This window comes from Pinus tabuliformis, chromosome 1_1 (assembly GCF_031772625.1).
Source record: "Pinus tabuliformis cultivar Carrire ecotype Pingquan chromosome 1_1, CPIR1, whole genome shotgun sequence".
Classification (NCBI taxonomy): domain Eukaryota; kingdom Viridiplantae; phylum Streptophyta; class Pinopsida; order Pinales; family Pinaceae; genus Pinus; species Pinus tabuliformis.
Genome location: NC_142297.1, coordinates 88,343,414 through 88,415,502, shown reverse-complemented (window position 1 = coordinate 88,415,502; position 72,089 = coordinate 88,343,414). Strand labels below are relative to the sequence as shown.

General features: G+C 39.3%; 2 pseudogenes; both read left to right on the top strand.

The window, feature by feature from the left end:
• The first annotated feature begins 37,268 nt into the window (after positions 1–37,268).
• Positions 37,269–38,039, top strand: LOC149211779 (putative protein phosphatase 2C 2; annotated as a pseudogene).
• A 2,665-nt stretch (positions 38,040–40,704) lies between these two features.
• LOC149211778 (putative protein phosphatase 2C 2 pseudogene) lies at positions 40,705–65,587 on the top strand (annotated as a pseudogene).
• Positions 65,588–72,089: the final 6,502 nt, after the last annotated feature.

Genomic DNA, 72,089 nt, shown 5'->3' with positions numbered 1-72,089 from the left:
CATTCCCCTTCTTCCTCTTCAAGCCATAGGACTGAAAATTCTCATATGGTAGATGAGTAGAATTCCCTTCACTTTCATGGTTCTCAAGCTCAAGGTTTGACCCTAACAACTCCTCCGACACCCGGTTCCTTTGGAGAAAAACCATAAGATCTATTGGTTTCCCTTCTGCTTCAGAAATGAGGCTTTGAAACCTCTCCCCTGATCCCAGGGGGTCAAATACTAGAGTTCCCACATAATATAATCCCTGTGATAAGGAGGATAAAACCCCTCCCCCTTCCTTACATTGGTCAACTCGGTGATTATTGTATGCGACTTCCTTTAAAGCTTAAAAACCTTTGAAAAAAAAATCCCCAGGAATCTCTTCTTGCTTTGCTAACGGAGGAGACTCAGAGAATGTGAGAGCCCTTAGGGTTACAAGGATTTTTCAAGCTTGAGTTCTATTCAATCTATGGCTTATGGCCCAAAATTAGGTCTTCTGCCCCTGGTTCCTTGAAGAAACAGGTTTTAAGGCCCTCATTTCTACCAATGCCACTACTCTTTATGATGTCTTCTAAGACACCCATTAAGAATCCAGAAACAAGAAAAGAAGGAGGTGTTTTTGGACTTACCAATAGTTCCACCAATGACCCTACTTCTTGACTCGCCACGACCGCTGCATTTACCTATCTATCTAGTGACCCGCTGTTAGATAACCATCAAACACCCTTTGAGGAGAATGGGTTTGCCTCTTCCAGCAACCCTAAAGCGCCCCCAAAGTTCCATTCCAACCCCAAAACTCCTCTTTTGCCAGGTGGAGACCTATCTAGCAATTTTACCTTCTCTAAATTCTATTGAGTGGGCACCAAGCCCAAAACTGACAAAATATCTTATGGCTTTGGTACTAAATCAACATAGTCTTTTAGGATAACCATTTTTACTGTCAATTAGTGAGAAAAAAGAAGGTTGTAATTGTTCCTATTGTAAAACCTAGGTAAGCGTGCATGCAACAAAGATTAAGCAGTGAAAACGAAAAGAAAACACAATGTTTTTGTCATCATGGGTAGAAAACCTTGAAATGCCTACTCCCATTCCCGAGAAAATTTATGACTCTGCTTGGGTTAGTCCAATTGTTGTCCGGTCTCTGCACAAAAAGGCCATCTGTGCTACAGTTCTTACTGCCACTCATCCTTCCCGATGCCATGGGACCGAAAACCTAAGCTCCCCATCGAGAGCTCATAATTGATTTTACATATTTTTATAATTTATTTATTTTTAAATTAACATTAATTGAATAAATAATTATATATATATATATATATATGTATATATATATATATGTATATATATATATATATGTATATATATATATATGTATATATATATGTATATATATATACATACATATATATATATATATATATATATATATATATATATATATATATATATATATATATATATATATAGATATATATATATATATATATATATATATATATATATAGATATATATATAGATAGATAGATAGATAGATATAGATATTATTTTTCTTTTGCCAATTTGTTTGCTCATGTTTTTTTTTTATAACTTTGAAATTTAAATGTAACTTTTATTTCATCCATATTTACTTTGAAGTTTTATTATAAAGTTTCTTTTATAATATATAAACAAATGGAACATAGATGTTGGAGGGGCTAGTTGACTTAGTTGATAAGCCCAATCAAGTTGACAAAAAAGATACATTGTAAGTGGGTTGACTCACTATTCGAGTTAACAAAATTGAGTGAGTCTAGTAAAATTGATTCAGATGATTATATTGTCGTAACTATTTATAAAAAAATATATAAATGCTTATACTCGAATCTAGGTACTTATCTTGATTGATTGTTGAGGATATCTAATATAAGCATAGATTTATTGGTACTCCAATACTTTATGTCTCTTCTCTTTTCCTTGCATTACATATGATTATTTAGTTTACTTGCTGTTCCATCTTACTAGTAACCCATTCATACTTTCTCCTAGATTACAACATTGGTTCCATTGTTGATTCTATTGAACCTGAATACTCACAATATTCATCCATAAATGTTGAAAGTGGAAGAGTTACAAGAGTGGTGGTAGACAAAAATAAATAATTACTCAAAGAATTTTGCTAGAAGAAATAGATTGTCGATTATAGAATCTAGAGTACACTTTTTCAAGGAAGTGCATGCAAGATTTTTCAAAGCAACTTCTGTTGAGATAAATAAATTTATTGACCGCATTACTAATGTGATAAATAAAACCTAATGGCCAATTGATGTTAAAAGTAGAAAACATATAAAGAACAAAATTGCACAAGTGGGTTGAAAAGATCTTAGATGACCTTTTCTAGGAGACGTCAATAGAAGAGAAAACTTCTATTGAATGAATCAATGCACAACTTTTTAATAATTTCCATGATAGCTTCTTTTTCACTATACCTACTTTGCTATAGAAGTTTCTCCTCGAAATAGGAGTTAGACATATAATTGAATATTGACCACCCGTGCAAGCACCAATAAACTCCAACTCATGTAAGAGGCAGGACATCTAGGAGAAGTTTCTCAATGCTTGGTGTAAAAGCACAAAGGAAGTGTGGAACTAGTTTTTAAGTAAATAAAAATGTTTGTGGGTTTCGCCTTCATTGACCACTAGTAAGTCGAGTTGGTAATGGGGGGTTAATGATTTATGAGAAATAAATAAAGAAAAAGAGAGAAAATAGAATAGAGAAGTATAAAGTAAATTAAAGAAGTCAAAATGAGAGGAAAGTGATCGATTTCAAAGACATGGGAATACATGTATGAGGAAGAAATGTGACGGAAGATACAAGTGCATTTATGTCAATATACGTAGTTGACTGATATTCAAAAATTATAAAGGGACAAGAAACAAAAGAGGTAACAAGAAATAAGGGACCAAAAATTTAGCAAGAGTTTAAGAACTGAAGTTCATGAGAATGAAAGAAATGATGCACAAAATCCTCAGAGGGTAGCATATACCACCCAGATTTGAGAGGCGTGAAACAACCTACATCAATAAGAAGTGACAATCTACAATTAAGTCATGGGAGGAAAGTAGACAATATGGAAGTCGATTACTCTAGCCCAACAATTCCACATTCCTTGACCATAGCAATAGCAAGACCTATTATCAGAGAGTTACTCTATCAAAGACTTCACATTAACACAAATCCATTTGATGAGCCCCAATTTTGGTAACATTTTTGGCTCATTTGGCCTACTCACCCTTTCTCAACCCTTCATTTTTCATCACTTATGCATCATTTTCTTAGTATATTTGTGTTATTCGTAGGAAGGAGGGCAGTCACTATTCCTAGGTGGCTAATACATGTTTATTTCAGGTTTTTTTGACATTAAATGGAGCAAAACCACATAGATGGAGGCAAGGAGACAGCCAAGGTGGCATTGTGGTTTTGTAGGAAGGTTGTCCACAGCCTTGAATGGCCTTCCTCGTGATCTCCACCCCAACTCCGAGCTCCAACAACTATCACCACCGAGCTAGAAGGTAGCCAACGGATTCTAAAGGAACAACAGTTTACTTTTAGTTTGGGCAGCCAAGCCCCACTAATTTAGGAGGCCAGCTTGGCCCTCATAATGTATAAATATTGAGGCTGTAGCCTTCGATCGGAACTTTTGAACCTTTGTTGCAAATTCTGAAGTACGAGCTACAGCTCCGTTTTGCTCTTTGTAAGCCATTTTTGGCATGTTGTTAGACTTTTGACTATGATATTTTAATAAAAGGCAGGCAGATTTGAGTTCAATTCTGAGTTCTTAGAGGAGCTATAGCTCTCAGGTTTGGGCCCAACCTGAGAGCAATAGGCCTCCTTCCTTTGTACTGTTACTTGTCTTTCCTCTCAGCATTCCATTTCTTTTCCTTTACATGCACTGGGAAAACACAGTTTGCTGATTCGAATTTCTTGATGTGATTAAGTAGGTTAGTTTTATGGATAAAGTGCTTTCAGTAGTTTAGATTAGAGTAGGAGGATTAGAATTCATCAGAGTTCCAAGAAAAGGTTGATTGTACACTCACTTCCACCTTTGTTTAGAGATTGGGAGTGTAGACCGTGCCAACCACCAAAAACGCAGTTTTATATGTTCATGCAAGTTTTAACGTAATATTTCCATTGGTAGAAGTGTCCATGCATTTAGATCTTGAGCAATAACTCTTTGTTTCAGCACCATGCACGATTTCTCTCTAAAACTACATTGTTGTTCTTTGGTTTTCAATAAAACAGTTAGAATAGGTTGATGAATTCTCGGTTTTGTGCAAGACAGAGGTGATTTGTTTCATTTACACTGCACAGCACCACTCTATCATTTCCTTATCCTTCTCAGCCATGCCTAAGCCATCTCCTTACCTCCCAGCTAGATCATTTGCCCACCAACTCTTCTGTTATCCACGTTGTTTTATCTTTCCAGCCTTCCATTGCCTCTACCCTTCTATCGACCAACCAGCTTTACACACCCCCTCTCCATCTCATCTCTCTGTCCATAAGCCATCATAAGCTCCCCTCTCATCCTACCTATCCACCCATCCAGCTCATTCACTCCTCCATCACCCAAAATTCCGATTGCAGAACATCCTGTAGAAGTTAGCAGACTTCCTGTAGAAATCCCGAGCTTCCTGTAGGATCCCCTGCAGACATCCTGTAGAAGCTTGCAAACACGGTTGCCAGGCATCTGAACATTGTGAACTTCTATGTAATGATGTTAGGGATCCCCTGGAACCTCTTAGAGTCCTCCTGACCTTTTCCAAGCCTTCCTCCCCTTGAACTACCCGTGCACAGTCAAGACCCAGTAAGAAGCACAGTCATAATAACTCCAACCACTTGAGCAAAAAATACAAAAACATGTTCTCTTCAGATGAAAGTAGTTTAGAATCATGCATCTCATCTCAGTAGAAGTAGTGGCATCATTTTTAGAAGTTGCATTCCCACCATTTCATCGTAAGGATTAAGCTGGTCAAATTAGGGTTTACTAGGGTTTCCATTTTTTGTTGGCTTTCAGTTCATTCTTGCAAAGTAGGTTAATTTCCTTTGAGATAGCTTTCGTTCATCACTTAAAAAGCTTCTTCTGAGAGCATATAGAAGTTGGCTTGAGCCCTAGCGGACTTGTGCCAGCTGACCAAGTGATAGCTGCGACAAGAGCTAGTACTTGTGCATACAACACCGTCGCTTCCAAGTTTGTTACGAACTACCGGGTTAATAAAATTAGAGAAGGAAGCTCCAGGAGTTATAGCATTATTGATACAATACTGGAGCCCACCATCATTTTTGGCGTCGTTGCCGGGGAAGCGTCAGAGTATTAGTAATTGTTGCTTTTCTTCTATTTTCCTACTCTCGCCTTCTGCCAAGTAGTTTATTTCATTTCCATTCTGCAAAAGTAGCATATACATTTCCTGCTTTCATATACTAGAATTTCAATTCCACAATTTCAATTTTGCAAGCATAGATTAGCATTTCAATTCTGCAAGCGTAGACTAGCATTTCCATTCCTGCAATTTCATTTGAGCAATGTAGACTAGTTCTTTCTTGCTTTCATTTCAATTCTGCATTTTCATTTCAGCAAAGTTAGTTAGTTGTAGATCAATCTGTTTCAGTTTTTGCAGGTACCAAAGAAAAAAACAAAAGCAATAAAAAATAAGTCTTTCCATTTCATGCCTCGTAGGAATCGAGATAAAACAGGAAAATTCTTACCCAACACCCCCACCTCATCACTGAGTCACCCTTCTCTCTTCTTCGATGACAGTGATCCAGAAGAACCTATAGGTGAACCTCCTGAGATATACGAACATCCTATAGCAGAAGAAGAATTAGAGACCATCCCATCTGAAGCTATGGCTGACAATAGAGGAGAAGATGAGAGAATAGAAGGTGCCTTCCCCATCCAAGAAACCAATGGAGACATGAAAATGAAGAACATTAGCCCCTCCGCTTTACCTCGCTTCCATGGACTGACTATTGAAGATCTTGATACCTTCCTGTTTGAGTTTGTTGTCCTTTGTCGAACCTATGACTATACTGAAGATGAGCAGAAGCTGAAACTCTTCCCTTCAACTCTTAAGGATGCAGCATTACGTTGGTTCATGGGCTTACCTGGGAATAGTATCACCACTTGGGCTCAGATGCAGCAAGCTTTCAATACCAAGTACCGGGACTACTGTAGGTCCAAGGAAACCAAGGGAGAAATCTTTCGGATGACCATGGTTAATGATGAGTCCTTAGAGGATTATGAGGAAAGGTTCCAACTTAGCTATAAACAGGCCAGGTGCACACTTGACCCTGAATCCCTCAAGTTGGTCCTGCTCCGAGGAGTCCCTGAAGACCTCTTAGATACCCTTCACATGTTAGCTGGAGGAGATATTTACCAACTGCCTTATGAGGACATCAAGGCTGTGTTTAAGAACCACTCTAGGGCAGCCCAGAAACGAGGTAGAGGAAACCTCTTCTCAGCTGGTATTCCTTTCTCCAAACATGAGTTTGCAAATCAATTAGGAGATATCGAGAGTGAGGTGAGACAGACCATTGCCATGCAACTTGACACATTCAGGATCCAGCAGAAGAAGGAAGAAGCTGAGAGGGCCTTGGCTATCTTCTGCCCTAGCTGTACAAGGAGACACCCTAAGAATGAATGCCCATTACATTTGGTTGAAGTGTGTTTCGTTTGTGAGGAGGACCATCCCACAAATCAATGTCCAACCTTACCTGGGCTTAAAGCCATGTACCAAGGGACAGAAGCCCCCACTGAACCTCTCTATTTCCTCAACCAAAGGAGGCCACAAGGACCTAGACCTTACCAGCAGGGGATGCAAGGGGCACCCCAAGCTTATTACAGCCCCAACCAATCTACTCCTATGCCTTCCTCGGGTCCCCCTGCTCATCCTTCCTGGTCTATGCCCCCTCCATGGTCTTATCCACCTCAGTACCCTACTCACCCCACTACTCATTCATATCACTCACATGCCCAGCCACAGCCTCAGTGGAATGCACCTCAGTCGGGGTGGAGGCCCCAGTACAACACTCCTCCCGCCATTTTGCCTCCACCACCAGTTCAACCTCAACCATTACCTCCTGCTCCTCCAAGGCAACCTCAAATGCCTGCTCAACCGAACCCGAACCCCAACAATAGACAGGCCCAGCAGGTATACACTGGGGAAACATCATGCCCTACCTATGCTGTGGAGATCCAAGAGATCAATCTTCGATCTGGAAAGACTCTTCCGGATCGCCAACCTCCTCCCCCAGAGGACGAGGAAGACAAACAGGAAAGTGAACCACAGGCTATTCCACCCTTTCCTGAGAGACTAACGGCCACCACACAACCCAACCCAGAGGAGGATGAGCTTTTGGGAGAACTCAAACAGTTGTGTGTGAAAATACCACTTCTCCAAGCCATCAAGGATGTACCAATATACAACAAACTAGTTAAGGAAAAGTGTTTCAGACACCCAAGAAGGCGAAAGAGAGATGCTTCAACCATCAATGTCATAGGACAACTATCTGACCTCATGTTAGGACAAGTCATCTGCCCAAAGTACCTAGATCCTGGGAGTCCTGTAGTAGATGTCCACATCAATGGCACCATTATACCTCACACCTTGATTGATCTGGGGGCTGCCATTAATGTGATGACCAGGGATACCATGCTCAAACTTAATCTTCAGGGTTCCCTGAGGAAGACCTCGACAGTCCTGCAACTAGCAGATCGCTCCACCGTGACTCCCGAAGGGATTGTGAAGGATGTCTTGGTCTCTGTCGACTCTTGGGAATACCTTGCAGATTTCTTGGTTCTGCAACCAAAGGCAAAGCTTACTGGATATCCTCTTATTTTGGGAAGGCCTTGGTTAGCCACTGTAGATGCTTACATAAGCTGTCGTGCAGGAAACATGACCATCAAAAATGGTCCTATGTCCAAGCATCTAGTCCTATACCCTCATGCCCAACCCTCCTTAGAGCATGACTTACCACTTTGGTTGGAGGAAGGAGAAGAGGATGAGGTGTACTCGGCACCTTTGTGCACCCTAGACACCACTAGAAGAGACCCCCCAACCGAGGATGACTTGATTGAGACCTTGATCTAGAATCCACCTCCCAGTGCACTATCCTTAGAAAAATTGGTGGAGGATGCCCAAGCCAGCACCTTAGTGGACCTTTGTGTGACCAACCCTATCACTCCCACAGTAAAAAATGTGGAGTTCGGCCCTGAGAGAACGTTGAAGATTAGCTCCTCCCTATCTCCTTCACAGGAAAAGGAGCTGTGTAGTCTATTGGCCAGTCATCTAGATGCTTTTGCTTGGAGCTATAAGGAGATGAAAGGAGTCCATCCTTCGGTCTGTACCCATCACATATACATCAAAGAGGATTGTAAACCGGTTAGGCAACCCCAGAGGAGAATGAATCCAGCCCTTAAGGACATTGTCAAGGAAGAATTGCAAAAACTGTTGGATGCCGGATTCATTTACCCCATCTCAGATAGTGAATGGGTGTCCCCTCTAGTGTTGGTTCCCAAGAAAAATGGGAAGCGGAGAATCTGTGTGGACTACCGAGAACTGAACAAAGCTACCAAGAAATACCATTTCCCTCTACCTTTCATAGATCAAGTGTTGGATGGACTGGCAGGAAAGAAGTTCTTCTCTTTCCTAGATGGGTTTAGCGGGTACAACCAAATCCAAATCAGCCTGGAAGACCAAGATAAGACCACCTTCACTTGTCCTTGGGGTACCTTTTCCTACCGAGTTCTTTCCTTTGGGCTATGCAATGCTCCTGCTACCTTCTAGAGAGCTGTCTTGAGCATCTTCTCGGAGCTGGTCCATGATGCGGTGGAAATCTATATGGACGACTTCACTCCTTATGGGTCCAACTTCCAGGAAGCATTTTCCAATATGGGAAAAGTCCTAACCAAATGCATTGAGATGACCCTGTCCCTTAGTCCTGAAAAATGTGAATTCTTGATGACTGAAGGGACCGTGCTAGGCCATACCATTTCTTGCCAAGGGTTACAGGTGGATCCTAACAAAATTGCTCTCAACAAGAAGGTTCCACCTCCTCAAAAGGTAAGGGATGTTCAGAGTTTTTTAGGATTAGAAGGGTATTACAGAATATTCACTAAAGACTTCAGCAAGCTAGCCTCACCATTGTTTGGCTTGTTGGCAAAAGATGTGGACTTTAAATGGACTGACGATTGTCAAAGGGCTCTGAATGAATTAAAGGACAAGTTGGTGTCTGCCCCAATCTTGAGAGGTCCAAACTGGGCCCTACCTTTCCACATCCACACTGATGCCTCGAGCAAAGCCATAGGTGCAGCCTTAGGACAAGTTGAACAAAAACTTCCATATGCCATTTACTTTGTTAGCTAAAACTTATCCAAAGCGGAACTGAACTACACTGTAACTGAGAAAGAATTCTTGGCTGTGGTCCATGCACTGAACAAGTTCCGACATTATATCACTGGTTATCAAACATTTGTACATATTGATCATGCTACAATTAGATATTTAATGAATAAACCAGATGTGAATGCTCGTATTATTAGATGGTTACTTTTGTTGCAGCAGTTTGATTTGACCATTGTTGACAAACCAGGTAAAGAAAATGTTGTTGCTGACTTTTTATCTAGATTGGATTTGTCTGCAGATGAGGATGGAACAGTGGATGACCAGATGCCCGATGAACATCTGTTTGCTATCTCAGTACTCTCTCCATGGTTTGCTGATATAGAAAAATACCTTGTTTCAGCACAGTTCCCTCCGCACCTATCTTCAAGAGAGAAAAGCAGAATCATCAGAAAAAGTGCCTCATTTACTTGGATCAGGGGCAGCCTATTCAAGCTTGGCCCTGATCAGATCTTAAGGCATTGTGTAAGGGAGGAGGAAGTATTTGATATCCTCCTCACCTGTCATGATGGGCCTTGTAGAGGAAATTTTGCAGCAAAGAGGACTGCCTTCAAAATCCTGCAGGCAGGCTACTATTGGCCCACACTTCATCAAGATGTCAGAAGGTATACCAGCCAATGTGACTGATGCCAAAGAATGGGGAAACCGACTAAAAGGGATGAGATGCCTCTCCAACTTCAAGTGACTCTTGAGCCATTTGAGAAGTGGGGTATGGAATTTGTGGGTCCAATCAACCCTCCTTCGAGGCAAAGGTCTTACATCATTGTGTGCACCGAGCACCTGACAAAGTGGGCAGAGACTAAAGCAGTCAAAGTAGCAACAGAAGAAAAGGTGGCTGAGTTCTTAAGAGAGAACATCTTCTACAAATTTGGCTACCCAAGAGAGCTGGTCACCGATCAAGGGAGCTAGTTCACATCCAACTTAATTGAAGACCTACTAACTCATCACAAATCAAGCATAGGACTTCCACCCCCTATCATCCTCAGGCAAATGGGCAAGTGGAAGTCACCAACAGAGTATTGGAATGGATTTTGACTAAGGTGGTGAGCAGCAGTAGGAAAGATTGGGCAGATCGCCTGGTTGAGGCCACATGGGCTTACAACACCACCTGGAAGACCACCACCAGCTTCACACCTTATGAGCTGGTCTATGGGAAGAAAGCTTTGCTGTCCATTGAATTTGAATACAACACTTTGAGGATGGCAGCTCAGCTGGACCTAGATCTCAGCCATGCACAACAAGAAAGATTATTGTAGCTGAATGGACTGGACGAGCACCGAATGCAGGCCCTCCTTCACTCAGAAGTGGTTCAACTTCAGAGAAAGGTGTGGCATGACCAACACCTCAAGGACAAGCAATTCCAGCCCGAAGATTGGGCATTGTTGTATGACTCCATGCACAAATATTTCAAGGGGAAGCTGAGAACAAGATGGCTGGGACCATATGCAGTGGAAAACTGTCATGAAAATGGATCTGTTCTTATTCGGACCATTGATGAGGAGTCCATCCCCATGCTTGTCAATGGGCATCGACTCAAGATCTACAGGAAGCCTCTCTCAAGACAAGAGTTCATCAAAACTATGGAGAAATCAGTGTTGGTCATAGAGAAGGGTTCTGCCTCTGCTTTGGGCATACCCTGAAAGATCTAAAAAAAATAAAAATAAAATAAATATCCTTGGGGGAAAACCTTTCTGAGGCTCCCAAGGCAGGTGGTAGGGGTGAAAAACTCATTGAGGCGCCCCTATTGTCTTTAAAAAAAAAGAGGAGATTTGACAAAAGATCCTTGAGTGAAAACCTCTCTGAGGCGCTTAAGACAGATGGCAAGGGTGAAAACCTCATTGAGGCGCCCCTGCTATCTTTCAAAAAAAAAAGAAAAAAAGAAAACAATAAGCAGAAAAGACAGGGACAACAAGTTTATAATGTGGAAATGCATGCAGGTTGCAGGTGTTCTATGAAGGAGAAGGGGTCTCTCAACTCAAAGTCAAGGATCCTTATCATGTTTCCAGGACACCTCACCAACACCTCCTCCAAGAATACTCATCCTCTCCAAGGTATGGGCACGATTTCATCACAGCTTAAGTCTTCAACAGGAAGATGCAGACTTTCTACAGGAAGGTGCAAACTTTCTACAGGAAGGTGCAAACTTTCTACAGGAAGGTGCAAACTTTCTACAGGAAGTTCTGTATTTCTACAGGAAACTTCCTGTAGAAGTTTTGGACGGCCCAGAACTGATTATATGAGGAGATCTAATGACCAAGGTTCGGTTTGGATGCATGCAAGCTACTATTTTCACCCTTACACACTGTTGTCACCTCCTTCTCCCACCGTTGTCGACATGCAATGAAGGTACCTGCACAATCAAGGCAGATCATTGAGATTTAAGAGAAAGCAATTTTTGTTAATGAAAAATAATGCTGAGATGCCGTGCCATACCCATCCCAGCTATCTAAGAGCCATGTGAGCATGATCGTGGGGCCACCGTCTTCACCGTGCAACATGCACCCGAGGAGGAAAAACTACTACAGGACATCCTGCAGGAGTCCCGTAGCAGTTAAGCCAACTAGAGTGCACACCATTCCATCGCCTGCAACATGCAAAGATCACGCGGGCGCATCCAGCCGAAGAATCAAATTCATCATCAGCGGCCTATAAAGAGGAACCCGCGAACCCGTGCAATCACGAAGCAGCAAACAAATCGACTCATCGTCATCCAAAAGCCTGAAGAATCGTGTCGCGGCCGCACAGGTAAGTGCCTCGCCCTTTCTTCTGTCGAGTTGCATGAATTTTACTTTGAAAATGTTTGCAAGGGTGAAGTGAATGGGTTGAGCGGTTGTATGGCCATTCGACTGGCCACGTCGACTAGGTAGTGGTCTAGTCGGATGGTAAACGGTGGTCGTGGCAAAAAGGAATGGGCAGTGCACAGGTGAGAGCCATCCAGTCGGGAAAAATGAGTTTTAACAGAAGTGACGGCGGCGGATCTGCGGGGAATGATGCGGTAGTAAGGGAACTCGCAGACGAATGATGGAGTGACGTCGTCCAACGGTTCGGCAGGGATAGCTCACCCCCGTGCCACGGATTCCGCCGGTTTAAAATCTAATCGGCTAGATTTCCACCCCACGCATTTATCATTCACCGTTTGAAAGTCGATTGATCATCCGGATCCCTCTGCAGCTCGACACTCCAAGTCTTTGGCCGTTCGAACGCCTGTTAAGCAGCACAGAGAGCGCAGACCCACTGCAGTATCCTCCGGAATTTGCGCGCTGCTTCTACAGGAAAGCTGTTTCTACATGAAATTGGGTTCCTCACGTCAAAAGGTGGCGGATTCAAAAGGTAAGCCTGAACCTTCCATGCAATTGGTTTTGAGGGTGGCAGAATCGACGTCTACAGTCTGGTCGTAAGAAAATTTTGCAAATATTGTCTGCTGTTGCATGAATTGTCGTCCTATAGGATGTGAGTTATAGTTAAGCCGTGTTAAGGTCGTCGGGAGATAAGTCTTGTGAATTGTATGCGTGGCAGAGGCGTAATTCTACGCTCTCTCCCAGTTAGCCAATTTTCTTCCGTACCCGCCACCTCCAGTTAACGTCGCAGGTTTTTCACCATGCCGGGTGGGTTCATCAGAACGGAACCAACCGACTCCACAAAGCTAAGAGAAAATCCTGAGGTTGTGGAGCTCTTCACGTGAGCGCAATGGATATGATTCTGTGACAAATTGCAGGGCTATGATGACGAGGTGGCAGAGGAGTTTTTGTAAGCTCTGAGGCCGAAATCCAAAACATTGGCCACCGTCAACTTCAGGGGTTTGAGTCTCAGACTCACCCCACAATTCATCAGCCGAGTTACTGAGCTCCCAATGGGATTACCGTGGGATAAAGAAGAAAGGAAGTTGGGCCAACAGGCTAAGAAAGAATTCTTTCCACCAGAGGAGGAATTTTCAGAAGATAAAAATGGGGTTCGTAGAACCAGCTTACTGCCACCGTGGAGTGAAGTTAGCCTGCACATTATGAAGTACATCACCTGTGAATGTCGATTTAGCATTGTATATGGGTACCATTTTCGGTTACTCACGGAATTAAGGCATCAGATGGACCTACCTGTAGAAAACAAACTGAGTATCCCCTACTTTCTACTACAGTCTCTGATTGAATGTGACACCAAGTTGAAAGATGGCACACCAGAGCAGGTAGCCCACCATGGACTCATCAAACTCCTTGTGGAGGATGCACTCCACACATACAAGGTTCCTCTCTCATGGGAAGCCTTCATAAATTTGACCAAGGATGGAGATATGAGGATGTTGACTGAAGAGCTCGATTCATCCAGCAGTGAGGAGAAGGATTCAGTGCCTGCAGGGAAGAAGGATAAAAGCCAGAAGACCACGACCACAGAGCGGAAGAAAGAGCAAAAGAAGAAACAAGAGAAAAAGGGTGCCAAAGAGAAAGATGACACACCCATGTTGACAACCCGAGAGGAAAGATTACAAAGCAGAGTGGACAAGGCTGAGCAGGTCCACGTCAGCAAAGGCACCTCGTCAACAGCCGCAACCAAGTCAAAAAGTGAAACACATGCAGCAAAACAAACTAAATTTGTGCCCCCTGTTCAAACAGGAAAACCGAAGCCGGCTTCTACAGGAAGCCAGAAATCAACTGAAAAAAAGGTCTTCTACTGGAAGCCCGAAATCAGCTGGAAAAGGGCCTTCTACAGGAAGCCCTGAAAAAGAAAAACCCAAGGAGAAGAAAGCTGACATTCTTGCAAAGGAGGCAGCAGCTGTGCTGGCCGCCCTCAGTACACCTCCTAAGCCCAAGGAAAAGAGAAAGAGGGAGGCCCCTCTATATTTTACAGCTAAGAGAAGTATGAGAATAAAAACGGGCAAGCCACAACCTCCATTTAGCAGCCAAATCACTATAGGGGATGCCCCTACTTCACCTAGTGAGAGGCCCCCCTCGAAGATATCGGTCACCTACGAGAGGGGGAGCCCAAAAAGAACTCCTTGGAAAGGAAGGTTAGACCAATTGGCTTCAAAAGCCCGACTTAAGGAAACAGAGAAGAGGGAACGAGCGGCACCCTCATCACCACCAAGGGCAGAAGAGGCAGAGCCACCAAGAGAAGGAAAGAAAGAGTGTATTCCGGGGCCTAGTTCACGGCCAAGGACAAGGAGCTGGAGCAAAATTGCTCAAGGATGAGCAAATATTTTAGCTGGGGGTGATGATGAGCCCCAATTTTGGTAACCTTTTGGGCTCATTTGGCCTACTCACCCTTTCTCAACCCTTCATTTTTCATCACTTATGCATCATTTTCTTAGTATATTTGTGTTATTCGTAGGAAGGAGGGCAGTCACTATTCCTAGGTGGCTAATACATGTTTATTTCAGGTTTTTTTGACATTAAATGGAGCAAAACCACATAGATGGAGGCAAGGAGACAGCCAAGGTGGCATTGCGGTTTTGTAGGAAGGTTGTCCACAACCTTGAAAGGCCTTCCTCGTGATCTCCACCCCAACTCCGAGCTCCAACAGCTATCACCACCGAGCTAGAAGGCAGCTAATGGATTCTAAAGGAACATCAGTTTACTTTTAGTTTGGGCAACCAAGCCCCACTAATTTAGGAGGCCAGCTTGGCCCTCATAATGTATAAATATTGAGGCTGTAGCCTTCGATCGGGACTTTTGAACCTTTGTTGCAAATTCTGAAGTACGAGCTACAACTCTGTTTTGCTCTTTGTAAGCCATTTTCGGCATGTTGTTAGACTTTTGACTATGATCTTTTAATAAAAAGCAGGCAGATTTGAGTTCAATTCTGAGTTCTTAAAGGAGCTATAGCTCTCAGGTTTGGTCCCAACCTGAGAGAAATAGGCCTCCTCCCTTTGTACTGTTACTTGTCTTTCCTCTCAGCATTCCATTTCTTTTCCTTTACATGCACTGGGAAAACACAGTTTGCTGATTCAAATTTCTTGATGTGATTAAGTAGGTTAGTTTTATGGATAAAGTGCTTTCAGTAGTTTAGATTAGAGTAGGAGGATTAGAATTCATCAGAGTTCCAAGAAAAGGTTGATTGTACACTCACTTCCACCTCTGTTTAGAGATTGGGAGTGTAGACCGTGCCAACCACCAAAAATGCAGTTTTATATGTTCATGCAAGTTTTAACGTAATATTTCCATTGGTAGAAGTGTCCATGCATTTAGATCTTGAGCAATAACTCTTTGTTTCAGCACCATGCACGATTTCTCTCTAAAACTACATTGTTGTTCTTTGGTTTTCAATAAAACAGTTAGAATAGGTTGATGAATTCTCGGTTTTGTGCAAGACAGAGGTGATTTGCTTCATTTACACTGCGTAGCACCAATCTATCATTTCCTTATACTTCTTAGCCGTGCCTAAGCCATCTCCTTACCTCCCAGCTAGATCATTTGCCCACCAACTCTTCTGTTATCCACGTTGTTTTATCTTTTCGGCCTTCCATTGCCTCTACCCTTCTATCGACCAACCAGCTTTACACACCCCCTCTCCATCTCATCTCTCTGTCCATAAGCCATCACAAGCTCCCCTCTCATCCTACCTATCCACCTACCCAGCTCATTCACTCCTCCATCACCCAAAATTCCAATTGCAGAACATCCTGTAGAAGTTAGCAGACTTCCTGTAGAAATCTCGAGCTTCCTGTAGGATCCCCTGCAGACATCATGTAGAAGCTTGCAAACACGGTTTCCAGGCATCTGAACATTGTGAACTTCTGTGGAATGATGTTAGGGATCCCCTGGAACCTCTTAGAGTCCTCCTGACCTTTTCCAAGCCTTCCTCCCCTTGGACTACCCCTGCACAGTCAAGATCCAGTAAGAAGCACAGTCATAATAACTCCAACCACTTGAGCAAAAAATACAAAAACATGTTCTCTTTAGATGAAAGTAGTTTAGACTCATGCATCTCATCTCACTAGAAGTAATGGCATCATTTTTAGAAGTTGCATTCCCACCATTGCATCGTAAGGATTAAGCTGGTCAAATTAGGGTTTACTAGGGTTTCCATGTTTTGTTGGCTTTCAGTTCATTCTTGCAAAGTAGGTTAATTTCCTTTGAGATAGCTTTCATTCATCACTTAAAAAGCTTCTTCTGAGAGCATATAGAAGTTGGCTTGAGCCCTAGCAGACTTGTGCCAGCTGACCAAGTGACAGCTGCGACAAGAGCTAGTATTTGTGCATACAACACTGTCGCTTCCAAGTTTGTTACGAACTACCGGGTTGATAAAATTAGAGAAGGAAGCTCCAGGAGTTGTTGCATTATTGCTACAATACTGGAGACCACCATCATTTTTGGCGCCGTTGCCAGGGAAGCGTCAAAGTATTAGTAATTGTTGCTTTTCTTCTATTTTCCTACTCTCGCCTTCTGCCAAGTAGTTTATTTCATTTCCATTCTGCAAAAGTAGCATAGACATTTCCTGCTTTCATAGACTAGCATTTCAATTCCACAATTTCAATTTTGCAAGCATAGATTAGCATTTCAATTCTGCAAGCGTAGACTAGCATTTCCATTCCTTGGTCCTGATCAGATCTTAAGGCGTTGTGTAAGGGAGGAGGAAGTCTTTGATATCCTCCTCATCTGTCATGATGGGCCTTGTGGAGGAAATTTTGCAGCAAAGAGGACTGCCTTCAAAATCTTGCAGGCAGGCTACTATTGGCCCACACTTCATCAAGATGTCAGAAGGTATATCAGCCAATGTGACCGATGCCAAAGAATGGGGAAACCGACTGAAAGGGATGACATGCCTCTCCAACCTCAAGTGGCTATTGAGCCATTTGAGAAGTGGGGTATGGACTTTGTGGGTCCAATCAACCCTCCTTCGAGGCAAAGGTCTTACATCATTGTGTGCACCGACTACTTGAAAAAGTGGGTAGAGACTAAAGCAGTCAAAGCAGCAACAGAAGAAAAGGTGGTTGAGTTCTTAAGAGAGAACATCTTCTACAAATTTGGCTAGCCAAGAGAGCTGGTCACCGATCAAGGGAGCCAGTTCACATCCAACTTAATTGAAGACCTAATAACTCATCACAAAATCAAGCATAGGACTTCCACCCCCTATCATCCTCAGGCAAATGGGCAAGTGGAAGTCACCAACAGAGCATTGGAAGGGATTTTGACTAAGGTGGTGAGCAGCGGTAGGAAAGATTGGGCAGATCGCCTGGTTGAGGCCACATGGGATTACAACACCACCTGGAAGACCACCACCGGCTTCACACCTTATGAGCTGGTCTATGGGAAGAAAGCTTTGCTGTCCATTGAATTTGAATACAACACTTTGAGGATGGCAGCTCAGCTGGACCTAGATCTCATCCATGCACAACAAGAAAGGTTATTGCAGCTGAATCGACTGGACGAGCACCAAATGCAGGCCCTCCTTCACTCAGAAGTGGTTCAACTTCAGAGAAAGGTGTGGCATGACCAACACCTCAATGACAATCAATTCCAGCCAGGAGATTGAGCATTGTTGTATGACTCCAGGCACAAAGATTTCAAGGGGAAGCTGAGAACCAGATGGTTGGGACCATATGCAGTGGAAAAATTTCATGACAATGGATCTGTTCTTATTCGGACCATTGATGAGCAGTCCATCTCCATGCTTGTAAATGGGCATCGACTCAAGATCTACAGGGAGCCTCTCTCAAGATAAGAGTTCATCAAAACTATGGAGAAATCAGTGTTGGTCATAGAGAAGGGTTCTGCCTCTGCTTTGGGCATACCCTGAAAGATCTAAAAAAAATAAAAATAAATAAATATCCTTGGGGGAAAACCTTTCTGAGGCTCCCAAGGCAAGTGGTAGGGGTGAAAACCTCATTGAGGTGCCCCTATTGTCTTTCAAAAAAAAAAAAAAAAAGAGATTTGAAAAAAGATCCTTGAGTGAAAACCTCTCTGAGGCACTTAAGGCAGATGGCAAGGGTGAAAACCTCATTGGGGTGCCCCTGCTATCTTTCAAAAAAGAAAAGGAAAAAAAAAAGAAAACAATAAGCAGAAAAGACAGGGATAGCAAGTTTATAATGTGGAAATGCATGCAGGTTGCAGGTGTTCTATGAAGGAGAGGCGGTCTCTCAACTCAAAGTCAAGGATCCTTATCATGCTGCCAGGAGACCTCACCAGCACCTCCTCCAAGACTACTCATCTTCTCCAAGGTATGGGCATGATTTCATCACAGCTTAAGTCTTCTACAGGAAGATGCAGACTTTCTACAGGAAGGTGCAGACTTTCTACAGGAAGGTGCAAACTTTCTACAGGAAGTTCTGTATTTCTACAGGAAACTTCCTGTAGAAGTTTTGGATGGCCAAGAACTGATTATATGAGGAGATCTAATGAACAAGGTTCGGTTTGGACGCATGCAAGCTACTATTTTCACCCTTACACACTGCTGTCACCTCCTTCTCCCACCGCTGTCAACATGCAATGAAGGTACCTGCACAATCAAGGTAGATCAATGAGATTCAAGAGAAAGAAATTTTTGTTAATGAAAAAAAACGCTAAGATGTCGTGCCATACCCATCCCAGCTATCTAAGAGCCATGTGAGCATGATCGTGGGGCCACCGTCTTCACCGTGCAACATGCACTCGAGGAGGAAAAACTGCTACAGGACATCCTGCAGGAGTCCCGTAGCAGTTAAGCCAACTAGAGTGCACACCATTCCACCGCCTGCAACATGCAAAGATCACGCGGGCGCATGCAGCCGAAGCATCAAATTCATCGTCAGCGGCTTGTAAAGAGGAACCCTCGAACCCGTGCAATCACGCAGCAGCAAACAAATCGACTCATCGTCGTCCAAAAGCCTGAAGAATCGTGTCGCGGCCGCATAGTTAAGTGCCTCGCCCTTTCTTCCGTCGAATTGCATGAACTTTACTTTGAAAATGTTTGCAAGGGTGAAGTGAATGGGTTGGGTGGTTGTATGGCCATTCGACTGGCCACGTCGACCAGGCAGTGGTCTAGTCGGATGGTAAACAGTGGTCATGGCAAAAAGGAACGAGCAGTGCACACGTGAGAGCCATCCAGTCGGGAAAAATGAGTTTTAACAGAAGTGACGGCGGCGGATCTGCGGGGAATGATGCGGCAGTAAGGGAACTCGCAGACAAATGATGGAGTGACGTCGTCCAACGCTCTGGCAGGGACAGCTCACCCCCGCGCCACGGATTCCACCGGTTTCAAATCTAATTGGCTAGATTGCCACCCCACGCATTTATCATTCACCGTTTGAAAGTCGAGTGATCATCCGGATCCCTCTGCAGCTCGACACTCCAAGTATTTGGCCGTTCGAATGTCTGTTAAGCAGCACAGAGAGCGCATACCCACTACAGTATCCTCCGGAATTTGCGCGTTGCTTCTACAGGAAAGCTGTTTCTACAGGAAATTGGGTTCCTCACGTCACAAGGTGGCGGATTCAAAAGGTAAGCCTGAACCTTCCATGCAATTGGTTTTGAGGGTGGCAGAATCGATGTCTACAGTCTTGCCGTAAGAAAATTTTGCAAATATTGTCTGCTGTTGCATGAATTTTCGTCCTACAGGTTGTGAGTTATAGTTAAGCCGTGTTAAGGTCATCGGGAGATAAGTCTTGTGAATTGTATGCGTGGCAGAGGCGTAATTCTACACTCTGTCCCAGTTAGCCAATTTTCTTCCGCGCCCGCCACCTCCAGTTAACGTCACAGATTTTTCACCATGCCGGGTGGGTTCATCAGAAGGGAACCAACCCACTCCAGAAAGCTAAGAGAAAATCCTGAGGTGGTGGAGCTCTTCATGCGAGCGCAATGGATATGATTCTGTGACAAATTGCAGGGCTATGGCGACGAGGTGGCAGAAGAGTTTTTGCAAGCTCTGAGGCCGAAATCCAAAACATTGGCCACCATCAACTTCAAGGGTTTGAGTCTCAGACTCATGCCACAATTCATCAGCCGAGTTACTGAGCTCCCAATGGGATTACCATGGGATAAATAAGAAAGGAAGTTGGGCCAACAGGCTAAGAAAGAATTCTTTCCACCAGAGGAGGAATTCTCAGAAGATAAAAATGGGGTTCGTAGAACCAGCTTACTGCCACCGTGGAGTGACGTTAGCCTGCACATTATGAAGTACATCACCTGCGAAGGTCGATTTAGCATTGTATATGGGTACCATTTTCGGTTACTCACGGAATTAAGGCATCAGATGGACCTACCTGTAGAAAACAAACTAAGTATCCCCTACTTTCTATTACAGTCTCTGATTGAATGTGCCACCAAGTTGAAAGAAGTCACACCAGACCAGGTAGCCCACCATGGACTCATCAAACTCCTTGTGGAGGATGCGCTCCACACATACAAGGTTCCTCTCTCATTGGAAGCCTTCAGAAATTTGACCAAGGATGGAGATATAAGGATGTTGACTGAAGAGCTCGGTTCATCTAGCAGTGAGGAGAAGGGGTCAGTTCCTGCGGGGAAGAAGGATAAAAGCCAGAAGACCACGACCACGGAGCGGAAGAAAGAGCAAAAGAAGAAACAAGAGAAAAAGGGTGCCAAAGAGAAAGATGACACACCCATGTTGACAGCCCGAGAGAAAAGATTACAAAGCAGAGTGGACAAGGCTGAGCAGGTCCACGTCAGCAAAGGCACCTCGTCAACAGTCGCAACCAAGTCAAAAAGTGAAACACATGCAGCAAAACAAACTAAAGTGGTGCCCCCTGTTCCTACAGGAAAACCGAAGCCGGCTTCTACAGGAAGCCAGAAATCAACTGAAAAAAAGGTCTTCTACAGGAAGCCCGAAATCAGTTGGAAAAGGGCCTTCTACAGGAAGCCCTGAAAAAGTAAAACCCAAGGAGAAGAAAGCTGACATTCTTGCAAAGGAGGCACCAGCTGTGCTGGCTGCCCTCAGTACACCTCCTAAGCCCAAGGAAAAGAGAAAGAGGGAGGCCCCTCTATATTTTACAGCTAGGAGAAGTATGAGAATAAAAACGGGCAAGCCACAGCCTCCATCCAATAGCCAAATCAATATAGGGGATGCCCCTACTTCACCCAGTGAGAGGTCCCCCTCGAAGATATCGATCACCTACGAGAGGGGGATCCCAAAAACAACTACTTGGAAAGGAAGGTTATTCTAATCAGCTTCAAAAGCCCGGCTTAAGGAAACAGACAAGAGGGAAGCAGCGGCACCCTCATCACCACCAAGGGCAGAAGAGGCAGAGCCACCAAGAGTAGGAAAGAAAGAGCATATTCCGGGGCCTAGTTCTCGGCCAAGGACAAGGAGCTGGAGCAAAATTGCTCAAGGATGAGCAAATATTTTAGCTGGGGGGTGATGATGAGCCCCAATTTTGGTAACATTTTGGGCGCATTTGGCCCACTCACCCTTGCTCAACCCTTCATTTTTCATCACTTATGCATCATTTTCTTAGTATATTTGTGTTATTCGTAGGAAGGAGGGCAGTCACTATTCCTAGGTGGCTAACACATGTTTATTTCAGGTTTTTTTGACATTAAATGGAGCAAAACCACGTAGATGGAGGCAAGGAGACAGCCAAGGTGGCATTGCGGTTTTGTAGGAAGGTTGTCCACAGCCTTGAACGGCCTTCCTCGTGATCTCCACCCCAACTCCGAGCTCCAACAGCTATCACCACCGAGCTAGAAGGCAGCCAACGGATTCTAAAGGAACAATAGTTTACTTTTAGTTTGGGCAGCCAAGCCCCACTAATTTAGGAGGCCAGCTTGGCCCTCATAATGTATAAATATTGAGGCTGTAGCCTTCGATGGGGACTTTTGAACCTTTGTTGCATATTCTGAAGTATGAGCTACAACTCTGTTTTGCTCTTTGTAAGCCATTTTTGGCATGTTGTTAGACTTTTGACTATGATATTTTAATAAAAGGCACGCAGATTTGAGTTCAATTCTGAGTTCTTAGAGGAGCTATATCTCTCAGGTTTGGGCCCAACCTGAGAGCAATAGGCCTCCTCCCTTTGTACTGTTACTTGTCTTTCCTCTCAGCATCCCATTTCTTTTCCTTTACATGCATTGGGAAAACACAGTTTACTGATTCGAATTTCTTGATGTGATTAAGTAGGTTAGTTTTATGGACAAAGTGCTTTCAGTAGTTTAGATTAGAGTAGGAGGATTAGAAAGCATCAGAGTTCCAAGAAAAGGTTGATTGTACACTCACTTCCACCTCTGTTTAGAGATTGGGAGTGTAGACCGTGCCAACCACCAAAAACACAGTTTTATATGTTCATGCAAGTTTTAACGTAATATTTCCATTGGTAGAAGTGTCCATGCATTTAGATATTGAGCAATAACTCTTTGTTTCAGCACCATGCATGATTTCTTTCTAAAACTACATTGTTGTTCTTTGGTTTTCAATAAAACAGTTAGAATAGGTTGATGAATTCTCGGTTTTGTGTAAGACACAGGTGATTTGTTTCATTTATACTGCGCAACACCACTCTGTCATTTCCTTATCCTTCTCAGCCATGACTAAGCCATCTCCTTACCCCCCAGCTAGATCATTTGCCCACCAAGTCTTCTGTTATCCACGTTGTTTTATCTTTCCGGCCTTCCATTGCCCCTACCCTTCTATCGACCAACCAGCTCTACACACCCCCTCTACATCTCATCTCTCTATCCATAAGCCATCACAAGCTCCCCTCTCATCCTACCTATCCACCCATCCAGCTCATTCAATCCTCCGTCATCCAAAATTCCGATTGCAGAACATCCTGTAGAAGTTAGCAGACTTCCTGTAGAAATCCCGAGCTTCCTGTAGGATCCCCTGCAGACATCCTGTAGAAGCTTGCAAAAACGGTTTCCAGGCATCTGAACGTTGTGAACTTTTGTGGAATGATGTTAGGGATCCCCTGGAACCTCTCAAAGTCCTCCTGACCTTTTCCAAGCCTTCCTCCCCTTGAACTACCCTGCACAGTCAAGACCCAGTAAGAAGCACAGTCATAATAACTCCAACCACTTGAGCAAAAAATACAAAAACATGTTCTCTTCAGATGAAATTAATTTAGACTCATGCATCTCATCTCACTAGAAGTAATGGCATCATTTTTAGAAGTTGCATTCCCACCATTGCATCGTAAGGATTAAGCTGGTCAAATTAGGGTTTACTAGGGTTTCCATGTTTTGTTGGCTTTCAGTTCATTCTTGCAAAGTAGGTTAATTTCCTTTGAGATAGCTTTCGTTCATCACTTAAAAAGCTACTTCTGAGAGCATATAGAAGTTGGCTTGAGCCCTAGCTGACTTGTGCCAGCTGACCAAATGACAGTTGCGACAAGAGCTAGTACTTGTGCATACAACACCGTCGCTTCCAAGTTTGTTACGAACTACCGCGTTGATAAAATTAGAGAAGGAAGCTCCAGGAGTTGTAGCATTATTGATAAAATACTGGAGCCCACCACCATCCATCATTTCGTATAGATGAACGCAAAAATTTGAGAGATCGAATTGAGATATAAATTCCCATAGTAAACCAAACTTGGATAGATAATCAAGAAAATGAAGAATTACTTCTCCACATTTGAAATTTCACGAACATAACCTCCTTCCACTATTTTTGTCTATTGAATAATAAGAATACATAACTCCAGATGATGAATGGAAACAACCCTCTATCAATTGGTTCATTGAATATATAAACAAAGGGTGTCAAAACAATGACACATTAACAAATTTTGTAGTAGTCAAAGCTAATAACCAAGAAAGTACCCCACATATAACACATTTACAAGTTATTGAAATCCACAAGTTAGACCAGTCAACTAATACTAAGGGAACAAAAAAGACTCAAAATCCTCTACCAAAAATGGGATTGAACCACATCCACCACTATGCAAGTGGTGATGATCCAAAGAAACATTGTCTTGTTTGCAAGAAGTTTGGGATTTCCAACGACATTACTAACAAGGACAATCAAATGGCCAATTTTTCAATAGCTCTTTGAAAGAGAACCCTCACATGGTTCATGAACTTCGTATAAAATCAACCAAAATGTAAAATTTTAATCAAAATTAGCTTCTTTTCCTTATTTAAAGTACAAGATGTTAAACATATTACAACAAAAAAAATAAAAGAAATAAAACAATTTCTAAATGAAATAGGTAGCACGTATGACAAAAGGTTCAAGGATTTGCTAAGTTAAATCCACTACATTATTGATAAAGCACTACTAGTACAATGGTACATTGTTGGGTTGCTATGGAAAGTCAAGGGACCCTTGAGAATTCATGAAGTTCAAACTTGTGAAAAATCCTTGAAATTGGGTTAACACATTAAGACAAATGATGAAGGGAAAGAAATTTATCTTACAAGTGATAGCAAATTGGAAGAGAAAATTGAACAATTATAATAGTCATTGTTAGCACTATCCTTGTAGAAAAGCGATCTCTAGTACACTAATTACATAAATGAAGGGCACACTAAAGAAAATTGTGAATTCATTAACTACTTTGATAAGGATGATCATCAATTCCAAAAACATACATACTTTGATATCTCCTAGGTCACATCAAGTCAAAACAATAGGGAATTTCAATATAATCTATGGAATTTACCATTAGTTTGAACTATAACTATGGTGAAGGAAAAATTACACATTTGGCATGTGAAGAATCAATTCTTCATCTCACAACAATTAAAATTACACAAGCATACTTGATTAATCAAAATAATGTTATACATAAATACATAAATCATTTCTTAAGAAATAGAAACTATCTCAATTGCACAATCAACTAGTTGAGCAAATCTTTCAACCAAACACAAATTTAGGGACTAACTTGTTGGAGAGAATCTCTCGTAGCCAAGTAGTTCCAACAACCTCCTAAGGACTAGGAATAGAATCCTTCTCAAACCAAATATCACACCTAACAGAACTAAGAGTTATATACTCCATCATTCCCTATCAATGACTACTTTTTTTAATATCAATCACTTCTTGATTAGCACATTTTATTTATGGTCCAACTTGAAATTTACAAAAAAGAGAAAAATGTTGACGTCCATGCTATAAAAAAATTACCATGCACTGAAATGTGTGGTTAACCAGTCTTTGCAAATACCGATCTACTAGGATGTACTTTATATATATGGTTCGTTCAACCATTATTCCATCACATGTCTACATACTTGTCATTGTACTTTAAACTTCCACTACATCACCATCATCATCATTTTGGGTTTTCTTGGCTTATCCTCAACCATGCTCTAGGTTTTGTTGATTGACTTGATGCACAAAATTTGTTATTGGTTGCAACAACTTCTATGAGTAGCATGGATTCGATTGATCCTCTAGCTTCAATATTAATGAACCCACACACCTTTATTTTCAACTCCATCTCTTATGCAAAATTATACATGCACAAAAAACACATTATTTTATACTTCCCATGATCATGGGCCTTCTTATGAGTGACTTAGGTCTAGACAACTTCTAATACCAAACTAGAAATGTAGATAACATATTTTTTATTATCTCCATGATCCTGGTCCCTCCCAAGTCAGACCCATACATATCAAATTAGAGTTACAAAAACATACTTCATTATCTTAAATGATGTTACATATACTTCATTATTTGAAATAATGTTACATATATCAATACATAAATGAGTTCTCACAATTGCTAAGTTATCTTGATGGCACGAACAACTAAACATCAATCTTGAAACTATCTTAGAGAATCTCTTACATTTGACTATTCCAACAATCCCTCAAGACTAGGACAAAACTCGTTCTAGAACCAAAGTTCGCAACTAAACCATGTAGGAGTTATATATTCGAACAACAAACAGTTAACATCCATGAGATGAGAGCTCCAAAAAGAATGTGATCCCTTCTGTGTCACAATGTTGAGGTGCACTAGGATGTTGATCAATATGAATTAAGTTTTGTGTTACATTGCTAAAATTAGATCATCTATGGTGGTCAATGAAAAATAATAACTCAAACAATTTGGTGTAATTCAACAATGTTTTCATAAACCCGCACAACTAAAAGTAATTAAAATTATTCCAAAATTTTAAGAGCATTTGGTTAAGAAAAGATCTAGGCTTATACTATGCACCAACAAATAAGAAGCTTGATAAACCAATATATTTTTAAAATTCAATGTTGGGATGGTGACAAGGATGATGATGAATATATAAAGGTATAACTACAATAATCAAAACTTACATAGATATCATTTCAAGGATAAAGTGTCATACAAAAAATTGCAAAAAATCATCATACTCACGTTTTCAGTATTAGAGCACACAGATTGAGATGTTCACTCATATAAAATCTTCTCAGACTCGGAGTTGATAATGCCCAAATTTTCAAGCGTAAATTTTGAAAAGTTGTAATTTCAAAGATCTTTCTAATGTTTGATTCATAGGTTCAATCAAGGAAGAAAAATCATTACTAGTGAGCTCAATTTGTATTTGTAGAAGTCTAAAACCAACCTCCATAGAGCATTTTATGTGTTAGAATTCCTAATCCGTTGAGCTTTTGGGGTTTCTTTTCTTCTTCTATGATAGCACTATCCCTGCATGTCTCTATTAGTTGTCATTGGGCATAATGTTCCTTCAGGGTGATGCGGGCAATGTTGTCAGGAGGGCACTTGCATGGATGGTTCTACGTGGAACCCTCTCAGAAGTCTACCATTGATGAGGGAGACACCTAAATGATGAGCACAAACAAGTTGAGTGCTGTGAAGGTCATATTGATATATAGGACATGGAAAAGGAAAACCATTCCTTTTGGTTAGACTTATCCAACATGTTGGATGAAGTTAATTTGCATGGACTATATATGCCCATTGTTGAATTTAATCAAGTTATCCAATGATGGGTATATACAGCCCCTACGCATTAACTGTCGCACAAAAGGCTGGATAACTATTTCCATTCCTTTTTCTCGTGTGATATGACTACAAAAACATAATAATGATTGCAGTGTGTTCCAGCACATGGTCAATGGGAGGCGCAGAATTTGACGTTCCATAAAACACTTTCTCTTTGGCATTGGATATGGAGTCAAACAATACTTTTTTTTAGGCATGCATCCCATGCTCGGTAGCTTTAGTTACTCCATTCTTTCATAAATTCTTGCACAATTGGTAGAGAAAAAATAACATCAAGGATCAAAATATTAAATTAATAGAAGATAGGAAATTCCCTAATCTCCTTTACGGGCTCCCTAAGCAAGCCATTTTTCAAAGCATTAGGATTTATTTAGGCTTGTTCTTCGTCTTCACTCTTTAGCAGTTTATAATTAATCAAATATTTATAATAGATTGTGTTGGAAATATATCCATGTCACGGGGGCTTCCCTGAGGGAGCAATACCATACCACATGGGTTCATATTGGGGAATATATACTAAGGGAAAAATGACATAATATATTGGGGGATATATAGGGGTAAATGGTTTTTATATTGGCAGCTACAAAAAATGGAACTCAAAATCAAAGAAAAAATAGAAAGGGGTATTAAAAATGTTAATGAAAAAATGGGTACCTACAATGCCAAATCTAAAATTTGGAAGGTGTATTGGGTTCGTATTGGTAGGGGGTAAAATAATGTGCTTTTTAGATGTATTTTCCAATATTTAGTCAAATTAAGGGTATTGTTTAGTATGCCATGAATGCACATGATATGTCAGGGGTTCATTGAGTGAAGCCCTTGTGATCCATGTTGGCTTTCCAACATTATCATCCTTTAATTAATTACATTAAAAAACTTGGGTATTTGAAAAAATGATATTATTCATTGAAATGTTATATCTATGTGTGAGCACTAAGTCATGGAGTATGGAATAACCTACACAATTTGTTGATGTTAAACAACATGAAATTGAAATGTTTTAATTAAGATCATTGTAACTCTTGATCTACCATGCACCAAGAATAATCAAATCCATTGAGATGCAAAACCTATCCCCAATTTTTCGGTGTGAAAAGAGGAATGTAATTGGAGCGATTTGATCCTTATATATATATATATATATATATATATATATAGAGAGAGAGAGAGAGAGAGAGAGAGAGAGAGAGAGAGAGAGTTTAATTGACCATCATTGTGTTATGAAGTATAATGTGAATATTAAGTTTCAAAATTATATATATATATATATATATATATATATATATATATAGGGTTAGTTCAATTAGTGTAGAGCTAGATGTGAAGTTCATTGTTATTGTTGCTAGTTGTTACTGATCACTTAAGGCAAGACCCCATAATCAAGGGTAACGGTTTGCTAGATTCACCATCCATAAAATATGGGAAATACTCTAAGATTTACGTTTTAATTATTTGTTTATATATCTATGTCAACTCCATATTTAATACATAACATGCTGCACATATTGAAAAAAAGCGATTAAAAAAATTTAACTATAATATATATATATAGAGAAAAACTATATTAAAGTATTTTACCGACTTAAATTAAAGAATATTTTTGATTATTAACATGTGCATGAAACTGACGATAACTCCGAGAGGTGTGCAGGAAGTCCTGTTTCACTGTTAAAGTGCACGATGAGGCTGATCAACGGTGCCAATATGGATTAGGTCAGGTGTTAAATCGCTGACATCGCATCGTCTAGGTTGGTCAATGGACGCCAGTAACTCAACCATTTTGCTGTAATTCAACAGTGTTTTCATAAACCAGCGATAAGAAATGGGTATTATCAGACCTTTAAACCATTATGCCAAAATTCTGAGAGCTTTGGTTAAAAGATCCAGACTTATAATATGCACCAACATACGGGAAGCTTAAAAAACATTAGATTTTCAAAAGGCAGTGCTGGGATGGTAACAAGGATGATAATAATGATCTAAGATATGATTACAATAATCAAAACTTAGATATCAGTGCCAAGGAGGAAAGGTCATACAGAAGATTGCGAAAATTCTTATAATCAAAACTTAGATATCATTGTCAAGGATGAAAGGTCATACAGAAGATTTAGAAAATTCTTCCTACTCGCATTTTAGTATTGAATCCCACAACTTCACGTGTTCACTCATGTAAACTCTCGATAGATTTTCAAGTGTAATTCTTGATAAGCTGTAGTTTTTCCATGTTGGATTAATCTGTTCAATCCAGGAAGAAGATTCATTACTAGTGGGCTCAATGTTTACTCGTTCAAGTCTAAAGCTAACGTGCATAAAATGTTTTATGTGTTGGAATTCACGGTATGTTCAGCTTCTTATATTTTCCTTTTCTTCCGTCATAGCTTCATCCCTGGGTGTCTCTATTAGGTGTCATTGGGCAGAACGTTTCTTCATGGTGACGTGGGCAATGTCGTCATGACGGCGATTATGCGGAAGGTTCGACGTGGAAGCTTCTAATAAACCTGCTATCTATGATAGTGTATCTATAGGTTCGGCGCGGGGAAGGTGAGGCCGTAGTCTAACTAGCCGAATGAGTATCCATAGGTTTGGCGCGGGGAAGGTGAGGCCGTAGTCTAACTAGCATGATGAAGCCTGATGAATTGCTCCAGAAGTTGTAGAAATTTTGGTTATATTTAAAAAAATTTGGCAAAGATTTTTATAAATTTAAGTTATAGTTGTTAAACTTCAAAATTTTAAGTGTCTTAAATGTTTTTGATGGTGTTGAATCTATTTCCACCCTAAAAAAATTCAAAAACTACTTTTACAAAAAAAAATTAATCTTTTTATCCAAAATCCGACCACTTTCGACAGTCCAATCAATTCTTCCGACTCGGGAGACGACTCCAAAGGTGAGCGCATGCAACGTCCCATCGATAGATGAACCTGCCCAAGAAAAACCCTTCTTTTTCACGTGTTATATGACCACAGAGACGTAATAAACATCACATCGTGCTCCAGCGTATATACGATATCACGGAAAGATAGTGATTTAGGCGTTCGTGGAGGGTTCGCGTACATAGGTGTTGACCAATAAGAAAATGGAATTCCGAATTGGATTTCAACGCTTGAAAGCCATATAAATGCTAACGGTAGATCGTCTAGGACGGAACCAGCTCTAGTTTCTAGGAGCGAGAACATTCAATTGAATTGTAACAACAAAGAGGGCATTACTGCTGCCTTTATCAGCCAGTTTTCGAAGGCAACAAGCTCAACCATTATCAACAACATCAACAATAGTAGCAGCATCCGAAGACTATGAAAATGGCGAGCCTTGCAGCAGGGAATTCTTCCTTGTTCTTGGGTTCATGCAGGTCCCTTTCAATATGCGATTATGATATTGAAATATGGGCAAGCTCTCATTCGAATCCTGGTTTCTATTGGAGATTTTTCTGAGAAAATCCAAAAAACAAACAATTTAAACACACAGAGGCAATGCTCTGTTTTACCTCCACAGGATCTTTTTGTGCACAGGGAAGCTTAAAAAAATTTCACTGAGGAACATAGTATTTTAACACCATAAAAACATTTCTATTCATTAAAATATATGCCTGATACATATTCATCCTCTTTGCTGAGAGGGATTCACCAAAAAAAACATTCAACCAAAACTCTGTTTTCACCTGAGAATTTACTGTGCTGGGTTAACTGCTGTAAAACCCCTTTTACATTCACTGCTGTGAAAGACACTTTACTACTATAATAAAAATTTACATATGCATACAAAAAAATGCGCTCCACCATTTTCTTCTTTATGCAGTGCTGTGCAATATCTTCACATGCTTCATGTGCATTCCCCTGGTTTTTTTTTAAGCTGCGTGCTACAACTCTGATCCATACAACCAATACAACAACGAGCATATATTTCACTTGGCTCGTAATAATAAAAACTACCGTGGGGTTTTTTTAATACATATGGTCAATGCTCTATATAAAAACATAACACGTTTTTATGAACATTAATATATGTCGTATAAAAAAAACTTAACTATGCACCTACATATATGACACTTCATTAATTGAAATGTATGGTCAACCAAAATTGACATTCACTCCACGCAATCCTTGATTTAATGCGGGCCCATATGCAACTTCGGACAATCGACGGTGGAGAGCGATGGAAACAATCGAACGGTGGAGGAGAATATCGGAAGGTCGTTTGTCACTGAACTTTAGCTCCTGAAAAGTGAAACTTGCTGACGTATGGTGAGAGCCACGCGTCTGCACCAAATCTTATCGGAGTCAAAAATACAGAAACCACTTTCACGCAAAAGTGGTGCGATATTCTCTGGGCAGTTTGTGGTTTCACTGCGGTGGTTTTGGGGTAGTATGTGCGTGGTTGAAATTACAAATTCAACACTCCCCTTTAATTTCAACAGCTGGGCATTCGGTCATACCGAGACACTTCCTTAAAAATTCAAAGCTTTTCTGATCCAGTGGCTTTGTCAAGATGTCTGCTACCTGATCTTGGGTCCTGCAATGTTCTAGGACAATTTCTCCATTGTTCACCAATTCTCTGATATAGTGAAACCTTGTATCAATGTGTTTCGTTCTCTTATGAAACAATGAATTCTTTGACAATGCAATAGCTGAGCTATTGTCACAAAAGATCATTTTCGATTTTGCCTGCTCTTGGCCTAAGCTTCTCAACATTCTTCTCATCCACACTGCTTGACATACTGCTGCTGTAGCTGCCACATATTCAGCCTCTGTTGTAGACAATGCTACAATGGACTGCTTCTTAGAAGCCCATGAGATGGCTCCTGAACCCATATGAAAAACATAACTGGAAGTGCTTTTCCGATCATCTATACTTCCAGCCCAATCACTATCAGTGTATCCAATCAAATCTGAATGTTCTGAGACATTATATAAAATTCCAAACATTTTGGTACCTTTCACATACCTCAAAATTCTTTTTGCTGCCTGCCAATGTGCCTCCTTTGGCCTCTCCATGAATCTGGAAATTAAACTAACAGCATACATAATGTCAGGCCTAGTAGCTGTTAAATACATAAGGCTGCCAACAATACTCTTGTACAAACTAGGATCAAAATCCTTGCTGCTGTCCTCTCTGCTGAGTTTTAATCCCATTACTGTGGGAGTGATCGCTGCCTTGCACTCTTGCATGTTAAATCTGCCCAATACTTGATTTACATATCTTGCTTGTGAGATAAAAATTCCTTTTTCATTTTGATCTACTTCTATGCCTAAGAAGTATCTCAAGAAACCCATGTCAGTCATTTCAAACTCCTCTTTCATGACTGATTTAAAATTCTTAACGAGCTGATAATCATTACCTGTGAAAATAACATCATCAACATATAAGACAACAATCAAAATTTTACCATCCTTTTCTTTGATGTAGACAGTGTGTTCTCCTTCACATTTGTCGAATTCATTATCCAATAGATATGAATCTATCCTGCTGTACCATGCTCTTGGCGCTTGCTTCAGCCCATAAAGAGCTTTCTTCAATTTGCACACTTTGTGCTCTTCTCCTTTCTTCTCATATCCGAGAGGCTGTTCCACATAAACCTCTTCCATTAACACTCCATTTAGGAATGCTGAATTCACGTCCATTTGGTAGACTTTCCATTTGTTTTGTGATGCTATGGACAGCACTGCTCTCACTGTTTCCATTCTTGCAACCGGTGCGAAAGTCTCCTCATAATCTCTTCCATACTACTGCTTGTAGCCTTTGACAACCAGCCTTGCTTTATGCCTTTCTCTCTTGCCTTCAGCATTGCTCTTGGTCTTGTAGACCCATTTCACTCCAATGACTTCTTTGCCTTTTGGTAGCTCAACCAAATCCCATGTTTTGTTTCTCTCTATGGCATTCATCTCCTCATCCATAGCTTCTATCTATTTCCTATCTTTAATTGCATCTTCGAAATGAATAGGATCATCAACATGACAATACAAGGAAAATAAGGAATTCATTCCTTCATCATAAATATCACTTAGATTTCTAAACTTCTTACCTCGTTCACTTGGTGTGCAAGTGCTTGAAGATGCACTTGAATTTCCTCCTTGTGGTGTGCTTGGAGAAGCACTTTCATTTATCCTCAATGGTGTCCCTTGCTGTCCTTGTGTTGGCGCTGCTGTTTGGGGATGCATTTCAGCCACTTCCTCTTCATCTTCATCATGAGACAAACAGTTCTTGACATTCACTGTTTTCTCTATGCTTCCATCCCAAGCTTCCTCTTCAATGAACTGAACATCTCTGCTGACAAAAAACTTCTTGGTAGATGGGATATACAGCCTGTAGGCTTTGGATTCCTCACTGTATCCAATGAAAAGACATTTCTCCCCTTTGCTGTCCAACTTCCTCCTTAGCTGATCTGGTATGTGTGCATAGGCCACACATCCAAAAACTCTCATGTGGGTGACTCCTTGCTTTCTCCCACTCCATGCTTCTTCCGGCACTTTGTTCATCACTGCTTTTGTAGGACACCTGTTCAAAATGTACACTGCACAATGTACAGCTTCAGCCCAATACTCATTTGGCAAATGCTTTTCCTTCAACATGCTCCTTGCCATCTCCATGATGGTTCTGTTCTTCCTTTCAGCAACTCCATTTTGCTGCGGAGTGTACCTTGCTGTAAACTATTTATAAATTCCATTTTCTCTACAAAATCTTAGGAATTCCTTGGAGATATACTCACCTCCTCTATCAGTTCTCAAAACTTTAATGTGCAACCCACTTTGGTTTTCAACAAATGCCTTGAAGTTTTGGAATTTCTCAAACACTTCACTTTTGCTTTTAAGGAAATATATCCAAGTCTTTCTTGTAAAGTCATCAATGAATGTTAGGAAATATTGGCTGCCTGCTAATGATGGAGCTTGCATCGGTCCACATAAATCTAAGTGGATGATCTCTAAGGGTGCCTTTGCCCTTATGCTCTTCCGTGATGAAAAACTTTCTCTATGTTGTTTTCCCAAAATGCAACCTTCACAAAGGCTGTCCGGTTTCTCTATCAATAGTAATCCTCTTACCATTCCTTTCCTACTCAACAAGTTTAGACCTCCAAAATTGAGATGTCCAAATCTCAATTGCCATAACCAATTTTCATCCTTTGGCACGCTTTGGAAAGCCTCTTGGGTAACTGCTGCAATTTAATTTTTGTTTTTCAAATCTGCCCTGATCCTCAGAGGGAACATCCTGTTCCTTGTCATTTTTACTTCAGCAATGCATCGTTTGCTGGGTGCTATATCCATGACGGTGCATACATCATTTTTAAAGAAAACATTGTACCCCTTGTGGACAAGTTGTCCAATACTCAAGAGGTTACATCTCATTCCAGGGACATAGTATACATCTGCTATGGTTTTCTTTTCCCCTTGCTTTGTAAATATTTTTACCTCTCCTTTTCCCATAACAGAGACTTTGCTATCAGTTCCTAGTGTGACTTCTGATTTCACATTTTTATCTAGGGCAGAAAAGAAGGCTATGTTTCCTGTCATATGATTGCTACAACCTGAGTCTAAAAACCATATGTCCTCATTGTTTGTTTCAGCCATGTTACAGGCTAACAACACATTATTTTGACTGTTGTTTTCTCTAGTAACATTTGCATTTTGTCTATTACTCATATAATGCTGCTTCTTCCTACATTCACTGGCATAATGCCCATATTTTTTACAATAATAGCATTGGACATTGGATTTTTCATACCTTTGTCCTTGAGCATGATGTTGTCCTCCTTGTTCGCTGCTGCCTTGGCCTTGGTTCTGATTTGGATTGCTGCCTCTTCCTTGTGCATTTGATGGGCTGTTCCTTCCACCTCTGTTGTGGCTTCTGCCTCTTCCTCTTCGGTTTCCTCTTCCTTGACCTCTTCCTCTTCCAAAGGAAATCTGGGTCTTGAAGGCTTGCTCAAGAGATGAGTTTTCATTCCTACTCAACCTTTGCTCATGTGTTATCAGTGATGCATGTAGCTCATCAACTGAATAGTTTGAGAGATCCTTTGTCTCTTCAATGGTGGTGACTATGGCATCAAACCTTGAGGGTAAGACCCTCAATATTTTCTCCACAATCCTCCTATCTTCAATGGTTTCTCCATGGGTTCTCATTTGTGTGATTACACCAATCACATGAGTGAAGAATGAGTCAATGTTATCTGACTCCTTCATGTTCAGATTCTCAAAATCCTTCCTCAGCAATTGTAGTTTTGTTGTCTTCACTCTCTCCATGCCTTGATAGGCTGTCTTGAGGGTTTGGCATGCTTCATTTGCTGTCTTAGCTGTTGCTAACCTTGGAAACACACTCTAGTCTACTACTAGATACAACAACATAAGGGCTTTTGAATCCTTCTTCCTATTGCTCTTCAGCTGATCTCTCTCTCCCTGAGTTAATGCATTGAACTCATTTTCATCTGCTACTTCTTCAAACCGAGATTCAACTATTTCCCATAAATCTTGAGAGGCAAACAGGGCTGTCATGGTTATTGCCCAATAGTCATAGTTCTTCCCATTAAACTGTGGGATCTGGGTGTTAAACATACCCATACCAGTGCTTGTGCTGGACATTCCTTGCATGTGTATTTAAAACAACTGGCTGCTTCTTCAGCAACACAAAAAAAACTTTGTGAAATACCTGAGTATTTGCCTGATTGAGCCTTCACTCTACTTGAGAAGTTTTACTGCTGCAACAAGCTCCTCCCTTCAGCTTATTTGTCACCTTCAAAGAGCCTAAGCCTGCTCCGATACCACTGTTGGAGACTTTTCTGAGAAAATCCCAAAAACAAACAATTTAAACACACAGAGGCAATGCTCTGTTTTACCTCCACAGGATCTTTTTGTGCACAGGGAAGCTTAAAAAAATTTCACTGAGGAACAGAGTATTTTAACACCATAAAAACATTTCTATTCATTAAAATATATGCCTGATACATATTCATCCTCTTTGCTGAGAGGGATTCACCAAAAAAACCATTCAACCAAAACTCTGTTTTCACCTGAGAATTTACTGAGCTGGGTTTACTGCTGTAAAACCCCTTTTACATTCACTGCTGTGAAAAACACTTTACTGCTGTAATAAAAATTTACATATGCATACAAAAATGCGCTCCACCATTTTCTTTATGCACTGCTGTGCAATATCTTCACATGCTTCATGTGCATTCCCCTGGTTTTTTTAAGCTGCGTGCTACAACTCTCACACATACAACCAATACAACAACGAGCATATATTTCACTTGGCTCGTAATAATAAAAAACTACCGTGGGGTTTTTTTAATACATATGGTCAACGCTCTATAAAAAAATATAACACGTTTTTATGAACATTAATATATGCCGTATAAAAAAAACTTAACTATTCACCTACATATATGACACTTCATTAATTAAAAGGTATGGTCAACCAAAATTGACATTCACTCCACGCAATCCTTGATTTAATGCGGGCCCATATGCAACTTCGGACAATCGACGGTGGAGGAGAATATCGGAAGGTCGTTTGTCACTGAACTTTAGCTCCCGAAAAGTGAAACTTGCTAACGTATGGTGAGAGCCACTCGTCTGCACCATATCTTATCGGAGTCAAAAATACGGAAACCACTTTCACGCAAAAGAGGTGCGATATGCTCTGGGTGGTTTGTGGTTTCACTACGGTGGTTTTGCGGTAGTACGTGCGTGGTTGAAATGACAAATTGAACAGTTTCCAAATGCCCAGAACCTGCGGCATCAAAACCAGTTTGTGGGATGTGGACTGAGCCCTGTGTTAACCAATACCAGTTTTTTGGGATCTGGACTGAGCCCTGTATTAACCAATAGGAAGGAGAATATGCTTTGGACAGACAGTTCAGACAATGTCAGGGTGGAGAATGGTTCGAGCAAACGCTATTCATCAAAGCTAAAGTGAAAACGTCCACAGAGAATGGATATTCGGCTCCAGTTGCTGGACCTAAATTCGCTGTTCTCAGCGGTGGAGCAGGCGAAGGAGGTTAATGTGGAGGGTTTTCATTATGCAGTTTCAAGCAAAAAGGGTCGGTGAGAATTCATGGAGGACACCCACAAAGCCATTGCCAATGTTCTTGGCGATTCCGAGCAGGCCTTCTTTGGGGTTTTTGATGGTCATGGCGGTCGCAAAGCTTCAGATTTCGCTGCCGAAAATATTTGGCAGAATATTGTCAACGCTATGGTGGACATGGGAGACGAAATAGAGAACATTCTTGAGCAGGCCGTTAAAGCTGGCTACTTAACAACAGATGCAGAGTTTTTGAAGAAAAATGTTTAGGGCGGTACTGCTTGTGTAACAGTTCTGATTATAGATGGTAACTTAGTGGTTTCCAATGCTGGGGATTGTCGAGCAGTTCTGAGCAGAAACGCTGCTTCTGAATCCCTCACATGTGATCATCGAGCTCGAAGGGAGGACGAACGAAAGCGGATAGAGAATTTGGGTGGAATCGTTGACCTCCGCCACGGAGTTTGACGAGTTCAGGGGTCTCTAGCTGTAACTAGGGCAATAGGTGACTCACACATGAAAGAATGGATAACGGCTGAACCAGAGACTAGAAAGATTCCAGTGACATCTGATTGCGAATTCTTAATTCTGGCATCAGATGGGTTGTGGGATGTAGTCAGTAATCAAGAAGCGGTAGATATTGCCAGGCCTTTTTGCATGGAGAACCAGCCTAATTCGACACCATTAGGAGGTGGTCCTATAGCTGCTTGCAAAAGGCTTGTAGAAGTAGCAGTAACAAGAAAATCACACGATGATATTAGTGTTATGATAGTACAACTCAGACATTTTTGCAAGAAATATAAATAGGGTGGACTTTAAAATGATTCATCTATGTACTGGGAAGCATGAATCCTCATTTGTTTTTCATGTCCAATGATTCTTTTTCAAAGTTCTTCTCTCATTCAATTTCAATTATCATACTTGATTTGCCAATGCATTTGACATATATATACGTTCAACCTCGTAATGGTTATATGACTAAGCTATATGCTGTCAATGTTCACAAGATTATAAACTCTGCCACAGATTACAGATCTTGATGGTTTAAAGAAAGAAGCAACAAAACTATTGGTTAATTTGTAAAATGCAGAAATAGATGGAAATCTGATTCACAATTTAACAATGTTAACAGGGCTAATTTGAACACATTCCGCAGAAAGGAATGTCAAGAGAACCACCATTCACAGTTTAATGGAGGAATCAGTGAAAATATTTGTGTTGGTGAATGGACGAAATTTATGACTGAGAGAATTGAAATAAATATAAAACTTGTTCACAATTCCACAGATTCGCTAATTACGGATATCCATTCGAAGAAAATGTTTAAAAACTATTATGTCGAAGAAGTTAAACGGAGAATATGATAATGTATAATTAGGAATGTTCACAGTATAATTGTAGATTGATGTAATAATGAAGTGAGAATATGATAATGTATAATTAGGAATGTTCACAGTATAATTGTAGATTGATATAATAATGAAGTGTTATTTATCATGGAATTTAAAAGTTAAATTTCAATTAATGTTTATTAATGTATATAGTGAATACTTCTTCTAGTTAAAAATTATAAAAAAAAATTATTCTATGTGATATTTTGACGTTCCATTATAGCGACGTTATGTGTTTCTCGATCAACAATCCGATGGCATAGACATTGGTTACGGAGACTCTATACACACTTCAATTTAGGTTCTTAGAGATCAATTCATTAACAACTCTAAATAAAGCTTTTAAGTAGTCTTTGTTGATTAATTATCATATACTAGTTGTTTTATTTTTTCATATACTAAAATTAGTATTTGCATTTAATGTTGTAAAGGAAATGCTGTAAGGCATAGAGTGTGGAAGAATATTGAAATGTGAACGGGCATTTTTGAAAGCAAGGGTCGAAATCAAGATTAAAAAAAATATTAAGATTAAAAAAAAATCAAATCCAATTAACATCCAATAGTAAATTGTTAAGCTCTTTTTCTCACTCTTAAATTTTCTAAATCAATCTTAAAATGTTCAATTTAATGAGTTGGTGAAATCAAGGTTTAAAATGTTGATCATGAGATTTAAAATAGTAATAATAATTCCCAAAAAGAATATCAACATATGGTCATAGGAATTTGCAAATATTCTTAAGAACGTCAAGATGTTCCCAAGAACACCTACATGTTGTTAGATGAAAGCCTTAGTCGCAATTTAAAGGATGCATATGCTTGAGAATTAGGCCTAAGAAAGCATGTGGATTTTGGGAGAATACAAATAAAGCCTTAAGTAAATGTGAAAATATGTTCTTGAACTTCATATTGCACCTGGCTCCCTCCCTCAACACACAACTTTATCATGATACAATTGCTTTCAAAATTATAACAAAGTTCCTTGTTCCGTTGAAACTATTGATAAGAGTGGTTTTTATCAATAATATGATATTTAAGTGACTAAATTTATAATCATTATGTTTAATTAAAACATTGAAATTCAAAATTATATTTTATAAATTATAATTACACAAATCACTAATATATACAATTTATGTTATTTAAATTTAATTATTTTCAATAAATTCTAATTACCAAATATCTAATAATGTACACTTTAAGGAGAGAAAATGCTATTTAAAATTAATGTATTCTTAAATATGTTGTTATAGATTAAATTTAATTTTAAATTATTTTGTAGATATCATATTACTCATATATCATTAATATAATTTAAAAAAATTAAATTATTTTTTTAAAATTAAGAAATCAAATTTAATATTAAAAGAAATATTTCTCTTTAATATTCTTAAAATTAATAAATTGAACAAAATATTATATATATTAATGTTCAATACTGGCAGCATGCACTCCATGGAATGGTGTATATATATATTTAATGCTTGCAGAATGCAGTCCGTGGATGTCATGTCCCTCCCTTATTACATTACTGTATTATTGATAAATAAACATATATAAGAAAACAATAAGAAAGTGAAACTTAATCTGGGTAATTTGGTAATTTAAAAATAACATTAATTACAAGGTTTATGGACAGAGGTCACATTTAACTATATATTTTATCCACTAATATTTTTTTTGCATACGTTATATTGTTTTTTGGGCCACATCTTAACCCATGTTTTACAGTATGCACAACCTTATGCACATTATACTGTAATTAATACCATGACCTGTCCTATGCGGCTAATATTAATTCATTCATTGCATGTTTAACCATGGACTGTTCGATTTGGGATTTGTCAAACTCTTCGGCTCTGCCATAGCTTCGTGGCACGAGCAGGTCGTCCCTCCATAGCTAGATGCCTTGGGATTCCTACTCCCATCGACAAAGGAGAGCTCAGATCTCGGATCTAAGGGCTACGAACTCTTTAGCGGTAATACACATTCTTGGTTGCTCGGTTGTGGTTCATTTGGTTCCTAAGCTCTTGACGCTTGTTCGGGCTCTTCTCATCCTTCCTTTGTCGAGTTCTTTGAGTAAGATGGATACTTTGTCATTGAATATCAGCCATGAAGTTCTGGGTTGTCCCTCGAATGGTAAGTTGCTTGAATCCTTCCAGTAACAACTCTGAGCTCATAATTTCCTTTGGTTTGATGCTTATGTCAAATACAGATTTTCTACATACTAATTGTTTACTATCTGGTGTATATAGGAATGGCGGTTTCAAGCTCGAGCTTTCCAAACTATTCTCCCACGTGGATTCGGTTCAGGCTAGCAGATTTCGGTGTGCTCAAGCTCTCCGGGTAAGCTTCGGCTGAAGTGTTTTTTGCTTGGGGTCATATGTAGGGTATTGCATCCAAAGAGTTCTTGAGTTCTGCATCAACTGAAATTAAGGGTGATATCTGCCAAGTTGTGTTTTTCTACTCAGAGGAGTAGCACCCCCCCTTGTGACTATTGATATCTCATCGAGGGCTTCCGTGCGAACTTGCTTACTAGGTTGCGCCTCTCTTTGATTCCGACAGGGGCTACCTGATTTCCTGACTGTTTTGTTGTTCTGATGTTAACTCTGGTCAAGGGCCTTGTAATTTTACAGAAGTAATAATATGTACCTTGATTTTCTTACCGAAGGGTATGATATGGGGCTACGGCCATGACAGGATTTTCTTTTAAGGTTATGTTGTGCTATTTCTTGGAATACCTCACTGTGTATGCTATATTGTTTCCCTATTAAATGTAATTTTGGAAGTTGGTCATATATGGTTCTATTTGCAGATTTATTGTTATTATACATTCGGATTTCTTGATGTCATCCTGTTAACATGATATATTTTATGAAAGTTCATCTTCGAAAAATATGCAGAAGTCTGCTTTGACTACCTTGAATTTTTGGCTTGTTCAGTCTTTTCTTTGGTTCTGCGAGTATGTACTGTCTTAGAATATTTAATGAAAGCCTTTGGCTGAAGAATTTGTATACAGATAAGTCACTATATCATCTTTTCTTATCACAATGATTTTATTGTTTTCGAAGATTATTCATTTCACTGCTCTGTGCGTTTTCATGTTAAAAAAAACAAGGCTAGGGTTAATTATTTATGAACAGAGCTTCCCGAATCCTTCTATTTTCTGCTTTTAGCACGCGACTATAGTAGATGATTTCTCTCACCATGGGTTTCAACTCCCCTTATTTTATTTCAACCAACTTTGGTTGCTTTAACATGTAAAATAAAAACATAGTAGGGTTCTCCCATGCAGATTCAGTTTAGGCCAACAGATTTCGGTGCACTCAAGCTCTCCAGGTAAGCTTCAGCCGAAGTGTTTTGTGCTTGGGGTCATTTGTAGGGTATTGCATCCAAAGAGTTCTTGAGTTCTGCGTCAACTGAAATTAAGGGTGATATCTGCCAGGTTTTGTTTTGCTACTTAGAGGGGTAGCACCACCCCCCACCCCCCCCCCCCCCTTGTGCCTATTGATATTTCATCGAGGGCTTCCTTGTGGACTTGCTTACCAGGTTGCGCCTCTCTTTGATTCCAACAGGGGCTACCTGATTTTCGGACTGTTTTGTTGTTTTTATGTTTTGCAAAGTAATATGCATTTTCTTTAACATTGTACACAGAAAAGGTAGCTTCTCTACAGCAAGCGTGGGGAAGATGTCCATGATTAGTAAATAAAATGAGGTCAATATTCAATGAAATAATATTCTCAGTGTTCTTTAACATGTAAAATAAAAACATAGTAGGGTATGAAGGCCATAAATCCTATTGGTTGTCTAACTGAGCCTCCATGAAGATTGGAGATTCAGATAAAGAAATGTATCTCATAAAAGCCTCATGCAAAGAATGCTAATGATTGAGAACACAACAAGCTTGGTGTCATTTATAACAAAAAAGATTATGGGTTTCCAGCTCTTCTAAGCAAAACAACCTCAAACTTGGAGAACTCAGAAAGAAATAAAACTTAAAATTAACTATATCATAATACTATCGGGTTCATTTTCTTTGAAGATTTGACCTGAGAAATAAAAATATGAACTCTACATTAGTTTCGAAAAGAAACACACCTGTTTCGTTTTCTTTGCTGTTTCTAGCTTGTTGCGATTATAGGCACAGGATTTCAAGTGAAGGGACAAGCTTATCAACAGGTAACTTGTAGTAAATCCAAGTTAGCTTATTTCTTTGAAGGGTTCTCCCATGTCGAGACGCATTCTTTTAGTCTTGTTTTCTTTCACATTATCTTGTATTTGTTGAGAATCTCCTCAGGATAAAGATTATGTTTTGCTTCTCTTATCAATGAGACTAAGCTTATTGTTTCGCTGGTTAATATTTTATACGCTCTAGACGCTGTATTGGTTATGGGCTTTTGCTGGATATCAAGGTTTTAATGGTCACCTTCTGTAATATAAGCACATGGTTCCTAATATGAGCTTTCAGGGTTTTATGCGTATGTTCATGAAATTATTCATATGTATTTATGGTTTTTTCTGTGCTCCTTTTGAATTATATTAATGTTATTCTTGTGCTCTACTTTTTGCATTTATTCTCTGTATTTACAATTGTTATTTTGTTCAAGGGCATTGGAATGTATTATCAGGGTATCTCCGTCTGAATTTCCATTTGAAATTATTGTTTACATAGAATATTTATGTTACCGAACTGCTATTGCTGTCGGAATTTGCTATCTTAGATGTGAGCTATCTCCTTTTTTTCTTTCCTCTATTGTTCTAGCGATGGTTTAGTTATTCCCTCCTTCGAGGGTTACTTGAATCTTCCAGCATTGAAGATTTCCTGCCCGTGTAGGGTTTATGGGGATTTGTTCAGGGTTTTGAATTCCTTCATTAATATGATTTCCTTTCACACAGGTCGACTCAACCTAAGGTTTGGGTTCTGGTCTCTCTTCGTTTCTTTTATTTATCTCAAAGTTTTTCTCAGGTTAACTATTGGTGGGAACAACCCCCTCTGCTTGATGGATTTCCAACATTCCATGATAATTTCCCGTTGAGAAATTTTCATTTTGCCCTGTATCGAAACGAGGGTTTGATTTCAGGCTTCAGTTGTAAAGTCCAAGTTAGCCGAGGGTTTGATTTCTGGCTTCAGTTGTAAGTTTGAGTTAGCTTAGTTCTTTGAAGGGTTCTCCCATGTCCAGACCCCTTGTTTTAGTCTTGTTTTCTTTCACATTATCTTGCATTTGCTGAGAATCTCCTCCAGATAAAGATTATGTTTTGCTTCTCTTATCAATGAGACCAAGATTATTGTTCCACTCGTTAATAATTTATATGCTCTGGACCCTGTATTAGTTATGGGCCTCTGCTGAATATCAAGGATTTAATGGTCACCTTCTATAATATAATGACACGGTTCCTAATCTGAGCTTTCAGGGTTTTATGTGTATGTTCATAAAATTATTCATATGTATTTATGGTTTTTTCCGCGCTCCTTCTGAATTATATTAATGTTATTCTTGTGCTCTGCTTTGTGCATTTATTCACTGTATTTACCATTGTTATTTTGTTCAAGGGCATTGGAACATATTACCAGGGTATCTCCGACTGAATTTCTATTTGAACTTATTGTTTACGTAGAATGTTTATGTTACCGAACTACTATTGCTATCGGCCTTTGCTATCTTAGATGCAACCTATATCCTTTTTTCTTGCCACTGTTGTTCTGGCGATGGTTTAGTTATTCCCTCCTTTGAGGGTTACTTGAATCTTCCAGCGTTGAAGATTTCCTGCCCGTGTAGGGTTTATGGGGATTTGTTCAGGGCTTTGAATTCCTTCATTAATATGATTTCCTTTCGCATAGGTTGACTCAACCTAGGTTTGGGTTCTGGTCTCCCTTCGTTTCTTTTCTTTATCTCAGAGTTTTTCTCAGGTTAACTATTAGTGGGAACAACCCCCTCCGCTTGATGGATTTCCATCATTTCCTGGTAAATTCCCGCTGAGAAATTTTCGTTTTTCCCTCCGTCGAAATGAGGGTTTGATTTTCGGCTTCAGTTGTAAAGTCAAAGTTAGCCGAGGGTTTGATTTCTGGCTTCAGTTGTAAGTCCGAGTTAGCTTAGTTCTTTGAAGGGTTCTCCCATGTCGAGACCCCTTGTTTTAGTCTTGTTTTCTTTCACATTATCCTGTATTTGCTGAGAATCTCCTCGGGATAAACATTATGTTTTGCTTCTCTTATCAATGAGACTAAGATTATTGTTTCGCTGGTTAATAATTTATATGCTCTAGACACTGTATTGGTTATGGGCTTCTGTTGGATATCAAGGTTTTAATAGCCACCTTCTATAATATAATCACATGGTTCCTAATTTGAGCTTTCAGGGTTTTATGCGTATGTTCATGAAATTATTCATATGTATTTATGGTTTTTTCCATGCTCCTTCTGAATTATATTAACGTTATTCTTGTGCTCTCCTCTGTGCATTTATTCACTATATTTACCATTGTTATTTTGTTCAAGGGCATTAGAATGTATTATCAGGGTATCTCCATATGAATTTCCATTTAAAATTATTATTTACTTAGAATGTTTATGTTACCGAACTGCAATTTCTGTTGGCCATTGCTATCTTAGATGCGAGCTATCTCCTTTTTTTCTTGCCACTGTTGTTCTGGCGATGGTTTAGTTATTCCCTCCTTCGAGGGTTACTTGAATCTTCCAGCGTTGAAGATTTCCTGCCCGTGTAGGGTTTATGGGGATTTGTTCAGGGTTTTGAATTCCTTCATTAATATGATTTCCTTTCGCACAGGTCGACTCGACGTAGGGTTTGGGTTCCAGTCCCTCTTCGTTTCTTTTTTTATCTCAGAGTTTTTCTCAGGTTAACTATCGGTGGGAACAACCCCCTCCGCTTGATGGATTTCCATCATTTCTTGGTAAATTCCTTCTGGTGCAAGCATCTTTGTTCAAAGTTTGCTGGTCATAAGATTTTAAGTTACAAATTCTGGGTTACCCTTAATCCTCTAAGGTAATTATTTTTCCAAATTTGCATTACTTTGCAACAGTATAATCTTGCAATACTTTTATGATGTGGCTACATACGTGACATCTAGTTCCTGCTTGTACCTAGCTTGTGGACACCCTATAGTTTTGAGACAAACATTGTCTTTAAAGAATGGGTTTTCTATAGCTACGGTAGTTCATTCTTTCTTGTCATCTCTTTCTTGTTTCTCTGTTTACTACAGTACTAAACTCTCTACTGTTTATAACTCAGGAACCTTACAGCGTAAAAGAAATTCATTAAACTACTGTTACCTCTGCATTTTACATTCAATTGAGGTTCTAAAACAAATGGTCTTTCATTTTCTGTAACGGTCTCATTTTCTTAGCTATGCAGACATTGTTGCTTATTCTTTCATTTACTGCTAGAGTCCTATACAGTCACAATAATAGTTCTTTCTTTTTCTGTAAAAGTCTCTTTTCTTTTTAGCTAATATTATTAATGTAATTGTAAGTATAAATAAACTTAAATTTAATATTGATTTAAATTTAAATGAAATACAAATAGATATATTGTATAGAGACAAAATTCATATTTTAATACTTTAATTCATAGTTACCGACTAAATAAAATTCAATAATGAAAATTACAACTATTTAAATATATCCTTTAACAAAGGAGACAATTAAGCTAACCATTAAAACTGTTACAAATTATATAATATAATATTCAATAGAAATTAAATTTCTATACAATTTTTATACTACAAAAATATACAAATTTCACATTATCATACATTTTCATATTTAAAATAAAGTTAAATAGTTTTTGAAAATATAAATTGTTAATTAATAATTAACTAAAAAAATCAAATTCTTTTTATTTAACTTAAAAAAATATCTCACATATTTACAAATTATTAAGTTATAAATTAAAAATACAACATATATCAATATTATGTTTTAGCCATATAAATCATAACACATAAGTTAATATATATCACTATGAATTTCATTAAAAATTTGCCGTCTAATTTACGCTCCAAAATTTCACTACAATTGGCAGACACAGTGCTATATGCACATATATGGTAATGGTTAAAAATGCATTAAAGTTGTTAAGTAAAACTAATCATTGCTAAGTAAACTGTATGAAAAAAAAAGAATATACAACATGCACATACATATTAAATTAAAAATGTATTGAGACTGTCAAACAAAACACATCTGCAAATTGAAAATATGTTAGGATGATTCCTATGTTCATCGAGTCATTTGATGAAAAGGGGTCAATATTTAGATTCATAAATAAATGTTCATCTTGTTTTAGATACAGTTGGTTGTTTAATAATAGCAAACATGGAAATCATTTTTGTTAGGGTTAATAATAACAAACATGGAAATAATCTTAGATAATATTATTAATATAATCGAAAAATGGTTGAAATTATGGAATTAGACCAGCTGCATTGAAGCATTCCAGATACAAAGCTCTGGCCTAAAGAACGACAACCTAGCAAGGAGACAAACAGGCGAAGAGGATATTTTGATAAAATAGGCATAAGAAATATTGAGTTGAAGCTAGTTATTTGATCTGCAATGCAAAGGCGATTTGTTTAACAAAAGGGCCATGTTTTGTGTTCTTCTGACCGGTATTTTCTTCATAGATATAGTGGAAGCCATATATTATATGGCTAATCTTCTTTTTTCTCCTCTGTGTTTCCTCAACAAGTAATCCCTTATTGCGACGCGTGTGCAAGGGAAGGAGAACCCTTCCACATTACATAGTGGCTCCTTGGTAGTTGCATATCTTTAAGTCCATTTTCCCAGGATTTCCAACATCATCACAGCGTAATCATCCAGAAGCTTCATAGAAGCACTAAACAGACCATACATATACATGTCTTGTGACAAAAATCTAGAGCCTACAAAATACAAAAATTTCAGAATCAAATTCAATCAAAATTTGTTACCCCAACAGACCAGAGGATTGCAAAAAATATAAAAAGAAACTTAACAATATTGCCCAGGAATTCAAAGTCCAACTCTTTGTGGTACCCTGGAACATCTCCCCATTTGATGTTTGCAACAGAAAGAGCTAATATCATACTTTTCCTTTCAATGAACGCCGATACAAATAAGGAGAAATAGGAAAAATGCAACCACAACGCCTGCAGTGTAATCATCCGGAAGCTTCTCTTTCAAAGAATGGTAGTTGCAAAGCGTTAGTCGTGAACCATTACACCCGAAAGATTCTCTTTCAAAAAATGGTAGTCGCAAAGCATTAGTCGCGAACCATTACAGGAAATAACCAATGCATACCACCCCGCAACTAACTTGTAACTAATTTGTAACTATTTTGATCTAAGGGTTGAGATTTGTGCAATCGTTTAACATCTAATTGTATGGCGCAAAAAGATGACACGTAGGCAAGGAGGGGAGTTGATTTCAGAGGGAAATGCCTTACGACATAATTATAATGATATTTTTGTTTATTATAAAAATTATATATATATATATATATATATATATATATATATATATATATATCTGCCTTTTTAAAAGGAAAGAATGTATTTGTATTAATAAAAGAGATTGTAAGATCAAAAAGATGTTACTGAAATTAGATAGTAGGAGTCTTTAATTTAATCAAGATCAAAATTCTATGTCTATATGCAAAAACTTTACAAAATATTTTTAAGTCAAAAAACATTTGAAATGCATGTTCTTGTCAATTAACAAGATTGGTCCACATTTTTGCCATGTTTTGGTCCATGATCTAAGTTCTACTTGCCATGTGATTTGTCATGGGAGAGATTGAATGTTGAAGTGAGAGTTGAAACATAAAGACCCCATCCCCCTTTTGTATGTTTGGTTGGCCAAACTATTAGCCTCTTTATTAAATTTCCTTAGAACATGAAACATAGAAATTAACTAAAATTTAGTCAACAACAGCCAATTGAACATCCTTGGGTGTGCAATCCATGAACAAAACCCTTATGATATTATGCAAATCCCAATTACAATTATTTATGCAATTCCTTCATTTTGAGCAATCTTTAATCCTTGAAACAAGGTGTGGCCTTGTTCCATGTTGTTAGTCAAGTGTCCAAGACTCCATTCATGTCTATCCTCCTTTTGTCTAGGGTCAAAAATAGACCCCAAGGGTCCACCATAACTTTAATGGTAATATTTATTATTATTATTTTTTTAATGTGAATAAGATAAAATATATTACTATGGAAATTGATAAATTGCATAATTTCGGTTGTGTGGGAGAGAGATCTCAACACAAGACCCAACCAAAATCCCTGAAATGGCCATGGATTTGTCTTTTTTATAATGCAACCATGCCAAAAGTGGGTTCTAAGTCGAGAGGTGGAAACATATAGGAACCCTCTTTAAAACATTCTCAAAACTGAGAGAAGAGAAGATAGATGTACTAAGGCCGATAAGGCAAGAGTTGTTTTTCTCCACAACAGACAACCCTCCGTGGAGGAAGAAAAACAAAAAAGAGGTTGAAGAAATCACTTATGGTTGATGGTTACTGGATCCTCATCGAGACGAATGGGAGTCTCCTGAGAGCTTCCATCTTGCTATGCGGTGGTGTTTTGTCGACTTATGGAGGCCCCAATGGCCTCTTTCTTGATGCTTGGGGTTCCTTAAACAACCGAATGGACCTTCACCATCAACTTATTCTTGATTACTGTGTATTACGGTGTGTCCCGAGTAATGAATCTACAATGGTGGATGGCTTCAACATACATCACAAAATTCTCAGTCAACCGGTCAATCTTTGCTTCCAGAGCCTTGGTGCACTCCTCTTCCTCCTGCGTTGATAACCCCATGATGGTTTTCATTTGCCACTATGTTTTGATGGTTCACGCGTAGAGGTTTTTAGGTGCTCAGGTGAAGGAAGGGCCCGAAATCCAGGCAAAGTCGGTTTCGACTTCCTCAGTAGTGACCTCTCTATAGAGATAATTTGCTTGGGCTTCTAAATCGGCAATGCACTCTAGAGTTTCAGGATTAACTCTCGCCGTGTAACAAAAATATGCGCGCCTTGTAGAGGTCTTTGCCCGAGTGGTGGGGGTGAATCGAGGGACTGCTAGCGAGAGGTTGCACGAATGCGCACACCTTCCCGACTGGAACCAGGGATGGAGCAATTCTTGAGGCCATGAGAGAAGTAAAAGGGCTAGGGAGCGAGGGGAACCAAAGTGTGAAGGACCAATAGAGAGGGATAAAGGCAGAGAGAAGAATGAGGGGGAGAAGGGGGAGGGGAAAATATATAGAAGCCAGGTGAAGGTGGGAGGTCGGGAGCGGGGAGAAGGGGCAAGAAGGGGAAGCATGCAAAGGGTTGATGTACGATAGTGGGAGAATGTATGAGAAGAGAGGATGTGAGTGGGAGACAACGATCACACAAGGGAGAGGGGAGGTGGCATCACGGGCGCTAGAATCGAGCAAGCCAAGGGTGAGTCTGTGCGCGTGCACCATCCACCTATCCTTCGTATAGAACAGAGAATCGACCTTGAAATGATGAAGGGTATGCGAACAATTATTGTATGGTAGAGTGGTTATCTTCATCATTGATTGATGTGCATTGCTAACGGAGTTCACCTTCCTCCAATTCTGGCCATGCTCGGGACTTCAGGGATAGGGTACCATCTGTACCGTCATTCGCCAGTCTGTCTGTGAGTTTATATCCTTTCCTTCTGATTGTTTGAAAGTGGAGGCCTGCCATGATGTCAATTCTTTGCTTGATCCACTATATTATTTTGTTTAGGCACTAGTTTTACGAAATATTTTCCACCTTGATGGTCTGCTGAAGTTTTTTTCCAATCTGAGTGGCCAGCGTGGAATCTCCTTCTACAATCAAAGAACTAAGCTTTAGGTTTTGCACTGTGGTGATGCCATTTTCCAGGGCATGAATTTGTGAAACATCATTTTTGGCTCAACCTATATTGCCCTCATATATCTAGATTATCTCTCCTTTAGAGTTTCTGAAGACTCCTCCAAAACCGATTGGCCCGGATTCCCCTTAGCTGCGCCATCATAGTTGAGCTTGAAAGTCCCCTTCTCTGGCAGCCTCCAAATGTTTTTTTTTTTTAATGCCTGGAGAGGGGGGTGACTTCGTGGACCTTGATCTAAAGGAGATCCAACATTGAGAGAATTCTCTCATTGAAGATGGTTGGAGGGGCTTCAACAGTCTAAGTGGGTAGAGAGGTCACTGTTTTCTGGATCACACTTTTGATCTTTGAGATTATGAATTCCTCCTGGGTGGAAATGCCACAAAAGATTCTTGTGTTTCCCTCCTTCCACAAAGCCCAATAGATCAGACCAGGAACTAAATTCCATGCAGGGTTAAGCAGAGGATGTGAGGAGAAGATAGATCTCCAATTCGCGATGGTACTTTAAATAGACGAGGGGTCCCGATCAGAGCTTTTGAAGACCAATGAAATCTAGTCCCATAAATTGGACGTGAATGGGCATACATTTAACATATGATTGGGGGTTTCTTCTACTTGCTGGTAGAGAGGGCATCTCGATGGACCAATAAAACCTTTTCTTCTTAGGTTGTCCCAAGTTTAAATCTTTCTATACATGACTAACCATACAAAGATAGATATTTTCGGCCAGTGCTTCCTATCCCATATTGAGTTCCACTTCGGTTATGGTTGAAGTTGATCTTGCTTGTCTATGTATATGTAGTATTCTTTTAAATTGAAATGTCCTGCTGAGTTTTTTCCCCATCTAAGCTGATCCTTGGTAGAGTCTAGGAGGATTTGTCTTTTTTGAAGTTCTGATGAGAGGTTTGACCAGGCTTGGGGATTCATATCCGGAGTCCAATCCTCTTGTTCCATCCAAAATCTCCATCTGTCCTTTTCGTCACTCGTTTTCTAGTACTGGCTGACTTTGATCTTCCCTCTATTTTTCATATCAGCTTTGACTTGGTGATAGTGATATTGATCAAGTTCTCACCTTTTTTGTTAGGTGTCCTCCAAGAAGAGAGCCTTATTTCAATTGTATATTTCCCAGAGACTATTATTTGAATGATATCCATGTTCTCCCACGCTAGGTTCCAGATGACTAAACCTTTGATATTTCAATTTAGCCTGATAATTTTCGCTTGTGAGAGAGGGGGGGTTTATACTTTGATTTCCATAGGATTTCCCAAGGGGAGTTAGGGTTTGAAATCCATCTCCATAAATTTTTGGCTCCTAGGGCCTTACCCAGGAGGTCTATGTCTCTAAGACCAAGGCCACCATATTTTTTGGGTTTGAAAATTTTTTCCGATGCCACCAAAGCCCATTTTTTGGGTTTGCAAATTTTTTTCCATGCCACCAAAGCCCATTTATGTTTTACCTCTGCACCTCTCCATAAGAAGTTCCTTTAAAGGTTTCCTAATTTGTTTGAAATCACTTTTAGGGCTACCGAAGCCGAGTTCAAGTAGAGCAGGATGGCCTGTAAAATGGGTTTGACCAGGATAAGACCACTTGCCAGATTGAGAGATTTGAAGGTCTAGTTGGTAATTCTTTTCTCCATCTTGTTAATCAGGTCCTCCCAAGTGGCCCAGGAGAGAAGCCTGTATGTAAGGGGAACACCAAGGTAAGTGGAGGGGAGGGTACTAATAGGAATATCCAGGAGTCTCGCGATGTTCCTTCAAATGGTTAGTAATGTGTTAAATAAGAACAACTTGGATTTCATGGGGTTGATGGAGGTTCCAGAAGCAGCAGAGAAGTCCGACAGAATGGACATGAAAGAGGAGGCTTCTTTGATGGATGGGAGGCCCATGAGAAGGGTATCATCCACAAATTGTTGGTGCGTTGATGGGGGGGCAGAGGCATGGGACTCGAGAACGGAGAGATTATTATCTTACAATGCAGTAGAGATAGAGGGACTTAGCCCTTCAGCCATAGTAAGAAAGAGGAGAGGAGAGATTGGATCCCCTTGACTAATACCCCTAGAAGGATTAAAGGGTTGTGAAGGGGATCCATTCAAGGGGATCCACTTGATGCTATCTTTGTGGAACCCAAACTCTACCAAGACCTGTCCCATTTAGCTCCAGCCAATTTTTTCAAAGGCTTTGCGCATATCTAGCTGAATCATCATACCCATCTTTTTTTTTGGGATTTAAGAGAGTGGATATGAAAATGAGAGAGGATGATACTATCCATGATTGTCCTTCCTTCCACATAGCCAAACTGTAAATGGGAGATGAGGAGAGGGAGGATGACTTTAATGTGATTGGCGAGAACTTTGGAAATTATTTTGTAGATGACATTGCAAAGGGCTATGGGCCTAAATTTTTCCGGGAATCAATAGAAATGCCCTTGGGAATTAGAGTTAGGAAGGTGGAGTTGAGGGATTTAAGAACAAACTTCTAAATTCAAGATTCTTCCACAAGGGAATGCACTTCTAAATTGATGATAAGCCAGCAAGTTTTGTACAAATCAATGGTGAAACCATCCGAACCTTGTGCTTTTCCATTGGGAATTCCCATGACCACATCTTCCACTTCCTAGAGGGAAACTTTCCTTAGGATCTGTTTTTATGGTCCTCCTTGAGGATTTTGGGGATATGCTTGGTGATTTTTTTTATGTCCTGATCCTGGTCATTCCTTTTCTCTTTGACAAGAGAGCTGAACTAGTGATTGAGCTTTGTTTCCAACTCCTATTGAGAGTGAATGAGATGACCATCTTGGTTCTTCAAAGCCAGTATCTTGTTGTTTCTCCTATGTTACAGTATCATTGTTTTATGGAAAAAGGCCATATTCCTTTCCCCACATTTCAACCAATTTATTCTAGACTTTTGTTGCCACAAATTTTCTTCCTCGATGGCTCTTTCCTCCTAGCTTTGTTGTAGTCTTTTTTCCTCTTGCTTACTGTTGTCCATTAGCCCTTAGTCAATTACATTTTGTTAGAGAAGTTCCAGTTGATGCTCCAATTCTTTTTTTATACTTGATGATGTTGCCAAATGTTTCTCTATTCCATTTTTTTATTTCATCTTTGATATCTTTTAATTTTTGTTGGAACATGTACATTTTGTTTCCAGTTCTAATGGGAGTGTAAGTCCACCATTGTTTCATTTTTTTCATGAAGTCTTGGTGATCCAACCAGAAGGCCTCGAATATGAAAGGCTTATTTTTTGGACCATTGGAAATTTGAAACTTGAGAGAGATTGGCGAGTGATCAGAGCCTGCTTGTAGTAGGATTCTCGCCTCTGTTTCCCATGAGGTAAGATAAGTTTCCTCAGATAAAATGAAGCGGTCTAAATGGGAGGCAATTTGACGGTCTCCTCCTCTTTTGTTATTCCAAGTGAAAATTTCTTTGCTCATGGGAATTTTGATGAGGTTGAGGTTTTAAATGGTGGTGAGGAAAGCCTCAGAGTCCTTCTCAAGCTTCCAGATACCTCCTTTCTTCTCAGACAGGTTAGTTATCATATTAAAATCACTTCCTATGATTTTAAGAGGATGGTGAAGAGGGTCAAGGAGGTTGGATATGTTTTGGAGCATTTTGATATAGTTTGTCACCTTTTGTGGGGCGTAAATATTAGTTATGAAAATGCTCTGATTGGTACCTATGATTCTAAGGATCACTGTTATGGAATGACAAGTGGCCAGAGAGGATATGAGGTCAAATTTGGAGTTTTTCCACAAGGTCATTATGCCCCACACCATTCCTAAAGTTGTGTTGGCCAATGAGTTGTAAGGCTTGAAGAAAGAGTTGAGAATGAGGGGGGTGAGTCGATTTAACTTTAGTTTCTTTAATTAGCAGGATGTTAGGATGATCAAACATGATTTTGTTTTTTAAGATATGTTTCTTCCCAGGACTGCTCAGTCCCCTAATATTCCAAGAGATGCAATTCATTGACATGGAGATGGGTATAGAGCCAAAGCCTTTACCTTTCCTTCGTTGATTAATTTGGCACCCAGTTCTTGGAGGAGCTGACTGGTGGTATTTCAACCTCACTTTCGTCTTATGCCTTTCAAGTTGAGTCCTTCTATTGGAATATTTGCTAATATGCCCTTTGAAACTGTGCTTTCTTGTGCTGGATGGTGAGCTTTGAGTTTTAGTTCTTCCTAGAGGAGATAAGCTCCTTCGATTTTTTGTAACTGTTGTTTTGATATGGCATTTATTCCTTTTTTTTTTCCATTCCTCTGCTATTGTTGCAAGGTCTACCCCCTCAAGATCTTCCTCTACGGTGTTTTCCTCTAGTGTTTCCTCTTTTTCTATTTGCTCCATTTCTGTATCCTCTTTCATGTGATTCTTTCCTCTGTTGGTATAACCTGTATCCCTCTCATCATATTCGATGTCTACTGGGATCATTTCTTCCTCTCCCACTTCATCTCCTATTACTTCATTAAGATCCATTTGCTCCTGGGTGTTGTTCAATACATTGAACTGGTTGTGGTCTGCTTCTTTAAATTGGTTCTTCTTGGGGATATCCTTTTTCCTATTTTTATTTTTCCCGGGGATGAATTTAGTAAATCCTTCGCTACCTTTTCATTTACTTTCTTTCTCTTGCGATTGAGGGGTTTTATTCATTGGACAGTCTCGTAAAAGATGCCCATGTTCATGACACTTTTTGCATTGGAAGAGAATATGTTCATATCCTATACTTTGCAGCCAGACTTTGTCCTTGAAGATTAATTTAATTGCTTATGGAAGGGCACCAAAGATGTCTATATATATTGAAATCTGAGTGTAGGGAACATAGTGACCCATTCTGGTGCCTTCAGACATTTTGATGTACTCGCCTAGCTGGTATCCTATACCTTTTAAGACTAAAGGAGCCTAATAATCAGTTCGTAAGGAGTAGAGGCATACCAAGACTAGAGCCCTCATAAAATCGTCTTTTTATGGTGTGAAATTCTCCCTCCAAAATCTCATGTATAAACTGGCTGAATTGTAGAAATAGGGTCCTCCTTAAAATATTTTGTCTCTATCTTCTAGGAGGTCAAAAATGACTGTAAAGAATCCTTTGGAGCCCAACTGAAGTCTGATCTCCCCTTTGGATCTCCAGTTGCTTTGAATCCACTAGTTCATGGCTCTTTCAGTTGGCCAGATTCCCATGAACTTGCATATTACTACGTGTTCTTGCATGTATTCTCTCTATACTACTACCTCAGGGTCTTGTATTTCCAGTTCTGGTATTTTCTTGGCTTTGGGGTTGCATTTATTCTTAGTTTTTTCCCCTGATCCTGCAGCTACTCCTGAGTTTTTGAACGATTTACGTTAGAAGGATGGGCGAGTCTATGACCTTACCTTTCTCTACCCAAGTATCCTCGGTTATCCTTTTTTCTATATCTTCGTTCCTCTGAGGAAACTCTTTTTGCTATGGATATGTTGTTTCTTCTTTGTCATAGTTTCCTCCTGGTGGCATGCAGAAGGCAAAGCTGGAGAAAAACTTGGTGAGGAAGGAAGCCTAGTTTGGTGGCTGACGAGAGACCATATCCTTGAAGGAGCAGGTGCCAGGTTTCTATTGCGGATCTGCTAGGGCGATCAGGGCACCAAGGGCCTAAACCAGAGGCACGAGGGGAGGTTGTGGAGAGTGCTCAAACCCTAACCCACAAGAATCTAGGCACTATGCTTACATTAATTATTATTATTATTAATATACATAGTATTACAATAATTTTATCATTAATTAACCTAACATTATATAGTATAAATAATAATATTAAAAAATGTCGACCATAATTAAAATACTTCAATTTCCACCTTAATTTTACATCAATTTTATATAGAGAGATAAAATAATTGAAACTAAAAAAAATGGAAGATAGGTAATTGTTTTAGTAATTATTATGGAGTTGATAGATAAATATAGTATTGTTGATATTACACACTGTGTAATTCATTCAATGTTCAGTTGACATATAATATTTATAAAAATATATTAATAACAAAAAAATATTTTAATTTCAACAATAAATAAATTATTTCAATGACCATGTTAAATAGCATAATTTTATATCAACTTTATGTTGAAAAGTGTAACTAGGTTGGGTCTTCATAATGACTTGTAATTATGATATTTGTAAATGATGAAAAAAATATAATAAAATTATTATTGTAAGACTTGCTTCATGGCTTTCATGAGCAAGGGATTTTATTTCAAATCGTTCTCATTGAGAGCCTTAGGGTTTGTCATTAAAGTCAAAGAGTCAATATCATGTATGAAGATCTCTTCTTGAGCATGTGTCAAATGTATAAAAGACTATAAATCCCTCCAATGACAAGCACAAGTCCCTTTCTTTATGTCGGCCTACAAATAAAGTAATGGCTCATGTCGGCTCACTCAATTAAGGAGACACACCCATTTCGATGCTCATGTCGACTCATTATATAGGATGAATTACTATATATGTGGCTACGCTCTTCGCATTAGCACAGTACAAAACTTTCCATGTCGCTGAGATTTTGTTGAACAGTCACAGAAAAGAGGTTTAGATCATCTCTAATTCAGATATCTATCTCAGTGAAGGCTATAGTTTTAAGGCTACAAGTTTGTGGGAGGAAAGGGAATTCAGATCCCTCTAATATTAAGATCACAGTGACAATGAGAAAGTGACAAGTTCCAATGTCTAGTTATGAAAGGAAAGTAGATAACATATTTACCAATCAAATGAGAAAGTGAACTGGTTTTTTTGAGGTAGCAAAAAATCACCCGATTTTGAAAAGTGGTGATCCGAGAATACACATTTTTTTTAAAGTATATTTTTGGCATTTTAAACTTTCTTATGTATCAAGTATGAACATCTTTTTCCCCATGTTAGTGATTTTCATGCTGATTTTGAAAAGTATTGATGCAACATCAACACACTTTTTTAAATGTTAGTGTTTTTCATGTTGATTTTAAAAAGTGTGGATGGAACATCAACACATTTTTTTAGAGGGTATATTTTTGACAGTTTAATTTTTTTTTTTATGTATCAAGTGTGAACATTTTTATTTTTTGTTAGTAATTTTCATCTTGACTTTGAAAAGCGTTGATGAGCATCAACCCTTTCTGTTTCGAGGGCTTAATTTTTACACTTTAAATTTTCTAATGAATTAAGTGGTGGATATTTTTTTTTTTAAATGTTGGGGATTTTCCTGCTAGTAATAAAACAACAAAATAAAATAAAAAATAAAAAATGAAACATGACAAAAAAAATTATATATATATATATATATATATATATATATATATATATATATATATAAACAAAAAAAAACTATAAAAACGTAAAAAAAAAAACCAAAATTAACTACTAAAAAAATGAATAAAAAATTAACGGAAAAAAACAAAAAAAATAAAAAAAGAACTTAAAAAAAAAATTAAAGAAAATAAAATTAAACTAAAAAAAGAAAATCTAAAAACAATTTTTTTAAGTTAAAAAAAAAAAAAAAAAAAAAAAAAACAAGGAAGATTAAAATAATTACCAAAAAAATTGGAAAAAAAAAGAAAAAAATCAATTAAAATAAAAAAAAAATTAAATTAAACAATTTAAATAAACAAAATTAAAAATAAAAAATGAAATAAAATAAAAATGTAAGAATTATTTTTTGAAATTAAAATTATAAAAATAAAGAAATAACATAAAAGAAAATTAAAAGAAAATAACAAAAAAAAAATAGAAACAAAAACAAAAAACAAAAAATATGACTCGTAAAATATGAAAATATTGTCGAGCAATTGGCCTCTCCATTTTGTTAAAAATATCGGAAGTGCCATCCCTCCTCTAGATTTTAATCTTTTTGGACCTGAGGGATCATTACACAAAAAGATCGAGCGCTTTTCTTGTTCGGTTCGTTAAAACTATCGAAAAGTCATCCCTTTCGTATCATTTTATACTTTTTCAGACTTAAGGGATTATGCTATGAAAAAGGATTACTCGAGTTTCCTTTCCGACTCTTTTCAGACTCTCTAAAATTGAAAAGGACCGAGTTATCTTTGTCGTTAAAGTCGTTAAAACAATAGCGAGAAACTTGTCTGTGCAGACAAGAGTGAGTTTCACTGTCGCTACGCTCGTTAAAACATAGTGACGGGTTTTCCAAAAGGGAAAATGATAGAACAAGAATATGTTATCCTCCTCAAGCTTGATAAAAATAAAGAGGTATTGGTCAGTAATGACTAGGGAAAAAATTGGGAAGAAAACTTGAAGAAACTTTATTGGTAGCAAGTCGCCCTTGAACATGACACTTTCACTCAATCACCATGATTGAATCAGGTTGGGTTATTCCGTTCACCGATCATATCACCATTGGTCCTCTGTACCATCCATATTTGGGGTTAACGCTACCAATCCATCTCAGTGTCACCGATATGTTCAAGAGAAGTCGCTCAGAGAATTCACCAACCCAGCTTACATCTCATCCGCTGCAATACCTTCACGCTTCATTCTTTCATGACCACCACCCTAAACCTTGTATCATCAGATCGTTTTCACCTCCGCTAAATCATTTGCTCCGTTTCGTGTTGTAGATGTGGGATTCATATAGGTCCTCCTATGACGAGTCACTTCTTGTTGACATCAGCTCATTATCGAAGAAGTTGACTTAGGAACAACCCTTTCAGTACTTTGAAGCTTGCATGCCTCAATGGCAAGTTTCTCACTTCAGGCGACAGATTTACATCAATGGCCTTCGACCAGAACATTTTGCATGATGTTCGACATTGACTCATGTATTCGCACCACATGAATTGTACTATCATACCTTGAGGGTCATCATCATTATTGGTGATTCCTCTCACGCTTGTTAACAACTTACATCATTGGCTGGTAATCAGGCGATGTCTTTAAATGTTCGACATCAAAACATTCTTTCACATGGATCTACTTGTACTTCAGGTGAAAAGTGAACGAGTTTGAAGACCCCAGATCTAGTTTCATCCATCCGGGCTGCGATATATTCAAGAAAATAAAGAAATCAAATGTACATCATAGTTGCACAGATAATCATCCAAGCTAAGGGATGATGGCTCTACCAGAATCATTAGTCTGCCACACAGACGGTTGTCTATCTCGTGTACATGAAAATGAATTTATAAAGTTGAGCATGGGAATGCCCACCTCAACTAGATCATGAAAATAACATGAAGATAATGTATTGTATTGTATCTTATTACAAGTCACCTTCTAGTTCGAAAAACCTCGGATCCTCATGACAAAGCATTTCACCCGACATCACAGGATTTATGACCTACTGCTTTAGGGGGCAACTGTTATAGACATATTTGGGCACTGCAACCCCAATCTCATATGTCCATAAAACAAGGGCTTCTAAGCCCCTAAAAGTCAAAACTAGACCATACAGACTGCTCAGTGCTAAGGGTGCGATGCATCTCACCTACTACATGAAGAAAGTGTGATGCATATTGAAAATCTCTTCTGTAGAGTGCGATGAGCGAGAGCAGACAAATGGCAGAGGCAGTTGGCTAGGTGGAAACCCAAAGAATCTTTTATAAACTGCTCATTTGACACTTGCCTCTCTGAATTCGCCCAGGGATGAGTAAGAGATCACGAAATCTCCAAGTGGAACCAAGAGCTATTAGAGAAATGACACTAATAAAAAACCGAGAAGCTGACTCACCCACCTGCAAACATCTATATATGGATCCCTCATCCTAGAGATATAGAGGCTGGAATTTTGTATCTTGTAAGGAAGTGCTGTTGGTTTCTTTGTGGAACATCATAGTGTTGGGTGATCTAGCTTTTCATGAGGTGGAGAAGGGCTTTCATTCTGGGAGGATGGCACTGGGTCAGATCAATGGGTTGTAATCCTCTCTTCTACCACTTCTATCAATAAAGCTATTTGAGTTTTCCTCCATATTCTTGTATATCTCTAAATATTGTTTTGATATATGCATTTGTATGGTTAATATATATATGATCCTATATTGTTTATGGTTATAGAGCTCTATGCTTTGACGGTATTATGCTGCTTTGACTCTACAGGTGTTCTTTGAAGCGAGACAAGTAATGAAGGAATGGCAAAGATCTGTCAAAGGGGAGAGGAAACAAGTAAGGAGCCAAGCGAAAGACTGAGGTTGGTACTCTCTGCTTCTCTCTCATCTATTTCTCATAAAGAAAAACACAAGTGACTTTAGTTTGTTTGTTTCTAAGATAGCTACCCATCTTAGTGGGATTAGCAACTCTAAATGGACACTAGTTTTCCTGATAACAAGATTGTCGATCGCATGGAGGAGGAGCAAAGCTTCGATTTTCGAGAAGATCCATTGGTAGAGAAATCAGCTATGGCTATAGAGGCAAAGAGGCACCAGCACGACAGGCGAATCGTGCAAAGGTAGAGGGATAAGAGAACGGAAGAAAAAGAGACGGAGTTTCATGAGCTGAGGGAGAAACTCCGAAAGGAACAAGAGCTAGACAAATAGGAGAGGGAAGTGCAACATCAACAGGTATAGTAGGGGGCGCAAAATGTGCAAACAGATGAAAGAATGCCCGTACAAGTAGTTGATTCATCAGAACAGTTGGCATCAAGTAAACACGGTGAACCATCGCAGGAGCAAGACTTCGCTCATGAGATAGAACAAGCACTTCAATAGTTGGATGCAGACATGGAGTAGCAGTAGTTGGAACATGACACCGAACTCATGCCTCATCAGCAAGAGGTCGACTTACCTGCTTCACCCCATCTAGATGATGAGAAAGTCTCAAGTGACCAAGGAAGCACTGAGATCCTTGGTGATCAGCCGAAAAGAGAGATGCACATCTCATTCGTCGAATCTCAACATAGAGTTGTGTAGTCTCGCAGAGTGTCCACTCCAAAGGATCATATATACGCTATGTAAGTTGAGGAACGAGTGATCGTGATCGATGTGTTGAAACATCCAACAACCTTGGTTGATGCAACCAGAGTGTATGTCGAAGCCACTATCTCAATTGTTTGCTTTCTAATAGTTGAGAATGAGCGGATAGCAAAGGAACTACAAACGACCGAGAAAAGAGGAGAGTTGGTGATAGCATCTGTCCAAGCTGAACTGAAGAAGGCAATACTAGATGAAACATTGTCCCTTGACACAATTATAAGAGTGTTGTACTCTAATTTTAGTACAATGCATTAGGTAGACATCCATCTCAATGAATGGCATCAGCGATGTGCTAGAAGAGCACGCATCTTGATGAACTTGCATGTTGTTGTTGATGACATGCAAACATGGACGATGAAATACAAGGGAGCCCCGCTCCACTTACCTAAGATGATGAGGGCCAATGCAGTAGAGCTAAAGGCATGTATCCAGAGTCAGAACTAAAACTATGAAGAGCTCCCGCAGCTCATCACTAGCATACAAGCTTCCCATGCACGAGTATTGAATAGTATGGATGTTAGGGTGCGCACACATGCAATCCCATCTATTGGGACTCTCACCCAGGCGAAGATAAAGGAACAAGTCCAACTAGAGCTTAACTCATACTATGACGAGTTGATACGCATTACCACCAGCCCAGACTTTCCCATCAGTGCAAACATCATGCACAAGTATGTTGCTGGCCTAGCCGCACTAAAGAAAATGATGCGCATTCTTTCAGATGAGTTGGATAGAGGAGCTCGAGCAGTGTACCTGGATGCTATGGAGGCAAGAGTCAGGTTCCAGGCAGATGTCACTGCGGAGCACATGGACACTGCCAAGGACTACCAATCTTGGCATTAGTATGTTACTGTCTATTAGCATGAGAATGTTGAGGAGTTGAACTTCCATGGTTGTCTAAGTTAGAGTGATTTCTAGCATGGCTTTCTCAAGCAATTTTGTTTGACATGGTTACATGTGCATTGTAATGTAATGTCTTGTCAAGTGTAGGTCAAGTGTTGATAGTTGGATGTAACAGTCATAGAGTAGATGAAGAGTCATGAGGGTAGTTGAACTGTCACAAAGGGGAATGCCAAGGGTCGCCCCACCCTTTTCTATAAATAGTCCCTCATAACTCATTAGAAAGGCTTTTGGTTAGCTAAGCTTCTAATAAGACTATCTTGGAGAGAGATTGGAGAGTATTGTAACAAGCCTTGGCTTCTATATTGTGTAGAGCTAGTACATCTCTTTGGAGGAGCAGGCGGTTGTGGCTGTAACGTTCTACTATTAGGACTAGTGGTTGGACATGGATGTATTGTATGACTAGAACTTACATTTCTTTATATAATAAGAGCCAACACATTTCATTTATATGTTGTATTGTATTCTATGATATCTAGTTTACTCTAAATGATATATGTATTTTATTTCTTACGCATGCATGTATAGACTATTTTGTATAAGTATGTATGAATCTTTCTGAAATGTGTTGTTGGTTTAACCATCACTTTGGGTTGCTCACTAACTTGCCTTCCATGTTGTGAAATATCTTTGCTCGTGTGTTCCCTTCCAAGATGAGTACTATCACAGGTTTCCAAGAGGCACACTCATCTCAACCCCCATGTGTTAGAACCACTCATGCACCTTCCTTGACTCACTGTAGCTGTCACACCCTTGCTACCAGCGTAGTTATCTTACTTACCTCTATGCAAAATCGCAGTCAAGGCATTAGCATACAACCCACTACTGGGACGCCTACACCAAATGGTCTAAGGTCTAATTGGGACTTCTTATCGGGGAGATCCCCTCACATGTTGGCGGGTCTAGCACTGTCAACATAACCAAATGTTGTTATATTAACTATCAACTCATGTTTACTGTGGTGAGCTTGTAAAAGCAAATAAATGTGAGGTGGGGTGTTACATCTCACATCTCTTCCACTGAATAATAAACCCATTAGTTGTAAATAGGTTCACAAGGTCAAGTACAAGGAATGTGGTACACTTGAAAAGTACAAGAATGGATTGACTATGTGGAGACATTTTTCATATAACAAAAATGAGAACCATCCAACTTGCTCTAGCTATAGCTCCACAATTTGGCTAGAGGGTCCATTAAATTATTATAAAGAGTGCCTTCCTCAATGCAGGAACATGTATGCATGTATCAACCATAGGGATTTTAGGTTATAGGGAAGGAACTTTTGGTTTTTCAATTAAAGAGAGGTTTATATGTTCTAAAGAAGACACCTTGGGTATGGTGCATCAAGGTTGACAAATAATTGAACGAACAGGGTTTCTATCGAATTCCTTCATATTCTAACATGTATGTCAAAAGAGATGTTAATGGTATAATCCTTCTGGTCATATGTACTTGATATCATTATTACAAGAAGCAAGGAAAACATAATAGAATAAATGAAATCTAGTACAATGTTTTTTCCATGACTCATTTAGGTCTCTTACACTACTATCTTGGTGTAAAAGCTTGGCAAATAGGTAGAAACGTCTTTTTCTCTAAAAAAATATATCATAGGAGTTTTCTTGATAGGTTCATAATAATATATTGTAAAATATCATCTGCACCTATGGAGAAAGGGCAAAAGTTTTTAGCCAATACTGACTCTATGGTAATTAATAAGTCAATATATAGGAAACTAGTGGGAAGCTTGATATATCTTATAGCCACTAGACCTAAGCTAAGTTTCATTGTGAGCTTCAATTCCCTATTCAAGGTAGCACCATAGGTAGAGCACTAGATTGCAACAAAGGGAGTGTTGCGATATGTAAAGGGAACACATGACTTTGGAACCACATATAATTGAAGAAAAGAACCTTGGCTATGTGGGTATAGAAATTGAGATTAGGTAGGTTTTCTTTAGGATAATAAATCCACTTTTGGATATGTCTTCTACCTTTGCATGGGTGCAATCACATGGACTAATAGGAAGAAATGTGTAGTGTATGTGTAGTATCCCTTCATCAATAGAAGCAAAAAATTAAGGAGCAATGAAAGGAGTGTGCAATTAAGTTTAGCATAGGATGATGCTTTTAGGTATGCAAATGCAATAAATAAAACCAATTAATCCCTATTATGTGACAATCATGGGGTGACGAAACTTGCCAAAGATCCAATCTTCTATGAGCATACCAAACATGTTGATGTACTTCATTGGAGAGCTTGTAGAAGATGGTTCTTTTGAACTATAGTATTTTCCTACAAAGAATTGAACTGTAGACATTCTCAGCAAGACTCAAGGTCCTGAGAAATATGTAAAAGCCAATATAAGCTTGGTGTAATTAGTATATTGACTAGTAAGGAAAGGCATTAAGGTCAATATTAATTTAGTAATGGTCAATTAGGTACTAGGCTTGGACAATAATGAATTTAATTAGAATTTATTTTATTTTATTTTATTTTTTTATTTCACTTTTGTATGTATTTCAATCTATCCCGCACTCATAAAGTGGATTGACATAGTGATAAAATAGAATGACACCCACAAGGCCATTGTCAATGTTCTTGGTGATTCCAAACAGGCCTTCTTTTGGGTTTTTGATGGTCATAGCAGGCGCAAAGCTTCAGATTTTGCTACTGAAAATATTGGGCAGAATATTGTCAATGCTATGGTCGACATAGGAGACAAAACAGAGAACTTTCTTGAGCAGGCTGTTAGAGATGGGTACTTAGCAACAGATGCGGAGTTTTTGAAGAGGAAAGTTGGTAGCCGCACTGCCTGTGTGACTGCTCTGATTATAGACGACAATTTAGTGGTTTCCAATGCTGGGGATTGTCGAGCAGTTTTGAGCAGAAACGATGCTTCTGAAGCCCTTACATGTGATCATCGAGCTGGAAGGGAGGACGAACGACAACGGATAGAGAATTTGGGTGTTATTGTGGACCTTCGCCATAGTGTTTGGCGAGTTCAAGGGTCCCTAGCTGTAACTACGGCAATAGGTGACTCACACATGAAAGAATGGATAACGACTGAACCAGGGACTAGAAAGATTGAAATAACATCTGATTGCGAATTCTTAATTTTGGCATCAGATGGGTTGTGGGATAAAGTCAGTGATCAAGAAGCGGTGGACATTGCCATGCCTTTCTGCGTTGAGAAGCAGACTAATTTGATACCATTGGAAGGCGGTCATATAGCTTCTTGCAAAAGGCTTGTAGAAGTAGCAGCAACAATGTTGAAAATGTAATTTCAACTGTGCAACAGTTGAGGCGTGCAGCAGCACTAAGCTAATGACCGAGCGCTTGCATTCCTACCAAAACAGCATCGGAAAGTTACCAAGGATCGGGAGGCATAAACACTCCAATATTATGAGAAAAACCAAATCGCAGGTAGGCAGTGGCAGCGATAAGAAATATCGCCGATGAGCGATTGCCGATATCGCATCAGCGAAGTCGCAGTGGAGGACTTACAAAGATGCATTTAAAGGTTGCGATGAGCGATCGCCGATATCGCATCGGCATATCGCTATCGGAATTTTCAATATGGTAGGCTTTACGATCGGTTATGTTGCGACCCGATAACCCGGACCTAATGGGTATTCAAAATTTTGTTTAATATTATTTCAGTTCCGTAAGCGGCTCTTTTCGTGTTTTAATGTATTTCAGGCATATATATATATATATATGATCGGAGGTATCGGCCCATAGTGCGATCGGCATATCGCAATCGGGGAAATCATGGGTACACAACCGTTTTTATATAAGCGCCATGCGATGAAGCCCGGACCCGATGGGTTCCTGAAGCATATTGGTTTAACATTTGAAGTCTGTCAAATGGAAATTTTATGAGTTCAGCAGTGCTACTCATATATTTTAAAATATAAGGAGAAACAGAGAATTGGCGCAGAGGCAGTTAAAGTAAGCATGGAACAGTACAGCGCGGTAGGCAACTGCTTTCAATTTTCAGCATGGCCGAGAAGGAAGCAGGTTGCGTTCAAGCTCCTGCACATTGAATTTTCAGCTACCACAGTTAATGTTCAGCTCAGTCAAGGACGTGAAGGACAGCCTCGAGCAGCTCACAGTACGGGACTCTAGGTTGCATAGTTGTTGTTGAGTAGTAACCTGTCGATGAAACAATCGTAATAGAGGAGAAGCGCAGCAGTGCAAGTGAATGTTTTTTTGGTAATTCACAATAGCGTAGAATGTAATGGGTTTTTGAATGAATAGAGTAGCATTGTTTGTGTGTTTTTTTTTCTTGTGGTGAATCCCTCTGAGTCAAAGAGGAAGAATTTTGTATCATGTTTTTCATTTTGATGAATACAAATCCCTTTTATGTGTGTTCAATACTCTGTTCTCTGAAACTTCCGCTGTGTTAAAGATCCTGTGGCAGCATCAGAGTATTGTCTCTGTGTGCAGTTTATATTGTTTTTGGGATTTTGAAATAAATATCCTCAACAGTGGTATCAGAGCTGGTCCAGGCTCTTTGAAGGGTTCAAAGAAGCTGAAGGAAGGATTCTTACTGCAGCAACTTCTCCAGCAACGTGAAGACTCAGCAAAAGAATCCAAGTTGAAAGTGCAAGAATGGCTGGCACCAGCACCAACAATAGCATGGGTATGCAGCTCCCACTATTCGATGGAAAAAACTATGACTATTGGGCAATAACAATGAAAGCCTTGTTTGCTTCCCAAGACTTATGGGAAATAGTTGAAGATGGTTTTGAACAACCAGCAGATGAAAATGAGTTTAATAATCTAACTCAAGGAGAGAAGGATCTATTAAAGAGCTACAAGAAGAAGGATTCAAAATCCCTTTTCTTCTTGTATCAAGCAGTGCATGGAAGCATGCTTCCAAGGTTAGCAGCAGCTAAGACATCCAAAGAAGCATGGAAAACTCTTAAAACAACCTATCAAGGCATGGAGAAAGTGAAGACAACAAAGCTACAGTTGCTGAAGAAAGATTTTGAGAATATGAACATGAAGGAGTCAGACAATATTGACTCATTCTTCACTCAAGTAATTTGCCTGGTCACACAAATAAGATCTCATGGAGAGATACTTGAAGAAAGGAGGATTGTGGAGAAACTATTGAGGTGCCTACCCTCAAGGTTCCATGTGATTGTCACCACCATATAAGAGACAAAGGATCTCTCAAACTTTTCAGTTGATGAACTTCATGCATCACTGATCACACATGAGCAGAGGTTGAGTAGAAACGAAAACTCATCTCTAGAGAAAGCCTTCAAGACCCAGATGTCCTTTGGAAGAGGAAGAGGTCAAGGCAGAGGAAACAAGAGAGGAAGAGGCAGAAGTCAGAACAGAGGAGGAAGAAACAGTCCAGCGAATGCTCAAGGAAGGGGCAGCAATCCAAATCAGAACCAAGGTCAAGGCAACAACCAACAAAGTGGACAACATCATGCTCAAGGACAAAGGTATGAAAAATCCAATGTCCAATGTTATTACTGTAAAAAATATGGGCATTATGCCAGTGAATGTAGGAAGAAGCAGCATGATGTGAGTAATAGATCAAATGCAAATATTACTAGAGAAAATGTCAGTCAAGATAATGTATTGTTAGCTTGTAATATGGCTGAAACAAATAGTGAAGATATATGGTTTCTAGACTCCGGTTGTAGCAACCATATGACAGGAAACATAGCTTTGTTTTCCGCTTTAGATCAAAGTGTGAAGTCACAAGTCACACTTGGGACTGATAGAAAAATTTCTGTTATGGGTAAAGGAGAAGTTAAAATATTTACAAAGCAAGGTGAAAAGAAAACCATAGTAGATGTCTACTATGTCCCTGGAATGATGTGTAACCTTTTGAGTATTGGACAACTTGTTCAAAAAGGTTACAATGTTTTCTTTGAGAATGATGTATGCACCATCATGGATATAGCACCCAGCAAGCGATGCATTGCTGAAGTAAGAATGACAAGGAACAGAATGTTCCCTCTCAGGATAAGGGCAGATCTGAAGAACAAAGAAGTAATTGCAGCAGTTTCCCAAGAGGCCTTCCAAAGCCAACCAAAAGATGAAAATTGGTTGTGGCATTTGAGATTTGGACATCTCAACTTTGGAGGTCTTAACTTGTTGAGCAGAAAAGGAATGGTAAGGGGATTACCATTGATAGAGAAACCAGACAGCCTTTGTGAAGGTTGCATTTTGGGGAAACAACACAGAGAAAGTTTTCCTTCAGGAAAAAGCATAAGGGCAAAAGCACCCTTAGAAATTGTCCACTCAGATTTATGTGGACCAATGCAAAATTCATCTTTAGCTGGCAGCCAATATTTTCTAACTTTTATTGATGATTTTACAAGAAAGACTTGGGTTTATTTCTTGAAGAATAAAAGTGAAGTGTTTGAAAAATTCCGAAATTTCAAAGCACTTGTGGAAAATCAGAGTGGGCTGCGCATCAAAGTTTTGAGAACAGACAGAGGAGGTGAGTATATCTCCAAAGAATTTCTACGGTTTTGCAGAGAAAATGGAATTCATAAACAGTTTACAGCTAGGTACACCCCACAACAAAATGGAGTTGCTGAGAGGAAGAACAGGACCATTATGGATATGGCGAGGAGCATGTTGAAGGCAAAGCATTTGCCAAATGATTATTGGGCTGAAGCCGTAAACTGTGCAGTATATATCTTGAATAGGTGTCCTACAAAAGCTGTGATGAACAAAGTGCCTGAAGAAGCATGGAGTGGGAGAAAGCAAGGAGTCACCCACATGAAAGTTTTTGGATGTGTGGCTTATGCACACATTCCAGATCAGCTAAGGAGGAAGTTGGACAGCAAAGGGGAGAAATGTATCTTCATAGGATACAGTGAGGAATCCAAAGCTTACAGGTTGTATATCCCATCTACCAAGAAGTTCTTTGTGAGCCGAGATGTTCAGTTCATTGAGGAGGAAGCTTGGGATGGAAGCATAGAGAAAACAGTTAATGTTAAAAACTGTTTGTCTCATGATGAAGATGATGAAGAGGAGGCTGAAATGCGTCCCCAAACAGCAGCGCCAACACAAGGACAACAAGGAACACCCTTGAGAAGAAATGAGAGTGCTTCTCCAAGCACACCACAAGGAGGAGATTCAAGTGCATCTTCAAGCATTTGCACACCAAGTGAAAGAGGTAAGAAGTTTAGGAATCTAAGTGACATTTATAATGAAGGAATGAATTCCTTATTTGCCTTGTATTGTCATGTTGAAGACCCTATTCATTTCGAAGATGCTATTAAAGATAAGAAATGGATAGAAGCTATGGATGAGGAGATGAATGCCATAGAAAGAAACAAGACATGGGATTTGGTTGAGCTACCAAAAGGTAAAGAAGTTATTGGAGTCAAATGTGTCTATAAGACCAAGTGCAATGCTGAAGGCAAAATTGAAATACATAAGGCAAGGCTGGTCGTCAAGGGATAGAAGCAACAATATGGGAGAGATTATGAGGAGACTTTCGCACCGGTTGCAAGAATGGAAACCGTGAGAGCAGTGTTGTCCATAGCGGCACAAAACAAATGGAAAGTCTACCAAATGGACGTGAAGTCAGCATTCCTAAATGGAGTGTTAAAGGAAGAGGTTTATATTGAACAACCTCTAGGCTATGAGAAGAAAGGCCAAGAGCAAAAAGTGTGCAGATTGAAGAAAGCTCTTTATGGGCTGAAGCAAGCTCCAAGAGCGTGGTACAGTAGGATAGATTCCTATCTACTGGAAAATGAATTTGAAAAATGTGAGGGAGAACCCACCATCTACATCAAAGAAAAGGATGGTAAGATTTTAATTGTTGAATTGTATGTTGATGATATTTTTACAGGTAATGATGACTACCTCATTGAAAACTTCAAATCAGTCATGAAAGAGGAATTTGAGATGACTGACATGGGTTTGCTGAAATACTTCTTAGGAATAGAAGTAGATCAAAATGAAAATGGAATTTTTATCTCTCAAGCAAGATATGTAAATGAAGTGTTGAGCAGGTTTAATATGCAAGAGTGCAAGGCAGCAATCACTCCCACAGTAATGGGATTAAAACTCAGCAAAGAGGACAACAACAAGGATTTTGATCCTAGTTTGTACAAGAGCATAATTGGCAGCCTTATGTATTTAACTGCAACTAGGCCTGACATAATGTTTGTTGTTAGTTTGATTTCCAGATTCATGGAGAGGCCAAAAGAGGCACATTGGCATGCAGCAAAAAGAATTTTGAGGTATGTCAAAGGTACAAAAAGATTTGGCATTTTATATACCTTCTCACAAAGTTCAGATTTAGTTGGCTACACCGATAGTGATTGGGCTGGAAGTGTGGATGATCAGAAAAGCACATCCGGTTACGTTTTTCACATGGGTTCAGGAGCAATTTCATGGGCGTCCAAGAAACAGCCAATCGTGGTGTTGTCTATAGCAGAAGCAGAGTACGTGGCAGCTACAACAACAGCATGTCAAGCAGTGTGGATGAGAAGAATGTTGAGTAGCTTAGGCCAAGAGCGGGCAAAAGCAACAATTATTTTTTGTGACAATAGCTCAGCTATTGCCCTGTCCAAGAATTCTGTGTTTCACAAACGAACGAAACACATTGATACAAGGTTTCATTATATCAGAGAATTGGTAAGCAATGGAGAAATCAGTTTACAACATTGCATGACTCAGGAACAGGTAGCAGACATTTTGACAAAGCCTTTGGATCAGAAAAGCTTTGAATTTTTAAGGAAGTGTTTGGGTATGATTGAATGCCCAACAATTGAAATTAAAGGGGAGTGTTGAAAATGTAATTTCAACTGTGCAACAGTTGAGGCGTGCAGCAGCACTAAGCTAATGACCGAGCGCTTGCATTCCTACCAAAACAGCGCCGGAAAGTTACCAAGGATCGGGAGGCATAAACACTCCAATATTATGAGAAAAACCAAATCGCAGGTAGGCAGTGGCAGCGATAAGAAATATCACCGATGAGCGATCGCCGATATCGCATCGGCGAAGTCGCAGTGGAGGACTTACAAAGATGCATTTAAAGGTTGCGATGAGCGATCGCCGATATCGCATCGGCGTATCGCTATCGGCATTTTCAATATGGCAGGCTTTACCATGGGTTATGTTGCGACCCGATAACCCGGACCCGACGGGTATTCAAAATTTTGTTTAATATTATTTCAGTTCCGTAAGCGGCTCTTTTTCGTGTTTTAATGTATTTCAGGCATATATATATATATATATATATATATATATATATATATATATATATATGATCGGAGGTATCGGCCCATAGCGCGATCGGCATATCGCAATCGGGGAAATCATGGGTACACAACCATTTTTATATAAGCGCCATGCGATGAAGCCCGGACCCGATGGGTTCCTAAAGCATATTGGTTTAACATTTGAAGTCTGTCAAATGGAAATTTTATGAGTTCAGCAGTGCTGCTCATATATTTTAAAATATAAGGAGAAACAGAGAATTGGCGCGGAGGCAGTTAAAGTAAGCATGGAACAGTACAGCGTAGTAGGCAACTGCTTTCAATTTTCAGCATGGCCGAGAAGGAAGCAAGTTGCGTTCAAGCTCCTGCACATTGAATTTTCAGCTACCACAGTTAATGTTCAGCTCAGTCAAGGACGTGAAGGACAACCTCGAGCAGCTCATAGTATGGGACTCTAGGTTGCATAGTTGTTGTTGAGTAGTAATCTGTCGATGAAACGAGCGTAATAGAGGAGAAGCGCAAGAGCGCAAGTGAATGTTTTTTTTGGTAATACGCAACAACGTAGAATGTA